The sequence below is a fragment of the Protomyctophum bolini genome (assembly GCF_963924005.1).
Source record: "Protomyctophum bolini genome assembly, chromosome: 10".
Taxonomy (NCBI): Eukaryota; Metazoa; Chordata; class Actinopteri; order Myctophiformes; family Myctophidae; genus Protomyctophum; species Protomyctophum bolini.
The window spans coordinates 45,311,571-45,383,659 of NC_137871.1; the positions used below are offsets into that span (position 1 = coordinate 45,311,571).

Genomic DNA, 72,089 nt, shown 5'->3' on the forward strand with positions numbered 1-72,089 from the left:
CATGTTTCTACAGTAGGTCAGTGGGTGCTCAACCTTTCTCGCGTCAAGGACCCCCAGAATGATCTGCGTTTGGCCGCGGACCCCCAACTGAAAATATGTTGTCCCATCCCTAAACGTCCGCTCTGAAAAGACTATATATTCAAAGATTTGAGCAACATTTTCACGATTTAAAAAAAAACAAAAAAAAAAAAAAAACAGCAGGCCCACAAGCTTGTAGCGCGGCACTCTGTGCTGAGCTTGTAGAACTGCTATCTTTCAAGAGCTAAAGCATAACTTAACCCATTCTGACCTGAGATCAGATTCATACGAGGTTTCCACTGGACACACACTGGTCTGATTAACCCATTCTGACCTGAGATCAGATTCTAAAAATGTCAGTCGTTCTTCGATTTTTCAAAAATAGCAGACCTACAAGCTCGTATCGCGCCACCGAGTGGCGCGATACGAGCTTGTAGATCTGCTATTTTTCAATAGCTAAAGCATAACATGATGCTAACACCAAAATGGGTGCCCGGTCAGAATGGGTTAAGGCTTAAACTTAAAACACCAAAAGGGGTTCCCGCCCAGAATGGGACAATGAGACACACACACACACACACACACAATAAAGAACAAAGCCTTAATTACTGAGTGATGCCAATTAAAATAATTATAATAATTGGCGCCACAACTGCCAATCCCTGCAGGACCTTTAAAACACTGATACATTAATCTAGTCTGTGTGTGTGTGTGTGTGTGTGTGTGTGTGTGTGTGTGTGTGTGTGTGTGTGTGTGTGTGTGTTCTCGTATAACTTACCTACTTAGGACCAAAAGTCCTAAAAGGAGCTTCCATATTAGGACCGTTGGACAAGTTAGGACCAAAATCATGGTCCTTATAAGGATTACCACTGCAACAGATACAGGGTGCCATTTTAGCATGCCTGGTGTTGAAATTGGGATGGTCCTAAAAAGTTGTCATTTTTACATTTGAGATCGCCCCCCTCTGACCAACCCATGTAATTACAGGTGTGTGTGTGTGTGTGTGTGTTTGTGTTCTCGTATTTGCTACCTACTTAGGACCTTTATGAGTAAAAAGAGCTTAGGCACTCAGGGAGGCACTGGGGAGGCACTGGGGAGACACTGGGGAGGCACTGGGGAGAAACTGCAGCCATTGGGGAGACACTGGGGAGACACTGGGGAGGCACTCAGGGGGAAACTGGGGAGGAACTCAGGGGGACACTGGGAGGCACTGGGGAGGCACTCAGGGGACACTCAGGGGGACACTGGGGAGACACTAGGGAGGCACTGGGCAGACACTGGGGAGAAACTGCAGCCACTGGGGAGACATTGGGGAGGCACTGGGGAGACACTGGGAGGAACTCAGGGGGACACTGGGGAGGCACTCAGGGGGACACTGGGGAGCCACTGGGCAGACACTGCAGGGCAGACACTGGGGTGGCACTTGGGGAGGCACTGGGGAGGTACTGGACATTTCATATCACCCTTTTTTGGCAGCTTGGCATGGCATATATGATATGGGCATACAAGGTTTCTGCCCGACAGCAGCAATATGTTACACTCCGTTTAAATGTTTTTTTACTGCTCAGCAGAACAGATGACTTCAAATGGACGACGCTTAAAAGGCAAAATGTACACAAAATACAAACACATTGTTTTTATACAAATACAGTATGCTGCTGCCCTATATGCTCCTACATGAATAAGTCATGCACAAATAGTACATATACAGACTTATTGGATTCCATGTCAAATTGGTTTGTGTTGCTTTGATGCATTCTGGATCTGTTCATAGCCTCTGCAAATGGGATACCCAGGTCATCACTTCCTGTGTTCAAAAGTGTTCGAGAGAGTGAATTTGTCCTACTGAAAATGGCTCTAGATAACCTCCTAGATATTCACCCCCAACTTACTGAACAATATAAATATCAGATCCTACTAGAGACCATCTTCAACACTCAAATTGGCCAGATTCAGCATGCAAGACCATATTCCACTGCTTGTGACCAACTTTTTATTTAATTTGTCTTTTAAAAGCTTTTGAGGGGAGGAGACATTACATTATTTATCTGAGCATGTACATACGAAATCACAATAACTTACAGGAGTAAATGTTTTTTTATTTTTAGAACACAAATTGTCCTTATGTGATTGTTTATGTACCCGCATGGTTTGCCTACTGGCAACATTTTTTGTCTCTTCCTCCGATAGTGGCGGTTCTGTGGTTGCTAAGCAACCCAGTCCGCTTCTTAACCCCCCCACCTTACCCCCAGGATCGCACAGACTTTTTTGGAAAAGGGAAAAGGGAGACACATGATGTACATATGCATATTACACACTTATTTTTATCCATATTCCACTGCTCTCTGAGCACTTCAAGAACGATATGGCCTGCCAAGGCTGCTATTTCAGAGTGAAATTGTCACATTATTGAATTCCCCTATTATTCGCATTAGTAATGTTAAGGCCTTGGATGATTTTTTCCCTTATCCATGTTCTGGTGGGAATGTTGCTGTGCTTAGAGGGCCCTAATGGCAAAAACATGTTGTAATGAGGATATCCTTAACTCTGTCCATAGTTCTTATGTTGATAATTGCCTTTAAAATTCCCCTTCATCTCACAAAGCCAAGTCCCTAATTGACAAAAATGAGACCCCTACTTGCTGATGGTGGGTTTGACATCAGATAATGAGCTAGCAATGACACAGCTGCAATAAACCATCTCTCACCAGATCCTAAAAGTGAACCGTGGCTATCAGAGAATGGAGGAGACCCCAAGGAGCTAACATTAGGCCTCGAACGGAACTGCTCTACTGACATACTGAGTTATAAGAACAAGTACATTATTTACCATCAGCCTACAATGAGGAACATTTAAAAAAAATAGTGTCAAGCCATTATGATCCTCTGGGCTGTATGACTCCTTTCACATCTCGTGCAAAAATCATAGTGCAGGATCTATGGAACCAGGAAAGAGGATGGGATAACTTCATTAAAACGTATAGCTTTAACTTTAAAACCTCACACTGCATATGTAACTCAGAGTGCACAAATAGGCCCTCCTCATTCCTACAATAGCAACATATAACAAATGCAGGTAAATGCAAGGTTATCAATTCTCCTGTATAATATACTGTATAGGTACATGACACTCAGACTGGTGTCCTGTGATCTGTCACAGGCCCCTGTTGCTAAATAATTAGCACTGTTTGGCTGGAGCCAAGTAGCTTCCAAAAATCACATTCCTACCTTTTGATACGTTCTTTCAGGGGTAGCATATAATGTGATCCTTTATAGTCAACCATAATAACGTCGTTGTGTTGAGGAATGCAGACTTGTTTATTTATTTTACTCACTCATTGACACAGAGAAATGTGTTTCCTGCCACTAAATGAATGAAGTGGAACCTTACTGTCTTAGTGTATCACTCCGCCAGCTTTTTTTATTTAATTTTTTTTATTCGATGCAATTGTGAACAATAGCCAAGTAATACATAGTAAGATACATATCCATTGGCCAATCAAATGGTTCACTGCAGCTCAACAGTCAGTGTGAGGGGTGGTGATTGTTTACCCACAGGGCCGAGTCCCTGAGGGTGGCCTGGTCGCAACGAGATTCCCCCTGTCCGAAACGGACCAGAGACGGCTGAGATACGCCGGGGACCCCCGCGGACCCCCACCCGGGCACGAGACCCACGGGGCCGAGTCCCCGAGGGCGGCCCGGTCGCAACGAGATGCCCCCCAGCCAAAACGGACCAGAGACGGCTGAGATACGCTGGGGACCCCCGCGGACCCCCGCGGACCCCCACCCGGGCACGAGACCCACTGGGCCGAGTCCCCGAGGGCGGCCCGGTCGCAACGAGATGCCCCCTGTCCAAAACGGACCAGAGACGGCTGAGATAAGCTGGGGACCCCCGCGGACCCCCGCGGACCCCCGCCCGGGCACGAGACCCACGGGGCAGAGTCCCCGAGGGCGGCCCGGTCGCAACGAGATGCCCCCCGTCAAAAACGGACGAGAGACGGCCGAGATATCCATTATTTATGGAGCGCCAATAACCATTTGAAAATATATTTAAATTTCAATAGCTGTCTCAGTAGAAATTTGTAAATGGCTTTTGGGAGGAACTGGTTGCTGGTCCTAAGAAGACCCATGGGGGAGGGTAACACATCATACACACACACTCGGTCCTAAGAAGAACCATGGGATTTTTTTTTTTTTTTTTTTTTTTAAGGGGGCTAGTGAATCATGGGGTGTGTGTGATATGAAATGTCCAGTACCTCCCCAGTGCCTCCCCAGTGTCTGCCCAGTGCCTCCCCAGTGTCTCCCCAGTGTCCCCCCGAGTGCCTCCCCAGTATCCCCCTGAGTGCCTCCCCAGTGTCTCCCCAGTGCCTCCTAGTGTCCCCCCAGTGCCTCCCTGAGTGCCTCCCCAGTGTCTCCCCAGTGCCTCCTAGTGTCCCCCCAGTGCCTCCCTGAGTGCCTCCCCAGTGCCTCCCCAGTGTCCCCTCAGTGCCTTCCCAGTGCCTCCCCAGTGTCCCCCCAGGGACTCCCCAGTGCCTCCCCAGTGCCTCCCCAGTGTCTCCCCAGTGCCTCCCCAGTTTCCCCTCAGTGCCTTCCCAGTGCCTGCCCAGTGTCCCCCAGTGTCCCCCCAGTGTCTCCAATAGCAATACAAGAGCAATAATACAAATTAATCTTAATTTATTAATGTTATTTAATGAATTAATCAAATTAATTAATGAATCAAAAGTTGATTGAAGTTATTATATACTTAAAGCAGCATTAGTATGTAACTTTCCTCTTCTACCCTGGATTTGAACCCGCTTTCCTGCGTGCTGAAAACTTTAGCATTGAGCTAATCGAGCCGAACTGCTTGCTCGGGGGATAAATTTAATCTTGACCATAAGGTCCAAATTCGAGTCAGATCCTGTGTCTAGGTGAGACATGACCTTTGACACGATCTAAATGTCTCAACAGAAGAGCAGGGAGACAAAATACAACCAGCCCAATTGTATAAGTTATATTGTATTAACATACTCTACCATACAGATTGGACAAAATGTAATTGTATTCATTAAAAAAAGAGTTACATTTTCCACCACTGCAAAACTACTGCCATTTGAGGCATTGATTTCTAATTTCTGCATTTATGGTTTTACTCCTAGGTTTAGTTTAGTTTATTTAGGATCCCCATTAGCTGTTACACCTGGCAACAGCTATTCTTCCTGGGGTCCTCACAGAATAATATACATACACAAATTTAAATAAAAACAACATTACAGATATCATAAAAGAAATACATTAAAGCATAACAACCACGGTTAGTGCATTCACTCTAGATTACATTAACTGGTATATTGACAGGGTAAAATGCCTTTTACCCTTAATTTCTGTGATGCATACTGGTAGAGAGTTCCAGAAAGTCATTGCCCTGTACATGACTGTATTCTTCATTGCATCAGTTCTTGGCTTAGGCACTGTAAATCGACCCATTGCAACATGTCTGGTATTACAGTATGTACATGTCTATCACTGGTATAATGAATATTTTTATATAAGCATTTTGTTTTTTTATTTGAACAAATGTTCCTAAAAAATCCAGCCAGACTGGCAGCTAATCTCTGCTCCATTTAACAGTGTACTAGATCTAGTATTGCAGTTCAGGGCAAGGCGAGCTACCTTATTCTGGGCTATTTGTAATTATGCAGGTCCTTTTTAGGACCACACAACTGGACAATAGTCAAGGTGGGATATCACTAGTGCCTGGATGACCTGGACAGCAGATGTTGGAGTTAAAAACTCATCTCCTAATCATGGACAAACCCCCTCCCATTTCTTAGTTATGTTTTGAATACGAGTAGACCATGTTAGATGACTGTCTAATATAACCCCAATAAGTTTTGTTTCATCTACCTGCTCAACTGCTAGATTGCTCAGATTCAGATTCAATTTGGGTTTTGACTTGAGCATATGCTGTGATCCAAATACAATGGATTTAGTCTTTGAGATGTCCAGGACCATCCTATTGTTCACCACCCACTCTGATATGTTCTGTAGTTCCTTGTTAAGAGCTACAGACAGATCTTCCACATTAGTGGCAGACATATACAAAGTAGTGTCGTCAGAATACATGGCTATATTGGCCCCGACCAGTGGCATGTCATTTGTAAATATAGTGACCTAAGCAACTTCCTTGTGGAATTCCACAGTGAATATGTTTAGTATCTGAGAGACTCCCATTATAGTATACTCTCTGTGATCTGCTGGATGAATAGCTTTTTATCCACCTTAGTGCAGATAAGGTAAAACCATAACATGAAAGTTTGTCAAGCAATAGATTGTGATCAATAATGTCAAACGCGGCACTAAAATCTAACAGTACAGACCCCACTAGTCTCTTAGAATCCACATTCATTAGACAGTCATCTATTAACTGTGTCAGTGCTGTACATGTAGAAAGCCCATCTCTATAGGCGTGTTGAAAGTCAGCTTTAGCTTCCTTCCATATTTGTGGATTTTTGCCTTTCTCGTAAAAGCTACTATGTTGTGGTCAGTGCATCCAAATTCAACAGAAATCACCTTTGAGCATAGATCAGCTGCATTTGTAAAGATATGATCAATACAGGTGGAGGAGATGCCATTTATTATTTGTGTTCTTGTTGGCTTGTTTGCTAACTGTGTTAAATTGTATGTATCTGCAATAGCATGGAGGGTTTTCTTAAGTGAGCATGTTGGAGAGAACCAGTTCATATTCATATCTGCAGGTATATACAATTCCCTATTACTGTCTGATGCTCTGTCCACCATCAATTTACAATTTACAATTTAGGCATTTAGCAGACGCTCTTAATCCAGAGCGATTTACATTAAGCAAGAACAAAAGCACCATCTCACATACACTGCTGACTACTACTGAGAATTGGAATCCGGTAGTCTGTAACAGCAACACAGCAATATAGGTTTAATATTAGGCAAGTGGACTTAAAATATAAAAAAATATAAAAAGCCACACCCCCACCATGAATATTTCTGTCTCTCCTGTAGATATTATACCCATGTACCATAAATTCCTTATCACATGTTTCATCTAAATGTGTCAGATATGGCAAGTATTCTATATCAGGGGTGCCCAAACCTTTTTCACTGAGGGCCACATACAGAAAAATATAGGAAGGGCTGGGCCACTCACTAGAGATGAGGTATATCACCTCACCTGTCGTGTATTAAAGCAGGGTTTACTGCACAATGTTGTTGGCATGGCGCTGCGCCATGCTTGAAATAAATCGTGCCATGCCAAGCTGCCCAAAAAAAAGGAAGAAAAAAAGAAGAAGAAGGGGGGCTATTGAATCATGGTGTGTGTGTGATATGAAATGTCCAGTACCTCCCCCAGTGCCACCCCAGTGTCTGCCCAGTGGCTCCCCAGTACCTCCCCAGTACCTCCCCAGTGTCCCCTGAGTGTCTCCCCAGTGTCCCCTGAGTGTCTCCCCAGTGTCCCCTGAGTACCTCCCCAGTGTCCCCTGAGTACCTCCCCAGTGTCCCCCTGAGTACCTCCCCAGTGTCCCCTGAGTGCCTCCCCAGTGTGCCCCTGAGTGCCTCCCCAGTGTCCCCTGAGTACCTCCCCAGTGTCCCCCTGAGTACCTCCCCAGTGTCCCCTGAGTGCCTCCCCAGTGTGCCCCTGAGTGCCTCCCCAGTGGCTGCAGTTTCTCCCCAGTGTTTCCCCAGTGCCTCCCCAGTGTGCCCCCAGTGCCTCCCCATTGTCTCCCCAGTGCCTCCCCAGAGGCTCCCCAGTGCCCCCCCAGTGTGCCCCTGAGTGCCTCCCCAGTGCATATAGATGATTAAACTCATAAGAGCCAATGCAGTGAAGTTACTGACCAAAAGGTTTTAGCTTTCTTTTGTTTGGAGACGGTCCTAACATAAATCGTGCCATGCCAAGATGCCCAAAAAAAAGGAAGAAAAAAAAAAAAAAGGGGGGCTATTGAATCATGGTGTGTGTGTGATATGAAATGTCCAGTACCTCCCCCAGTGCCACCCCAGTGTCTGCCCAGTGGCTCCCCAGTACCTCCCCAGTACCTCCCCAGTGTCCCCTGAGTGTCTCCCCAGTGTCCCCTGAGTGTCTCCCCAGTGTCCCCTGAGTACCTCCCCAGTGTCCCCTGAGTACCTCCCCAGTGTCCCCCTGAGTACCTCCCCAGTGTCCCCTGAGTGCCTCCCCAGTGTGCCCCTGAGTGCCTCCCCAGTGTCCCCTGAGTACCTCCCCAGTGAGTACCTCCCCAGTGTCCCCTGAGTGCCTCCCCAGTGTGCCCCTGAGTGCCTCCCCAGTGGCTGCAGTTTCTCCCCAGTGTTTCCCCAGTGCCTCCCCAGTGTGCCCCCAGTGCCTCCCCATTGTCTCCCCAGTGCCTCCCCAGAGGCTCCCCAGTGCCCCCCCAGTGTGCCCCTGAGTGCCTCCCCAGTGCATATAGATGATTAAACTCATAAGAGCCAATGCAGTGAAGTTACTGACCAAAAGGTTTTAGCTTTCTTTTGTTTGGAGACGGTCCTAACAAGTAGGGTAAAAATGTGGTAATTTATAGTTTGCCCTTCTTTAAATCTGATGTGATTGTATTAAAATAGATTTTTTTCCACATTCAGGAGTGTAGTTTATATGTTTCTACTATGTCTAGAAAGTGTGGTCCTAACGAGGTAAGCAATAACCTGAAAAAAAAGTGTGGTCCTAAGTAGGTAAGTTATACGAGTATGTGTGTGTGTGTGTGTGTGTGTGTGTGTGTGTGTGTGTGTGTGTGTGTGTGTGTGTGTGTGTGTGTGTGTGTGTGTGTGTGTGTGTGATGATATATATATATATTAGTACATGAGTGTTGCCTTTTGAAGAAATATTTTAATGGATATTATGTTTGAAAATCTTTGAAGTGGTCCATAAATGAATAAATACATAAATAAATGAACGTTTCTAGTGACTTTGTTTTAGTTTGTCTTTCCCTCTGCTGCGTGACGTCAACGGATCTATACAGTACGTCCGCATCGGATCTTCATTTGTGTCGAGCTCACAACGCGCTTGTAGATCTGCTATTTTCCTGCTCAAGATGACATTAAGAATAAGCTGCTGATTGATGAGCACTATACCATAGAAGAGTTATAGAACAATATGTTGTCATTCCAGCTGTTTTGAGGCATATGTCTACCTGAGAAACATCCTGAGATTCTACATGCATATGAGATACCTAGCCGCAATTTGCAACTCTAGATTTTTTTACAATTGGTTGAATCTAGAGTTGCAATAACCTCCATCGACTTCCTATGCATGGTTTTGGTTTTGCATTGGTTTGTGATCTCCTGGTCTTAAATTACGTTAAACTCACCAACATTGCAGCTGTAGTCCAAGCTTGAATTATCCTCTTTCAATCTGGTGTCGCTTGTTTATCATAAAAGTCCCCCGTAAAGATGTTATGAGCTACTTTCTGTCCAAAATATTCCAAGAGTGACAATATCGAGCCGCCATTTTGATTTTTGCAACGTGCCATAAAACAAGATGTGAGGGGGAGTGCTTGTTTAATAGCGTCCCTCCCTCCCTAGGGCGTCGGCCTCTTCTTTGGGTGTCTTACCTGCAGGTAAGATTCTATTAAACAAGCGCTCCCCCTCACATCTTGTTTTATGGCACGTTGCAAAAATCAAAATGGCGGCTCGATATTGTCACTCTTGGAATATTTTGGACAGAAAGTAGCTCATAACATCTTTACGGGGGACTTTTATGATAAACAAGCGACACCAGATTGAAAGAGGATAATTCAAGCTTGGACTACAGCTGCAATGTTGGTGAGTTTAACGTAATTTAAGACCAGGAGATCACAAACCAATGCAAAACCAAAACCATGCATAGGAAGTCGATGGAGGTTATTGCAACTCTAGATTCAAGCAATTGTAAAAAAATCTAGAGTTGCAAATTGCGGCTAATGAGATACCCATGTACCTGTCTAAATACTTCACTAAGATACCCATGTACCTGTCTAAATACTTCACTAAGATACCCATGTACCTGTCTAAATACTTCACTAAGATACCCATGTACCTGTCTAAATACTTCACTAAGATACATTACCCATGTACCTGTCTAAATACATAAGGTACTCATGCTGTACCTCCTCCAACTGTATATACTTTATGTTTACACAATACTGTACCTCCAACTGTATATACTTTATGTTTACACAATGCTGTACCTCTACCCATTTGCAACTGTTTTTTTATTATATATTTCTTGACACATGCTTTGACAATAACGTAGGCCTATATGTTTACACTTATTTACCACAACTTTTGGCTTGTTTTTATTCATTTATTTCCATAGTATTTAGTATCAATAATTATTTACACACAAATACGGTTCCATTCCATTTCATTTCATTTCATCTTTATATTTATTAGGATTATATAATCTGGCCATAGCATTTGGTTTATTATTTCTCTCTCCATGAAGAGCTGGGTGGTGTTACAGCTACACCTGCTGGTGGCACGGTGACATAACAGAATGCAATGTGGAATAGATTTAAACAGCGGCTGAAATCGAAACTAAATGTTTCAACAAACACCAACGTATCCAAGAGTGAAGACGGCAAGATGGATGTCTGCTCGGGGTCCGTGTTGTTCACAGTAAACACGGTTTTAATGTTTAAGTCTCGGATGTGGTTGAGTTTCTACATGTTGGTGGTTCTGTGGAGCTGCAACACACCTGTGACTGCTGTGACAGGTAAGACTTTATTTACATTTATTTACTATATTTAGACTTTACTATACGGTCTGAAAACTAGACCTTTTCAGGGTGTGGCTGTTTTAACAAGTCGTGTTGCTTTGTCCCCAAACGGATTATTCGAACTGGACAGTCTGGACTTGAATTAATTTGCATCATAGTTTTTGTTTGTGAAACAAAAAGTGGGTTAAATTGTGTGTGTGCATGCGTGTTAGCGAGTCTCTCTGACGCCCTGTGGAAGTACCTTCATCAGCCCTCTGGTCATACGTAGCTGGGAAGCGTCTCAGGTCCCCAGTGTCTCTCTAAAATGCACTTTGTGCCATTTTAATAACGCAATGTACCCTGAATTTACCGGGCAGAGTAATTTCTTCTACTACGGCATTTCCGGGTTTTACCTGCGCCGATCTGGTTGGATTCATTTTATTTAATGATTAAAATAGTGCATTTTTAGAGAGAAACTGGGGACCTGAGACACTTCCCAGCTACGAGAATAGACTTTTACCTTAAGGTCTTTGTTTCGGTGAGTGGTTACGGGACGTCGTTTTGTTTAGAATAACCTCACACGGGAGTGAGAATATCACCAGAGGGGCTGCGGAACTGGAAGGGACTTCCACAGGGCGTCGAGAGAGGCTCGCTGTAAGCCCTGGACCAGGGCTGTATTACATGCGTGTCTGTGAGACCCTTGTTTGTACAAGGGTCTCATATTCATTATATATATATAAAGATGTATTGTTGTTGTGACTGTCTCAGAGTTACAGACCCATAAGGGTCCATTTGGTTACACGCTCATACAGTTACAGACCAGGTCCATTTCAGCGGCGGCGAGGCAGGGGGGTGTACTATCTCGACCTTCCCCATCTCTCTCTCCCCCCGCCGGTAATTGCCTTTGTAACTTTGTAATATGCTATTGGCTGTTTGTATTCTTTTTGGAAAAATATGAAAAGATACTGCTGTGGAAAGGCTACATTATATGACTTATATTGAACCTATAAACAATTAGTATTATTTAGTATATGTAAGGTTTTGCCCACTCAAATGGTACCTCGTCAGATAATCCCCACATATCCTACGACAACTTCTGTGAACAGAACAAGGGGCGGGCCTTGTACAAACTTCCCTCAAAGACACGGACGGGGGACTTACAATGGAGGATTCTCCATGGGGCGGTGGCTGTTAACTCTTTTGTGTCAAAAGTGAACCCAGCTATTTCAAATGAGTGTCCTTTTTGTGGAAGGTGGAGACCATTGCTCACTGCTTTCTGGAATGTGGCAGGATCAATGCATTATTCGGTGTGCTAGACTAGAGAGCCTGTTCATTCGTTTAGAAGAGAAGTGGTCTAAAGTTGGTTTTTATTTATGGAGTGGGGTATAAGAGGAACAACGCTAACAAGTTGGCAGTTGCTAAATGTTCTGCTAGGGAAGCAAAGATGACAGTCTACTTGACCAGGAGAAACCAGGTTGAAAGGGCAGTAACACAAGACCTGGTCTGGTCAGTGTTTTTATCTCACTGGTCAGGGCGAGGGTTTGGGTTGATTTCAGATTTCACCAGGGGATGAAAAATCTTGACACTTTTATACAGCAATGGTGTTTAAATGATGTTGAGGAGACTCTTTGTTTTGGTTTGGCTTTTGTGTAAGAATGCCCGTTTTTTTTTTAACTTCAAATGTCTGTTTGAAAACAACTGAAGTGTCACTGGTTTTTAGTTTGTAAATAAAAGGGTTTTAGAAAGTAAAAAAAAAAAGTCTCTCTCTCTCTCTCTCTCTCTCTCTCTCTCCTGTGTACTATCTTGCCCCTTCCCCCAACTCTCGCTCTCTCTCTCTCTCCCTCTCTCTCTCTCTCTCCCTCTCTCTCTCTCTCTCTCTCTCTCTCTCTCCTGTGCTGTGTACTATCTCGCCCCTTCCCCAATTCTCTCTCTCTCTCTCTCTCTCTCTCTCTCCTGTGTACTATCTTGCCCCTTCCCCCAACTCTCTCTCTCTCTCTCTCTCTCTCTCTCTCTCTCTCTCTCCTGTGTACTATCCCCCCCCCCCCCCCCTTGGCACGACCGGGGGGGTCCCGTAATACAGAGATATTCATGTTTAAATAATGACTGGTTATTATATTCAACAGTGGTGGAAAGTAGCTGTATATAGTATTGTACTTAATGAATGCATTTCGGCCATTTTGAAAATAGACAATCTACAAGCTGGATGAGACATGTGAGCTTGTAGATTGTCTATTTTCAAATGTATTTGCTTTATTGTACTTTTTTAAAACCAATAATATGAACATATTTTTATATGCCACATTATGTGACCGGGGACAGTGGTTTGATATACAAGGGGGCCATTGTCATTTTTTTACAGCTCTTTACATATTATGAAACTGCACACTGTAACCTTTCATATGATCTATTGCTCATTTAAATTGGGGGGGAAATGAAGAAGATATGACCATTTGAAACTTGTTGAATTGGAAACCCCCAAAGTACAGAATTTGCCATTCTAAGATTTCATAGTATTTAGCATCTCTGAGCCCAGGAATGGGTGACAATAGATACTTGTCTCCACCCCGAGATACTTGCATAATAAACACTCCCCCCCCCCCCCCCCCCCCCCCCCCCCAATGACAATGACAAATAAGAATAAAATACAACTAACAGTTTAGCCCATTCTGACCTGAGATCAGATTCATACCAGGTTTCCACTGGACACACACTGGTCTGATTAACCCATTCTGACCTGAGATCAGATTCATACCAGGTTTCCACTGGACACACACTGGTCTGATTAACCCCATTCTGACCTGAGATCAGATTCATACGAGGTTTCCACTGGACACACACTGGTCTGATTAACCCCATTCTGACCTGAGATCAGATTCATACGAGGTTTCCACTGGACACACACTGGTCTGATTAACATTGCACTTTCCACAGCTGTGGCAGCCACATGCCACAGCATTCACATATATTTCCTATACGTAATACATATACTGTATATGCACATACGGTAGTGTATGTCAATATCAAGAAATGTGCAAATACTAATCATTTAACCGTTAACCGCTAGTTGAATTTAATTCTTCCAATGTGTAGTATTGTGTACAGCACATTTCTAGTAATGATATGCCCTGAAAAATAAAGAAAATGTCTAGTGTAGTCTAGTGTACACACCACTGTCCCTGTATGAAACAATACTCTACTAATCTAAATGTCTAGTGTAGTAGTGTACACACCACTGTCCCTGTATGAAACAATATAGACTACTAATTTCCAGTAGCATTAGCCTCATAATACTGTGCTTCTGTTCTGACACTTTAGAATAGATCATTTGGCGCGTGCGCGCGCACACACACACACACACACACACACACACACACCCCCCTACCCTCTCTGCAGTTAGCCTAGCTGTTCTCTCGTGGCCAAAGGGTTTCTGTTCTGCTTTTCCAGGTTATTTTTCCGTGTGTCCGCTGAGGAGTTTAAAATGTGCTGTGCAGTGTTGTTGTGTTGTGTTGTGTCACAGACCCATAAGGGTCCATTTGGTTCCATGTGTTTCACTCTCAGAGTCACAGACCCGTAAGGGTCCATTTGGTTCCACCATGTGTTACACTCTCAGAGTCACAGACCCGTAAGGGTCCATTTGGTTCCACCATGTGTTACACTCTCAGAGTCACAGACCCGTAAGGGTCCATTTGGTTCCACCTTGTGTTACACTCTCAGAGTCACAGACCCGTAAGGGTCCATTTGGTTCCACCATGTGTTACACTCTCAGAGTCACAGACCCGTAAGGGTCCATTTGGTTCCACCATGTGTTACACTCTCAGAGTCACAGACCCGTAAGGGTCCATTTGGTTCCACCTTGTGTTACACTCTCAGAGTCACAGACCCGTAAGGGTCCATTTGGTTCCATGTGTTACACTCTCAGAGTCACAGACCCGTAAGGGTCCATTTGGTTCCATGTGTTACACTCTCATATTAGTCACAGACCCATAAGGGTCCATTTGGTTCCATGTGTTTCACTCTCAGAGTCACAGACCCGTAAGGGTCCATTTGGTTCCATGTGTTTCACTCTCAGAGTCACAGACCCGTAAGGGTCCATTTGGTTCCATGTGTTACACTCTCATATTAGTCACAGACCCATAAGGGTCCATTTGGTTCCATGTGTTTCACTCTCAGAGTCACAGACCCGTAAGGGTCCATTTGGTTCCATGTGTTTCACTCTCAGAGTCACAGACCCGTAAGGGTCCATTTGGTTCCATGTGTTTCACTCTCAGAGTCACAGACCCGTAAGGGTCCATTTGGTTCCATGTGTTACACTCTCATATTAGTCACAGACCCATAAGGGTCCATTTGGTTCCATGTGTTTCACTCTCAGAGTCACAGACCCGTAAGGGTCCATTTGGTTCCATGTGTTTCACTCTCAGAGTCACAGACCCGTAAGGGTCCATTTGGCTCCACCATGTGTTACACTCTCAGCGTCACAGACCCGTAAGGGTCCATTTGGTTCCACCATGTGTTTCACTCTCAGAGTCACAGACCCGTAAGGGTCCATTTGGCTCCACCATGTGTTACACTCTCAGCGTCACAGACCTGTGTGGTATCTGGAATCACAATCCACATTAATAATAGCATAAATAACCATGTTTTAAACTAGAGTGTAAACCTGGATCTGTGTCTCATGGGTGAGACACGTGACAGACGTGTTTAGAGCAGGATGCATGGGGGGGGGGGGAGGGGAGGGGGGGGGCTTTAGGAGGGACCCTAAAGATCAGGCCTGTTGATAGCAGCTGCAGGAATAGGACACCTATTGTTGTTCCTGTGCTTCCTAGCTCTGTGACTTGATCATTACCTTATATGGGGACGGTGGGGAACCTGCTGAGACCACCTTTTATCACCTGTTTTCGTGTGTGTGTGCGTGTGCGTGCGTGTGCGCGTGTGTGTGTGTGTGTGTGCGTGTGCGTGCGTGCGCGTAAAGGTTTAGTCTCAAAGTACGTACCTGTAGCTTCATGGCGGAACTACAACCTGGGTTTACGCACACACTTCATTTACAGGCTCTAAAGGACAACTTTGTTTTTTTTCAACCAAGGCTCGTGTTTTAAGTTGTTATTAGAGAAATCTAATCTATCTCATTTAGGATTAGGTGATTTAGGCCCTTATTATAAGAACTCTACGTCTGCTGCGTTGCTGCGACACTTTTAGTTTTTTTTAATCTGCTATCTTAAAGTACAATAAGGGTTTGTTGTGCGATAACAGCTAAAATGACATGTTTGTGCATTAGTGCTGCTGGGGTTGTGCAATAACAAGAAGTCATGTGTGTTTTGTTTTAGCTTGTATACAGTATGTTGTTTTGTGATATGATGCACTGATTGGTTGGCACTTTTACACGTTGCAATGACAAATAAAGATCTATCTATCTATCTATCTATCTATCTATCTGTCAGAGCAGGGATGTGCAACTTTGACGATGGAGAGGGCCACTATAGTTCCACATATAGTTCCACACTCACTCCAGAGGGCCACTATAGTTCCACACTCACTCCAGAGGGCCACTATAGTTCCACACTCACTCCAGAGGGCCAATATAGTTCCACACTCACTCCAGAGGGCCACTATAGTTCCACACTCAGTCCAGAGGGCCACTATAGTTCCACACTCACTCCAGAGGGCCACTATAGTTCCACACTCACTCCAGAGGGGCCACTATAGTTCCACACTCACTCCCGAGGGGCCACAGTATACTGTCATAGCAAAAATAGCAGATCTACAAGCTCAAAACACGTCGCACTGCGACACGTTGTGAGCTTGTAGATCAGCTATTTTTGCTATATTTTAACTGAAATATTAATAATTAATTATTAATTATTAGGTTAATATCAACTGGTGGCCACATGAGGCCCTCAGGTTAATATCAGAATACTGAGAAATGTTTGATCTCAGATAATTACTAAATGTTATTGTCTTTTTTTCTATGTCCATTATATTTGTTTTTAGTTCATAAAGTTTAACATAACTATAAAAGAATCAAAATAAAATGATTCTAAATATTTTTATTTTAAGGATATCGCGTGATTGGCTCCTCTCAACCCGTGCTGGCCGACGAGGGAGGCGTGGCCATCCTCCCGTGTCGCATCCACCCACCAATCAGCATGCAGAGTTCAGGAACGGTGGTGTGGACCAGAGACGGCCAGACCCTGCTTGTCGTCGCCGTCCAGGCTGGGCGGTACCTCACCCAGTACCAGGACCAGAACCAGAGCCCGGACTACAAGTACTCACTTGTTTTACTTTAGTTTTTATCAACCTATAGGTTCATGTTTTAGGTTGTTATAGAGCGCCGTAGTCCCTCCCCCTTTACCTAGGTTCATGTTTTAGGTTGTTATAGAGCGCCGCAGTCCCTCCCCCTTTACCTAGGTTCATGTTTTAGGTTGTTATAGAGTGCCGCAGTCCCTCCCCCTTTCAGAACAACGAGGAAATGAAACCCCAATGCATTCTCCCATCGGCAACTTCTTATTTAATTTATTTAAAGACGGTTACGCCGCGGACAAAGCCAACTCGGATCGTGACAAATCATGACAATGAACACAATGTTTTGGGCCGATCAAATCATTAGAAAGAAGAAAGTCAGGAGACAACACTATTTGTTTTGTTTTTCGTCTTATAAATTATTTGATCGGCCCCAAAACATTGTGTTCATTGTCATGTTTTGTCACGATCTGATTTGGCTTTGTCCGCGGCGTAACCGCCTTTAAATAAATTAAATAAGAAGTTGCCGATGGGAGAATGCATTGGGGTTTCATTGCCTGGGCTACTCGTTTTTCTGAAAGGCGAAAAAAAAGATTTTAGCTGTTTTTGACAGGGGGGGGGGGGGGGGGGCATTCGAGCATGGGGCTAAATATGTATTTTAATTATTTTTTTGTAGTGATTCATTTTTGTATTATTTACTATAGTCCTACTAGACCCCAAGAAATTACATCTGGCCACAAAAGATCACGAGATCTACTGAATGTGTCAAACTGACATATTTGTGTGGCTTCCCCCCAGTAGGCCTCCTTCACATTCAGTAGATCCTGTGATCCACCGTCGCATTCAGTAGATCCTGTGATCCACCGTCACATTCAGTAGATCCTGTGATCCTCCTTCACATTCAGTAGATCCTGTGATCCTCCTTCACATTCAGTAGATCCTGTGATCCACCTTCACATTCAGTAGATCCTGTGATCCACCGTCACATTCAGTAGATCCTGTGATCTACCAGATGTAATTTCCTGGGGTCTATTAGGACTATAAAAAATAAATAATAATAATGAATTGCATTTTTATAGCGCTTTTCCAAGTGCTCAAAGCGCTTTACAATGGTCCATTCATTCATACATTGGGAGGTGAAGCGGCGAACAGTCGACGCCAGCGTCCTCACTTCCCACCCCCAATCCAACCCTTGATGCTGAGTGTCAAGCAGGGAGGCACTGGGTCCCATTATTTAGAGTCTTTGGTATGACCCGGCCGGGGATCGAACCCCGACCTCCCAGTCTCAGGGAGGACACTCTAACCACAAGGCCACTGAGCTGGTGATCAGCATAATATTTTGTAAAATAATAATACTTGAAGTACTTATGTACAGTATACTTAAGTAAAAGTACTTACTTGCTTTCCCCCATTGACAGGCAGAGAGCGACACTGTCCCTGTCGGAGCTGTCCGGGGGTGTAATGAACTTGACGCTGTCCAGGGTCAGGCTGTCGGACCAGGGAACCTACCGCTGCTGGTGGCCAGAGAATGACATGAGCGCTGACATCCAGCTCCGCGTTGGTAAGACCTGCTCTTTGTTATCCAAATAATGTTTTTATTTTATTCTTTAAGACGGTGGGTTTTCAACAAGGCCCCATAATGTATTCGGCTTTTGAGCCACGAACTTTTGAGCCACTCAGACCCATTTGATGAGGTTTAGCCACTCAGACCCATTTGATGAGGTTTAGCCTCTCAGACCCATTTGATGAGGTTTAACCTCTCAGACCCATTTGATGAGGTTTAGCCTCTCGGACCCATTTGATGAGGTTTAGCCTCTCAGACCCATTTGATGAGGTTTAGCCTCTCAGACCCATTTGATGAGGTTTAGCCTCTCGGACCCATTTGATGAGGTTTAACCTCTCCGACCCATTTGATGAGGTTTAACCTCTCCGACCCATTTGATGAGGTTTAGCCACTCAGACCCATTTGATGAGGTTTAGCCACTCAAAAATAGCAGATCTACGAGTGCCGCGCTCTGAGCTCGTAGATCTGCTATTTTTAGCAGTCTAAAGCATAACATAATGCTAAAAACACCTGGAAGATGGATCGTTCGCGGAGTGCTTGCATCGGTAAAATCTGTGGTTGCACCGTTTTTTCATGGTAAATTTCACCCTATCCTGTGTTTCCGAGGCGCGTTGAACGTACCATCAGAAAAGGAAGGAAAAAAATGGTCTTTCGCAGCCAGCTCGCAGCGCACAGCCGCACACGCAGTCAGTGAACAGAAGTTACCGTACAACGGTGCAGAGTAGACACGTTGAGACAACAAACAGACTATAAAGAGCACCCGCGACGAACAGAAGTGAGCCCCACGCACAAAGGAAGCACCACCTTTAGCTTTATAAAATAGCTGTCCGTCGATCAGTTGACTTTTCACTGTAGCGCTGCGTGCTGCTAATGATCCACACTCCACAGCTGTTCTAGCTGATTCTCCGACGCGAATCTGCGTCGCGACCCGCGATCATCAATTTGTAATTAAAGAAAGCTTCTGCGGTCTGCACACACGTGTACCACCACAACAACAACAACGCCACAGCAGGGTGTACTGCTTGCGTTTAAAGTCGTTTACAACCGTTCCACAACTTTCCACTGTCCAGCTTTCCCCTGCTGTTCTCTGGGATAGAAGCCTTATTTATATTCTGCAGCAAGACGGTGTCGCACGCCTAAAATTGCAGATCCACAAGCTCACAGCGGGGCGTGGATGAGACGCGTTGTGAGCTTGTACATCTGCTATGTATATATAACGTTAATAATACATGCAGGCCAGGGTCTTCAATGTTTTTCAGGTCAAGCCAAGGACCACTTAGCTGAGAGTGAGAGATCAAGCAGGGACCCCCACTATACATAGGCAATTATATTATAAAACTGTGTTGCAGATTAAACTACTTGTTTGACAGCACTACAAGTGTGACCTGTAATTTTTGTTTTGTTTATTTGTTTCTTTTCTATTTATATGTTGGTAACATTAATTGATGAACGATAGGCTATTACATTTTAAGACTTGAACCCTCTATACTCAAAACCTCAAATTGACCTTTGAGATATAATTATTATACTATAGCCTATAATTATTAGTAATCTAACAATTCCACAATAACCAGCAGAGAGCAGACCCTTTGTTTACTTACATAATTCTATAAGTTGGGTTGTTTGAGATGCAGAGCTATAATACTAACCTACAGTAAAACAATAAATTGCTTTGAATTTAAATGTAATGCATTTTTACATGTTTTGGGAAATTAATAGAGCTTTAATATAAACCCTTTCTATTGTGATGAATCGCCATCAAATCGCATCGTATCGGTAGAGGGGTGAATCGCATCATATCGGTAAAGGGGTGAATCGCATCGTATCGGTAGAGGGGTGAATCGCATCGTATCGGTAGAGGGGTGAATCGCATCGTATCGGTAGAGGGGCAAATCGCATCGTATCGGTAGAGGGGCGAATCGCATCGTATCGGTAGAGGGGTGAATCGCATCGTATCGGTAGAGGGGTGAATCGCATCGTATCGCATTGATTTGAACTAAATGGTTATCGCATCGCATCGGGAAGAGGGAGAATCGTATCGCATCGTATCGCCAGGGGATTCCATGTATCTCTAATGTATCGTATATCGCTGGCAGTGCATCGAGATGCGTATCGAATCGTGAGATGAGACGAGATTCACATGCCTAGTAGGGATGTCCCGTTTCCGATCCGATTCCGATCCAACAATTTCTGTGTTAGCCGATACCGAATACCGTTACCAGAGTGCTTTTTTTTAAAAAGTGCAAAGTACAGTCTGTAACTTAAGTTCACTTCAAACAAGTAGGTCGGCAGCACAATGTAAGCAGCTGTACAGCAGTGGTGCTCAACCTTTTTTAACCAAGTACCACCACCAATATGTCCAGCATTAATGTTAAAATACAATGTTAATATTCACCTATATCACACAGGAGGCAAATGTATTACTTTTCCACAGATGTGAGCTACAATTATGCTACAATCGTGCTGTGCAAAACTGGCACTTTAACACACTCTCTCTCTCACTCTCTCTCACACACACACACACACACACACACATTTCGATTTCTTTATTTGAATCCACAAATTACAATTAATTTTACAAGGAAACAAATATAACGGGGTTGACAGTTCATGTTCACTTAAGGATACACATGGCACCTCCTTCTCCACACAGACAAACTGCCTATAACAGACGAGACAGAACAGTATTTGGCAAGTTGTTTGGCTTTGCTTTTTGTCATGCCAGCTATTCTTAGGCCACTCATGGTCAGTTTATGCACATGGCCCAGGCTTCCGAATATCAGTATGGCAAATCTACAACGATACCCCAAGTTTGTTATGCTTCCAAGTAATGGTTGATACTTAGAATATTTATCTTGGAATGCCTGGTCCATGTACAAATCAAAGACACAGCCCACCTCCAGAATCAGGACCTCCTTGTGTCTGGTGTCAACAAAGACAACATCAGGTGTATTCGGGATGTTAGCAAAGACATCGCATGCACAGCTAAACCAATCTGGTAACACTCTTGAGTGTTTATACATTGCTGCACTAGATGGCACATGCTTTCGAACTGCATCAGACACTAGGTCAACAATCCGGTCGTGGCGAGCAATATATACGTTTTTGTATGCACTACATCCATTTGTTATGTGTGCAATGGATTCTAGGTGTTGTTCAGAATCATGATGGTTTATACAGAGTGGAGTGTGGGTGTCGGGATACCAGATTGACAGATTGTACTTGGTTGGTAATACTTGTAGTCTTGCTTTGATGGTAAATTTTAAAACATCCTCCCCAATAGCAGCATTTTTGTACATCGAATGTGAAACAGAGTGATCAGCTGAATCAACACAGGCCAACTTTCCCTGCAGTCGAAGGCCACGCCAATGTTCTTTGGCTTCAGTCTGTTTCGTGCTAAGCAGAACCCTTCAGTCTGTTCTGTGCTAAGCAGAACCCTTCAGTCTGTTCGGTGCTAAACAGAACCCTTCTTGCCGTGTCTTCCTGTAGTCTAGTGTCCGCTCCCTGGTGGGTGAGGGTAGCCTTCACTACCACGCTGGAGTCTGTAATTAATCCATCAGAGATGGAGGCACATTTTCGTTGTTTTCTGCCCATTTTAGCTGGACTCCTGTCCGATGGCAAAGGTCGTTGAGATCTGGCCAATCAGACCAGACCCTGAAGCCCTTGGCTTGTGAGTCCAGTTTCCCAGAGTCTTTCCTCCTAAAGCCTAGGAAGTTATTCTGGACTGCAGCAGCCAGGGGTACCTTCCTCCTGCGCAGGTCCAGTAGGAGTGATGCCCTGGCCATTTCTCTGACGGTGCCATCATCATTATTGAGCATGTGCAGTAGGTGGCTCAGCCGTGTTGCTGCATAAGTCCACTCTACATTTGGGACCCCCAGCCCACACACACACACACACACACACACACACACACGCACACAGTGAGAAGTTGAGTTATTTTTTAATTTTTTTTAAGACGATGTATAAAGTATTATTTCATTTTGTTAATCAGAGACTGCTATTACAGTCTATCGCCACAAGATGGCCCCTTTCGCTATTGTAATGTATGGTCAGTCATGTTGGCCTGTCTTGTCCCTCTCTGCCTACCGTGCAACGTAAACGTATGTTTTCTCATGCCAAGAGAGAGAATCTAAATATATTTTTGTATTTTTTGCAATGTCTCATTTCAAGTTTTCAAATATATAAAATTATTTTGAAAATAGCAGATCTACAAGCTCACACTACATCGCGCCGGCTATTTTAAAATGGCCAAATTGTGTATAGGACTGAAGTTGTTAATTAAGCAATAAGCCACGAGAGGTCTCAGGTTACCGGGTATTTTACACTGGCTGGGGGCGTAGGCAGACCCCACGCGCAGCCAGTGTAAAATACCCGGTAAGCTGTGGGGCCTCGAGTGGCTTATTGCTTTTCTAAAACGGTTACAAACGTATAGCAATATTAACCTAATAAAACTATTGCATTCACAAAAGTACGCTTTGCGCCACCAGAGCGAGCGAGCCAGAGCCACAACACTTCCTTGTTTTGCTCAAGGAAGCTCTGAGAAGGAAGGGAAGTGGTCACGTGACACCCATGACACTTTCATGGACACTTTCATGGGAGCCAAACTCACACCGGAAGTGCAATGAATACATGGCAGTGAATGGAGCCGGCTGGACCAGCTCATAACAAACACTATTTATGAACAATTGAGACCTTTTGTAAAGTAATCACTTCTGGAAAATAACAGAAGACATAATTATCACAGGTTGTTTTCTAATCACTTACTTTTCGATGTGCACAGAGTGCACAGTATATAATTTTATCTGAGGATCTAAACAGCAGCAGGTGTCGTTTCTGGCTCCGAAGTATCGCGATATTTGGCTGCCAGACAGGAAACGGTGGGAAGTCTCGCGATACTTGGTGCGTTCAGAAATGTACTTTGTACTTTATGGTATCTCTATTTTTATAGAGATACCAGGTCCATACCCCTGTAAATATTACAGTGTACACATCGAATAACAGCACAGCAGACAATAATGTGTTACATTAATGTCTTCTGGTATTTTCCAGAAGTGATTACTTTACAAAAGGTCTCAATTGTTCATAAATAATGTTTGTTCATGAGCTGGTCACTGAGCTCTCATTGACTCCAGTGTTCATGAGCTGGTCACTGAGCTCTCATTGACTCCAGTGTTCATGAGCTGGTCACTGAGCTCTCATTGACTCCAGTGTTCATGAGCTGGTCACTGAGCTCTCATTGACTCCAGTGTTCATGAGCTGGTCACTGAGCTCTCATTGACTCCAGTGTTCATGAGCTGGTCACTGAGCTCTCATTGACTCCAGTGTTCATGAGCTGGTCACTATGAGCTCTCATTGACTCCAGTGTTCATGAGCTGGTCACTATGAGCTCTCATTGACTCCAGTGTTCATGAGCTGGTCACTGAGCTCTCATTGACTCCAGTGTTCATGAGCTGGTCACTATGAGCTCTCATTAACTCCAGTGTTCATGAGCTGGTCAGTGAGCTCTCATTGACTCCAGTGTTCATGAGCTGGTCACTATGAGCTCTCATTGACTCCAGTGTTCATGAGCTGGTCAGTGAGCTCTCATTGACTCCAGTGTTCATGAGCTCGTCACTGAGCTCTCATTGACTCCAGTGTTCATGAGCTGGTCACTGAGCTCTCATTGACTCCAGTGTTCATGAGCTGGTCACTGAGCTCTCATTGACTCCAGTGTTCATGAGCTGGTCACTGAGCTCTCATTGACTCCAGTGCATTCTGCCAAACTTCCGGGTAGTTTGGCTCCCATGAAAGTGTCATGGCGCAGCACAGTCACGTGACCACTTCACTTCCTTCTCAGAGCTTCCTTCGTTTTGCTCGGCAAGTAGCCTATAGCTAAATTCCAATACCCAAAATCTCGGCCACTCGCTCACTCCCACTCGGTCACTCAGGGTCATTCCAGCGTGACCCGGAAATGGTTAACGTTCCGATTGTTAAAGTGCTCCATCGAGGAGGAGAGTGGAGTCGAGTGGAGGAGCCGAGTGGGCTCTCCGAGACCGCATAGAGCGAGTGTACATCAGGTGCAGCTCGGTGGGGTATTTTGTCTCCTCATAGAGCGAGTGTACATCAGGTGCAGCTCGGTGGGGTATGTTGTCTCCTCATAGAGCGAGTGTACATCAGGTGCAGCTCGGTGGGGTGTGTTGTCTCCTCATAGAGCGAGTGTACATCAGGTGCAGCTCGGTGGGGTATTTTGTCTCCTCGCGGCTGATTTCCGCATCACGTGTACACATATATATATATATATATATATATATATATATATAAATTAGGCCGGCTATATTGTGCGCACCTCAAAAGCTATAGTTAATTTATCTCTGTGCATGCCTGAATGCACAGACTGACAGACTGCTATGAATGACGGTGACAAAAATGTATTTATTTATACGTGGACTGAACTGAATATGTAAGTCAGAGAGACTAAACCTAATTCCTGTTATAGTGTCCGTTATTTGCAAAGACCGTCGGAGGAGGACTGACTGTCAGGATGGGGGTGGGGATTTATACCTGTGCGCATCCTGGCGCTTATTCACTATTTCAGGAATAAATAGCCTTGTTGCACATGTTACCAATACATACACATTGGCCTCGGTTACATGCACAAGATGATAAATTGTCTATTCTGTAGACTGTACGGCTCTGTTCGGAGTTCCAGTGATCCAGCTGTGTGACACTGTATTGTTCCACCACTTTTGCTTTGGCAATGTAAACGTATGTTTTCCCATGCCAATAAAGCCCTTTGAATTGAATTGAATTGATACACGTCATTAGTGATCGTGGAATGTGCCGTCGCTTTGAAATGACAGCGTAGTAGGTTCCGATTCTAGAGGAGAATTCGACCACCACTCTGTCCTCGCATCGACTCCTCTCCTCCTCGCTGGGGGCGGAGCTAAGGAGCGAGTGGAGGACGCGAGGAGAGTGAGCGAGTGTGAAAGTTGCGGTATTGGAATTTAGCTGTAGTGACGGGAGAATAGCGCTTGATGTATTTACGGGGCTGCCTGGAGCCACACATTCACAGTCATATGAGCCGGGTGGTGCTTAGACGCCCGCACGGCATGTGTTTGTAAAGCAATCAAGCGCTCCCCTTCCCCAGTTCAGCTACAAGGCTGCAGGATGATACAAAGTGATTGAAGGAGTGGGTTATCGTTGGAATTTACACCGGTCACGTGACGGTAACCAGCCAATCAGAATGAAGTATTACTACCCGTTTTAGAATGTGTGTTTTATTTACTTCTACTCCACTACATCTCAGAGGCAAATATTGTATTTGTACGCCACTAGATTTATTTGCAAACTTTAGTTACTTTGGAGATTTCAGAGCGTCTGATAAATGCTTAAATTGTAACTTGACTGCCATGCGTTTCTCTCCACAGTGACGTACCTCCCACCACGAGGCAGAGGCATCCGCGTGGAGATGTTCCCAGACTACCGCTCTGTTCCTGAAGCCGTCACCAGCATCCTGTGGAAGCGCGGACGCAGCTTGGTAGCGGACTGGGATCTGGGTCATAGTCTGGATTACTACGGGACGTATAGAGACCGCTCCACACTGGACCCACACACCGGACGGCTGGTCATCCACAACATGACCGCAGAAGACATCGGGCTGTATTCTGTGGAGATCAACGGCAGACAAAACTACAAGACTTACCTGCTTAAAGAGATGAGTAAGTATGACTCACAGACTCATTCTGTCTCCTCAACAGAGAGAGTCCCACATCCAGAGCTATCCATCGTGACACCATGTGACTCATTCTGTCTCCTCAACAGAGAGAGTCCCACATCCAGAGCTATCCATCGTGACACCATGTGACTCATTCTGTCTCCTCAACAGAGAGAGTCCCACATCCAGAGCTATCCATCGTGACACCATGTGACTCATTCTGTCTCCTCAACAGAGAGAGTCCCACATCCAGAGCTATCCATCGTGACACCATGTGACTCATTCTGTCTCCTCAACAGAGAGAGTCCCACGTCCAGAGCTATCCATCGTGACACCATGTGACTCATTCTGTCTCCTCAACAGAGAGAGTCCCACATCCAGAGCTATCCATCGTGACACCATGTGACTCATTCTGTCTCCACAACAGAGAGAGTCCCACATCCAGAGCTATCCATCGTGACACCATGTGACTCATTCTGTCTCCTCAACAGAGAGAGTCCCACATCCAGAGCTATCCATCGTGACACCATGTGACTCATTCTGTCTCCTCAACAGAGAGAGTCCCACATCCAGAGCTATCCATCGTGACACCATGTGACTCCAACTCCAGCAGCTGCACGCTGCACTGCAGCGTATTGGGAGACGTCAAGTCAGAGTCGGGCGAGGTCGTCTATCGGTGGAGGTTCCACGGAGAGAAATGGACTCCACCCAAACCCAACGAGACCAGGATCTACAGCGATGAGGAATGGATCGGACCCGACTCCCGGACGGTGACGATCAGCAACGACGAGGAAGGGAGAAAAGTTAAAAGAATATCCTGTGCGATAAAGAACCCGTTCAGTGTGGAGCAGAGCGAGGCTGTAGACAACCCGCTTTACAGAGGTGCGTAGTTTACTGATTGTGTGTGTGTGTGTGTGTGTGTGTGTGTGTGTGTGTGTGTGTGTGTGTGTGTGTGTGTGTGTGTGTGTGTGTGTGTGTGTGTGTGTGTGTGTGTGTGTGTGTGTGTGTGTGTGTGTGTGTGTGTGTGTGTGTGTGTGCGCGTGTTCAGATGCTTGGACTTAAAATGAACCCTGGATAATAAGGCAAAGCCTTCCATACGTTCCCCCTATTGAGTGAAACATTATCAATTATTGAAATAAAAATAATGTTTTAGTTGTTTTAAATGTTAGATTTTAGTTAATGTATTAACACACTTTGGGCGGGAACCCCTTTTGGTAACAAAAATAGCAGATCTACATAGCGCGAGTGGCGCGCTATGAGCTTGTAGGTCTGCTATTTTTTGAAAAAATTAAGAACGACTGACATAGAAACATAGCTTTTTCAGAAAACTGTCAGGATGTAGAAGACATTTTTAGAATCTGATCTCAGGTCAGAATGGAAAACTGTCAGGATGTAGAAGACATGTTTAGAATCTGATCTCAGGTCAGAATGGAAAACTGTCAGGATGTAGAAGACATGTTTAGAATCTGATCTCAGGTCAGAATGGAAAACTGTCAGGATGCAGAAGACATGTTTAGAATCTGATCTCAGGTCAGAATGGTAAACTGTCAGGATGCAGAAGACATGTTTAGAATCTGATCTCAGGTCAGAATGGTAAACTGTCAGGATGCAGAAGACATGTTTAGAATCTGATCTCAGGTCAGAATGGTAAACTGTCAGGATGCAGAAGACATGTTTAGAATCTGATCTCAGGTCAGAATGGTAAACTGTCAGGATGCAGAAGACATGTTTAGAATCTGATCTCAGGTCAGAATGGTAAACTGTCAGGATGCAGAAGACATGTTTAGAATCTGATCTCAGGTCAGAATGGGGTTAAAGCTGTAGGACATACTGGTCCTTAATATAGTGGTTGTTGTCCATCCATCTTCAACCGCTTATCCATAATCGGGTCACGGGGGCAACAGCTCCACCAGACATTCCTCTCCAGAGCAACATTAGTGACTTCCTCCTGGGGGATCCCCAGACGTTCCAAGGCCAGTGAGTCCATGTGTTTCCTCCATCTGGTCCTTGGTCCAGAGCTCTGCACGGATCCAAAAAAACAAAAACAAAATGAATCTCTGTCATTTTACCGCTTCCGAAAACATTTCTAAAGAGGAAAACTGAACAGGAAACGTAGTCTTTCTTAGTCACAGACCGTAACTTAACAGCAATTTACAATTTAGGCATTTAGCAGACGCTCTTAATCCAGAGCGATTTAACATTAAGCAAGAACAAAACGGCATCATAGATCACATAAAATCACATAAAAAGCATTTATCATGAAACATGCGTAAGCTAAGAACGTAACAGTGGAATATCTATATAATGAAACTATATACATATAAACTATACATATATACTATACTATGCTATACATATGTACTATGACGTGCTATGGCTACATACAATGCAATTCTAGTGCTGTCTACATGACATGCATAACAGTGTGTGTCTATGGTCGAGAGAGAGAGAGAGAGAGAGAGAGCCCGTTTACCTCCACGGGTAGGAGCAGGGCCCCGGGCCCCCCCTGCCCCGCCGGGCCCCCCCTGCCCCAGGAGCAGGTACAACTGTACCCGTTACCCCCTTGCCGTTGTTAAATGACAGGACACACATTGTCCAGGGGTTTACATCATGTTGTTAAATGACAGGACACACATTGACCAGGGGTTTACATCATGTTGTTAAATGACAGGACACACATTGTCCAGGGGTTTACATCATGTTGTTAAATGACAGGACACACATTGTCCAGGGGTTTACATCATGTTGTTAAATGACAGGACACACATTGTCCAGGGGTTTACATCATGTTGTTAAATGACAGGACACACATTGTCCAGGGGTTTACATCATGTTGTTAAATGACAGGACACACATTGTCCAGGGGTTTACATCATGTTGTTAAATGACAGGACACACATTGTCCAGGGGTTTACATCATGTTGTTAAATGACAGGACACACATTGACCAGGGGTTTACATCATGTTGTTAAATGACAGGACACACATTGTCCAGGGGTTTACATCATGTTGTTAAATGACAGCACACACATTGTCCAGGGGTTTACATACATGTTGTTAAATGACAGGACACACATTGTCCAGGGGTTTACATCATGTTGTTAAATGACAGGACACACATTGTCCAGGGGTTTACATCATGTTGTTAAATGACAGGACACACATTGTCCAGGGGTTTACATCATGTTGTTAAATGACAGGACACACATTGTCCAGGGGTTTACATCATGTTGTTAAATGACAGGACACACATTGTCCAGGGGTTTACATCATGTTGTTAAATGACAGGACACACATTGTCCAGGGGTTTACATCATGTTGTTAAATGACAGGACACACATTGTCCAGGGGTTTACATCATGTTGTTAAATGACAGGACACACATTGATCAGGGGTTTACATCATGTTGTTAAATGACAGGACACACATTGTCCAGGGGTTTACATCATGTTGTTAAATGACAGGACACACATTGTCCAGGGGTTTACATCATGTTGTTAAATGACAGGACACACATTGCTCAGGGGTTTACATCATGTTGTTAAATGACAGGAGGACACACATTGTCCAGGGGTTTACATCATGTTGTTAAATGACAGGACACACATTGTCCAGGGGTTTACATCATGTTGTTAAATGACAGGACACACATTGTCCAGGGGTTTACATCATGTTGTTAAATGACAGGACACACATTGTCCAGGGGTTTACATCATGTTGTTAAATGACAGGACACACATTGTCCAGGGGTTTACATCATGTTGTTAAATGACAGGACACACATTGTCCAGGGGTTTACATCATGTTGTTAAATGACAGGACACACATTGTCCAGGGGTTTACATCATGTTGTTAAATGACAGGACACACATTGTCCAGGGGTTTACATCATGTTGTTAAATGACAGCACACGGGACACAGTACAACCCTTGTTTACTAGTCCCCGGAAGTCTGATGCATGCAAAGCATGCTGGGCCTTGTAGTCCATCGCATACATAGCCCTACTGCCTACACATCATGTCTCCTCCCATTTGCCAGCCATGCCAGTGGTTATCAAAGTGCGGTCCGGGGACCCCCGGGCAGTCCTTGAGGGGTTGCTAGGGGGGACTATCATTATTGAATCCTATTGGCTGGGCTTCAAACAGCCATAACTCCAGTTTGCAGCATGCTAAAGGTCCCAAACCTGGTGGCTGGCCGTACGGACTTCCACTTTCATAAAACTATAATTCCTACTTCCGGTTTGTCTGATTGACTTGAAACTCCTCCCACAACTCTATGAGGGGGGGTGGAGCTAGATGGTGCAACCAGGACGTGGATCTGTTCACTTCCTGTTTTACTAGGAAGCATTCGCAGGGGAATTAAAAAAATGTTCAGAGATTTTCTTTTATATTTATGTTTTATTTTTCTGTCTTTCAGCTCCTAAAGGACCAACAGCCAGAGGCAGACCAGGGCTTATTGTTACTGTCTCCATGTACGCAGTAGCACTGGCAGCTTTATACGGGAACAAGCCACCTTGTGAGTCTTTAATTTATTTTTAACTAGATTTATTTACAATCTAAATCCATCCATCTGTGTCATTATGTGAAGACGAGAATGATCCTATAGTGTCTCCTCACTGACCAATCACTGTCTCACATCTCACTGACCAATCACTGCCTCACATCTCTCTCACTGACCAATCACTGTCTCTCATCTCACTGACCAATCACTGCCTCACATTTCAGCTTTGACAGAAGAAGACAAGAAAAGACGACGCAGAGCCGCCAAACTGAGAGGTGTGTGTGTGTGTGTGTGTGTGTGTGTGTGTGTGTGTGTGTGTGTGTGTGTGTGTGTGTGTGTGTGTGTGTGTGTGTGTGTGTGTGTGTGTGTGTGTGTGTGTGTGTGTGTGTGTGTGTGTGTGTGTGTGTGTGTGTGTGTGTGTGTGTGTGTGTGTGGAGAGAGAGACAAGGCTGTTAAACATAGAATTGCTTTGTTCGCTACAGGTCTGTTGAGGAGAACACCAGGATATCGTCACATCACTGACTATGAAAAGCTTCTTCAACGCAACATGAACAGCACATATCTGAGTGTAGATTTGGGCACACAGTCTGAGGTCGTGTTTGAAAACGTCTTCGCTCCGCTCTACAATGTAGACATCGAAAGAACAGACATCCACAGCCATCATGAGGCCAGACAGATGGAGATGAAGAAGGCAAGAGAGGAAATCCAACTGGGTCAGATGTTCAAAGACCTTTCTGGACGAATCATAAGAACAGTGCTGACCGTTGGCTGTGCAGGGATTGGGAAAACGATCCTCGTACACAAATTTATGTTCGACTGGGCCAAGAAATGTTTCCCCCAAGACCTACACCTCGTGTTCCCGCTCAAGTTCCGCCAGTTAAATATGCTCAAGGGACAGAAGTTTACTTTGGCACAGCTAATTCACAGCTGCATCAAGGAAACCAGATTCATCGAGGAAGACGTTCTTAATCATATCTTCACTAAAGTGCAGAAGTCAGGAGACTACAGCAACAGCCCCTTCAAAGTCATGTTTGTTCTGGATGGTTATGATGAAAATAATTTCAAGTTTGATTTCAGCACAAAAATTGGCCTCATGAATGTCAACAACTCTTACCCAGTGGAAGATCTCCTTTTAAACCTCATCAAGGGAGAGCTCCTCCCCTCTGCTCGCATCTGGATAACCTCGCGACCTGTAGCAGCCAATCAGATCCCTAAGGAGTTTGTAAACAGGATGACCGAAGTACGAGGGTTCATCAGCGATGACCAGAAGAAGGAGTTCTTCGAGAAGACGTTCAGTGATGAGAACCAGGCCAGATCAATCCTCTCACAGATCAAAGAATCAAAGATCCTCCTCACCATGTGTGAAATCCCAGTCTTCTGTTGGATCCTTGCTACCGTTGTGAAGGACATGGTGAAGAACATGGGGGCGACATTCAGGCTGCCCAAAACCCTGGTTGAGCTGTTCTGCCACTTCCTGATGGGTGAGATACAGCGGGAGAATCCTGCGCAAGGCGAGGCAGACAGAGTGAAGCTCATAAAGGATGCAGGGAAAGTTCTTCTGAAGCTGGGCAAGCTGGCGTTTCACCAACTGGTCAAAGGCAACATCATTTTCTACGAGGAGGACCTGGAAGCGTGTGGTCTTGATGTGAACGTGGACTTGAAGAACTTGGGCTTTTGCACAAAGTTCTTCAAAGAAGACGGTTTTTTCTTCCACAAAACGGTCTACTGCTTCGTTCATCTGAGCATCCAGGAGTTTCTGGCTGCAGTCTACCTGTCCCACTGTTTCACTCAGAGGAACACGGAGGTCCTGAATACATTCCTGGGAGATGATGGTGACAACAGTGACTGTTCCCTGTCTGACTTCCTGAAGGCTGCTATAAAGAAAACCCTGAAGAGTGAGAGTGGACAACTGGACCTCTTTGTCCGCTTCCTACATGGTCTCTCACTGCAGTCCAACCAGAGTCTGTTAGGAGACCTGCTGGGTCAGACAGAGAACAGTCCAGAGGAGATCCAGAGAGTCATCGACAACCTGAAGGAGATGAATGATCGCCGTGCCTCTCCTGACAGATGTATCAACATCTTCCACTGTCTGATGGAGATGAACGACCCGTCAGTCAGTCGGGGGATCCAACAGTACCTGGAGTCAGAGAACAGCTCAGGGAAGGAACTCTCTGTGCCCCAGTGTTCAGCTCTGGCCTCCATGCTGCAGATGTCAGAGGAGGTTCTGGAGGAGTTGGACCTGCAGAAATACAACGCGTCAAAGGAGGGGCGACTGAGACTGGTCCCAGCTGTGAAGAACTGCAAAACAGCCAGGTTAGTAATGTGAATGTTAACATGTTAGATCACTATATACTTAATTCATTCAGAGAGAGAGAGAGAGAGAGAGAGAATTCAAGTGTGTTTAGTATATTTAGTGATATCAGGGTGATTTTGCCATGGCATGCGGTCGTACAGACTGTTCATCTGTTGACAGAACATTTCTTCACTTCACTGCCATAGAGTGGAACAACAGCAGCGAGTTGGGATCGTTTTAATTATTTAATGTTTGTATTACAATCAAATGACAACAGTGGAAAGTAATGTGTGTGTAATGTGTAAGTATGTGTTACTCACTGCCGCTATTTGCTTAGTTAGAAAAGTATCCACACACACACACACACACACACACACACACACACACACACACACACACACACACACACACACACACACATTTCAGACAGCTCCACAGGGAACCTCCTTGACAGTGAACATGGTCTGTTCTGTTTAGATCATCTCTGATTTTACATTTAATCTGTAATTACAGACTTGTTGACTGTGGCCTCGGAGAGGAACACGTTGAAGTTGTGGCTTCAGCTCTCAGCTCCAATCCGTCCCATTTGAGAGAACTGGACCTGAGTGGAAACGGCTTGAAGGATTCTGGACTGGATCTCATCTGTGCTGCACTGAAGAGCCCAAACTGTTGTCTGGAGACTCTCAGGTTAGATTAATTTAACATTTTTATTTGTATTTGGTTAAGTAAAGTTCTGTTATAGTAAGTGATTATAATGTAGTTATGATGGTGGTAGTATTTGAAGAGTGTGGATGAGGTTAATATCATGGTAACTCACACTGACCATAATATTGATAAGATACAGTGACTAATGTATGTAGTCTTTATGCTGAGATACCACATTTAAAACCTAAACACCTCTGAGTGGTTCAATGTGTTATGTTGTCAGAGTGTCATCCCCTAGTATTGAATGATATTTATATTAACTATTTTGCTGCCATCTACGTTTATAAACGTAGCGAGGCTAACGGTGCCTAATGGTGCTAACTACGCGTATGTGCGGAGACAACCGTATACTCCATATATGAAAGCGTAGTAGCTTAGGGCAGGAACCCCTTTTGGTGTTTTAACCCATTTTGGGCGGGAACCCCTTTTGGTGTTTTAACCCATTTTGGGCGGGAACCCCTTTTGGTGTTTTAACTAAGCATTATGTTATACTTTAGCTATTGAAAAATAGCAGATCTACAAGCTCATAGTGCGCCGAGTGGCGCGCCACCCAGTGGCGCGCTACGAGCTTGTAGGTCTGCTATTTTTTTTAAAATCGTGAATGCAACACAAATCTTTGAATATATAAATTCTTTCAGAAGACGTTTTTTTTTATTTTGACGTCAGGCCTAAATGGGTTAAACATTATGTTATAATTTAGCTGTTGAAAAATAGCAGATCTACAAGCTCACAGCGCGCCACCGAGTGGCTTGCTATGAGCTTGTAGGTCTGCTATTTTTGAAAAATCGTTAAAATGTGGCGCAAATCATTGAATATATATTTCAGAGGAAATATTTCTAACTAAAATATTTGCTTCTGGGGGGTCCCTGGAACTACATATTTTCAGATGGGGGTCCGTGGCCCTATAGAGAGAATGCTGGGCGTCCTTGACATGAAAAAGTTTGAGCACCACTGACATAGAAACATACTGTAGGTTTTTCAGAAAAGGGTTAGGGTTAGGGTTAGGTATTATTAGACAAAGTTCAACTGAATAAAAACAAAAGCTGCAGTAAAACATGTATATATAAAAACCCAGACTATTTTATTATCAGAATTAGCTCACCCTCCCTTGGACTCGAAATACAATTAGCTCACCCTCCCTCTGACTTAGAACATGCCATTGTGATTCACATTGAATGTGATTCACATGCAATAAGAGAGAATGTGAATCACATTCTCTCTCTCTCTCTCTCTCTCTCTCTCTCATCTGGTTGTATTCTTCATTTAGACTGGAGAACTGCTTCTTGACAGAGAGATGCTGTGAAGTTCTGGCCTCAGCTCTAACTTCTAATCCCTCCCTCCATCTGAGAGAATTGGACCTGAGTCTCAACATGGTGAATGAGTCAGGAATGAAGATGCTGCTCTCTGCTGGGCTGGAGAATCTCAAGTGAGTAGACCCTGTTGTGGGGCCCGGTTTACAGCAGAACCCTTTACTATGTGTGGGTAATGTTTGTGGGGCATCACCACTATTTTACTAGTTTCAGACATGTGATGATTGATGCATTGTTGTTCTACTTCCTACAGAGTGAAACACTGTAGTGTCAGCTAGTGGAGACGTTGTGTTAGACAGTCAGACATTGATGCATTGTTGTTCTACTTCCTACAGAGTGACACATGGTGGAGAAGATCGGTTCAATCCTCATCTCATTCAAGGACGTGAGTATCTCTCACTATTGACATCTTATACAGAGTTTTTTAACACCTACTGTATAGTTTGGTAGACTTCAGGGCTGCAGTTGTAACATTGTTGGCTGGGTTTGCTTTCACATTGTAGTTTGTCAAGCACGCAGTCTGGCGTGCACACAGTGCATCTTCAGGCGTGTGCGTGTTGGTCAAACAAGGATTTCATACTCCTTAGTGACACGTTGCAGACAACTACAGCCTTGGCTGAGAGATAAAGCCAGTCAATAGAAATATGTTGGAGATCGGAATGACAGAAACACTCACTCACGTGTTCTCACTCACATATTTGAACGTGGGCCAGATATGGTAGGCCTGAGGCCTATATTGCTAGGCCTGAGGCCTACCATACCGGCCTGACCGCTCAATAAAAGAATGCTGAATTAACTCGCTTGTTTTGGTAACTTTGACTTTGCACAATAGCCTCCCATTTAACCTCCTTGTTAAGAGAGACTGGGTGCAAGCGTGTGTGTGTGTGTGTGTGTGTGTGTGTGTGTGTGCGCACATGTGGGTGTGTACTTATGCGCCTGTTTGTGTGTGTGTGTGTGTGTGTGTGAGAGAGAGACTGGGTGCTAAAGCACACGCAAACACACACGCAAACACACGTGTGTGTGTGAGCGAGACTGGGTGCAAACGCGCACATGTGTGTGAGAGACACTGGGTGTGTGTGTGTGTGTGTGTGTGTGTGTGTGTGTGCGTGCACGCATGCGGGTGTGTGTGCGCACGCATTCGGGTGTGTGTGTGTGTGCTTGTGTGAGAGAGACTGGGTGCAAGTGCGTGTGTGCGTGCGCGCGCATGGGTGTGTGTACGGCTGTACGCACATGCGGGTGTGTGTGGGTGTGTACTTACGCGCATGTTTGTGTGTGTGTGCGCGCGTGTGTGTGTGAGATAGGGATGCTCCGATAACGTTTTTGGGGGCCGATCCCGATCACCGATCTTTTTTTAAAAGATCGGCCGATTCCGATCCCGATCCCGATATATATATTTTTTTACTTATAAAAAAACCTGGCAACCCGCGCCCGCGGTCATTTTCCGCTAGCCTGAGCGGAGCTCCCTAGCCTGCTGGAGGAGCTCCCATCATCCCATGCACCCTCGAGAGAAAAAAAAAGGAAAATAAATGCAGCCTTGAGCCTACCAAATATGTTGTGGTCTTGTGGAGCTGCTTGATCACCTCCTCCCCTAACCTGACGCTGCCAGATGAGGGCGGTATTGGGGAAACATATTCCCCAACACAACACTCATCTGGGATCTCTGACGGAGTTGAGCCCTGAGTCAGATCTGCTTCGTACCGAACCAATCAGCGTGAGCTAAGGGCGGGATATGTGCGAAACCGGATGTGAAGCTATATAGACACGTCAATATGATTGGTTGTGTTTGCACGCCCACACGGTGATAGACAGACGCTCCCATCCAATCATCTACCATGTATCTTGAAAAAAAGGAACAGCCCCGTCATCGAATTTGCTTCCGCGATCCCAGATCCAAATAAGCTGTGAAACAAATTTGTGTAGCAAGCTTTTTGGATCTGGCAGCGTCAGGTTACTCCTCCCCCTCTTTTCCCCAAAAAGCCAATCCCAATTAATCCAAAAGTAGTGTGATTCTGTGTGCCTCAGCCTAATTACTAACGGATAAACTATCAGTCTTATCCGAAATCTGTCAAACTTTGTCAACTCAACACGTGTTGACAACGCATTGTAAACAGAAACAGAAGCTGTGTGTCACACCAAAAGTGGTCACTTATAGAATTCTGTAGCCTACATTAGAATCATCACGCGATCCTCACCCCTACACAGCTGCAGTGACGGATTAACCCCTCTCAAGGCCATGGCGCTTCACCAAATCAAAAGGCCCTACAGATTCAGCCAATTCATTAATTCACTAATATGCATGCGTTTGTTTAGCGCATATCCACTACTGCCTGCGCTGCTGCCGTACTGGGCACAGCCTTTTCAACTTCAGTCTCTGCTAAACTATTATGTAAGGACTAGGAGATTACTTTATGGTTATTAATACAGTCATCAGTGTTTCCTGCAGGAAAAAGCTTTGGCATGGTGCTGGGGGGGGGGGGGGGGGGCTTCTGGCGCGCGGCCTCTGGCCGCGCGTCGAATAATTTGATTTATTAATTCATTCATTTGATTCATAAATTAATAAGATTAATAAAGTAAGATTCATTTGTATTATTGCTCTTGTAATGCTATTGGAGACACTGGGGGGACACTAGGGGACACTGGGCAGGCACTGGGGAGGCACTGGGAAGACACTGGGGAGGCACTGAGGAGGCACTGGAGAGACACTGCGGAGGCACTGGAGAGACACTGGGGAGGCACTGAGGAGGCACTGGAGAGACACTGGGGAGGCACTAGGGAGACACTAGGGAGGCACTGGAGAGACACTGGGGAGGCACTCAGGGGAAAACTGGGGAGGCACTGGGGAGACACTGGGGAGGCACTGGGGAGACACTGGGGAGACACTAGGGAGGCACTGGAGAGACACTGGGGAGGCACTAGGGAGACACTGGGGAGGCACTGGAGAGACACTGGGGAGGCACTAGGGAGACACTAGGGAGGCACTGGAGAGACACTGGGGAGGCACTCAGGGGAAAACTGGGGAGGCACTGGGGAGACACTGGGGAGACACTGGGGAGGCACTGGGGAGACACTGGAGAGGCACTGGGGAGACACTGGGGAGGCACTGGAGAGACACTGGGGAGGCACTGGGGAGGCACTGGAGAGACACTGGGGAGACACTGGGGAGGCACTGGGGAGACACTGGGGAGACACTGGGGAGGCACTGGGGAGACACTGGGGAGGCACTGGAGAGACACTGGGGAGGCACTAGGGAGACACTAGGGAGGCACTGGAGAGACACTGGGGAGACACTGGGGAGGCACTCAGGGGAAAACTGGGGAGGCACTGGGGAGACACTGGGGAGGCACTCAGGGGCAAACTGGGGAGGCATTCAGGGAGACACTGTGGGGAGGCACTGGGGAGGCACTGAGGGGACACTGGGGAGGCACTGGGAAGACACTGGGGAGGCACTGAGGGGACACTGGGGAGGCACTGCAGGCACTGGGGAGGCACTCAGGGGGACACTGGAGGGCACTGCATGGGCAGACACTGGGGTGGCACTTGGGGAGGTACTGGACATTTCATATCACACACACACCATGATTCACTAGCCCCCTTTTTTTTTTTTTTTAAGCTTGGCATGGCGCGATTTATTTCAAGCATGGCGCAGCGCCATGCCAACAACATTGTGCAGGAAACCCTAACAAGAAACATGCATGGCAATGATGAGATGGGGAGGAAACGATGCTGTTTCATGTATTTTCTTATAGCCTACGCCCTACTGTATTCAACAGCTGATTGGTGGACCACGCATATCATACCTTCCTGTGGGTGCAACGTCACTGAAAACTTTCATAATAGCAATTCAATTAATTTACTCACGAGTGCTGAAATCGTGAAATGGAGGATGTAAGAACACACTTTTGTTGCATTAGAGCAGGGTAAATATGAAGTTTTGCGCCACGGTCTTGTGTTTATATTCCTTGTACATAGGCTGTATGTTGTCGTAACAACACACGTTGTGTGTCTGAGTGAGGGGGCCTTCGATTGAACAAAGGGGGCTTCTGACTGTGTCGCTTACTCGCCTCCCCTCTGTCAGAGGAGGAAGCGACGCGCAGCCGTCGGGAACGCCCCCAAACCGACTGCCCCCCCGCCCTCACGAAAACCGTGAAATGCATAGGCTCATCTTACTGGCTGGCTGCAACATGCACATTTCTAAGAAAGTTGTGTCAGGCCAGGGCACACTACTTGTCTAACAATTTGGATTATAGTTAGCACTTAGCTCCCTTTGCTAACTACTGGACTGGAGATGATGAGCTCTCTCCCTTTCTCTCCGTCTCCCTCCCTCGCTGGGGTGAAGACGTGCGTGCTCTTTCTCGCTCTCTCTCTCTCTTTTCTCTCTCTCTCCCCCCTCCCTCCCTGGGGTGTGTGTGTGTGTGTGGGGGGGGGGGGTATTCGTTGCGCTGCCAGTGCTATACTTCTCCATTAAGCGGTGCAGAACCGAGAAAGTGACACATTATTTTTGGATGTAAACGGCGCAGATTTTTTCTTTGGAGATCGGTTTCGCGGATCGGTGGATTTTGCACGGCCGATCCGATCGATCGGTGATCGGCCACCGATCGATCGGCAACGCGCGCGTGTGTGTGTGTGTGTGTGTGTGTGTGTGTGTGTGTGTGTGTGTGTGTGTGTGAGTGAATGATGTACTTAATGGTTACTGTGTGTTTTCTCATCAGATTCCCAGCGTCTCTCACTGGACACAAACACAGCACACTGTGACCTCACTCTGTCTGAGGACAACAGGAAGGTCACATGGGTGGAGGGACGACGTCATCAGTATCCTGATCACCCAGAGAGGTTTGATGGACACTGGCCTCAGGTCCTGACTGCAGAGAGTGTGAGCGAACGCTGCTACTCTGAGGTAGAGTGCAGTGGAGGGGTTCTTATAGCAGGGACTGACAGAAGAATCAGCAGGAAAGGAGCTGTTGCTGACTGTATGCTTGGATACAATGGCATGTCATGGAGTCTGGAGTGTGGTGGTGACAGTTACTGTGTCAGACACAATGAGGAGGAGACTTTCCTCTTTGTCGGTCCCTCTAGACGCTCCATCAGAGCAGCAGCGGATGCTGACCCTGAGGTCAGGGAGGTCGGGGTCTGCAGAGTAGGAGTGTATGTGGACCGTCCCGCTGGGACTCTGTCCTTCTATGACGTGTCCTCAGAGGACACTCTGACCCACCTGCACACCTTCCAGACCACGTCCACTGAACCCCTCTGCGTTGGGTTCGGGTTGTGGTCGTATGGCTCCTCAGTGTTTCTGTGTGAGCAGAGATAGAGTCTCGATGTGAGCGAGGGTCACATCAGGTCGCCATGGTTACTCCACATGTCTGAGTGAGTCCAGGTTGTCATGGTTACCACCGTCTCCAGTACGCCTGACATCATGGACTCCATATTTGGTCATGAGTGACTCATCATGACATCATGGTGACATCACGCTGATGATGTATATAAGAAGCACAGTGACAATCTGTCAATCAAACCTTGATGGGCTAAAGACCCCAAGATAGGGTTTGACCTCTGACCTCCACATTGATAGTGTTTGACCTCCGACCCCAGATTGATAGTGTTTGACCTCCGACCCCAGATTGATAGTGTTTGACCTCTGACCCCAGATTGATAGTGTTTGACCCCTGACCCCAGATTGATAGGGTTTGACCTCCGACCTCCACATTGATAGGGTTTGACCTCTGACCCCAGATTGATAGGGTTTGACCCCTGACCTCCAGCTGAACATATTGTGTTCCAGTAGAATAGTTTCTGTCTCTGTGTGTGTGCACGTGTGTACGCACGCCTACGTCTCTGTGTGTGCACGTGTGTACGCACGCCTACGTCTCTCTGTGTGTGCACGTGTGTACGCACGCCTACGTCTCTGTGTGTGTGCACGTGTGTACGCACGCCTACGTCTCTGTGTGTGTGTGCACGTGTGTACGCACGCCTACGTCTCTGTGTGTGCACGTGTGTACGCACGCCTACGTCTCTGTGTGTGCACGTGTGTACGCACGCCTACGTCTCTGTGTGTGTGCACGTGTGTACGCACGCCTACGTCTCTCTGTGTGTGCACGTGTGTACGCACGCCTACGTCTCTCTGTGTGTGCACGTGTGTACGCACGCCTACGTCTCTGTGTGTGTGCACGTGTGTACGCACGCCTACGTCTCTGTGTGTGTGCACGTGTGTACGCACGCCTACGTCTCTGTGTGTGTGTGCACGTGTGTACGCACGCCTACGTCTCTCTGTGTGTGTGTGCACGTGTGTACGCACGCCTACGTCTCTGTGTGTGTGCACGTGTGTACGCACGTCTACGTCTCTGTGTGTGTGAGCGGACCAGAATTCCGCTCTTCGCTCTCGGCGGCTTTTGTTCCGCTCGTCATTCGCTCGTGTTCATCCCCCCCCCCCCCCCCCCCCACGCATTTCCAAAATGCTTATTGTAGGCTACCCATCGTCGCACAATATGTGTCCAAATCTAAAAGTGAAAATGAGTTCCCATGATGTATACGATGATAAGAGCGCCCCTCACTTCACACGGGTGTGATTTTTACTGAAGGCCTGTGAACAGATGTTCCTGTTACAGGCTGGGCCAAAGGTGTATTTTATTGTATGGTGTATTTTAATTCATGATGTATTTTAATTCATGGTGTATTTTATTTTAAAGTCACCGTACCAACTTTGTGGTGTTCTAAAACATGTTACTGTAAATGGCTCAGTGCCTAAATGATAAAACATGTTACTGTAAATGTCTCAGTGCCTAAATGATAAAACATGTTACTGTAAATGGCTCAGTGCCTAAATGATAAAACATGTTACTGTAAATGGCTCAGTGCCTAAATGATAAAACATGTTACTGTGAATGTCTCAGTGCCTAAATGATAAAACATGTTACTGTGAATGTCTCAGTGCCTAAATGATAAAACATGTTACTGTAAATGGCTCAGTGGATTCATTGCTCAGTGCCTAAATGATAAAACATGTTACTGTAAATGTCTCAGTGCCTAAATGATAAAACATGTTACTGCTCAGCGGATTCATTGCTCAGTGCCTAAATGATAAACTGTGAATTTAATAAACGGATTGTTGAAAGTCTGTCGTGGTTCTGTTGTGTATTAATTATTGTGTATTAATTATAGTGTTGTCACATGGCGGTTTGGCCAAATGCGGGTGGTACCCATGTCTCTCTAGGTCGTCCTCAGACGAGCCCTCCATCGTCGTTTCCAGTCCTCCCGGTTCTCCGTACATCCGGCCAGTTCGTTGGTACTTTGCACTCCTGCATCGCTCTTGAGTACATCCACGTATGTTAGCGCGGGGCGTCCTCGTGATCGATGCCCGTGTGTTGGTTCCCAGAGCACCAGTTTGCTGGCTGGCAGTTCTTGATGCCTCTGGCAGTGTCCTGCTAGTCTCATTATCCTGGCTGCTATTGTCTGGCTCACCCCTTGGTAATCCCTCATACAGTGTCATGTTAGTGACATGTACAGTCTTGCTGATGTTAAGTACTGCACGCAGCATTCTGGTGTAGCACCCGTCAAGGGACTTCTGCAGGGTTGGCTTCAGAGTCCAGCATTCACTGCCGTGTAGGAGAACAGACTCCACTGTTGCGTAGAAGAAGCTGAGTTTGATTTGTCGGGGGAGATTGGAGTTCCAAACACTGTTCATGCCATTCAGGGCCCTCCAGGGCAACATGTGGGTGGTCCCAATGTGGTCCGGGGACCCCTTGAGGGGGTTCCAGGTGGTCCCCATGTGGTCCGGGGACCCCCAGGGGTCCTTGAGGGGGTTCCAGGTGGTCTCCCATGCATGCAGCTAAATGATGGGGAGCTGGTAACCAAATGTATTAAAATCTAAAATCCACTTTTAAAAACCAAAAACAGAGTAAAAAGCACCATTAGTTCATAGAGAGAGAGACAGATATTGCACAACAGTCTTTATAGCAGCATAATTATCTAAAAAAGGTTAGGGGATATATTATAATATTATATAATATTGCACTTGTTCAAAAGTCTTCCAGGTGCCCGTTCGTACGGTCTTCGTTTCTCCTCCGCTTTAGATGGTCCTTGGTATGATGATGTCACACGCATGCCCTCTATTGGCATAAACATGTCATTGCAATCCCTTTTCATCCTGTTTTTTTAATTCTGAAATTTCATGCTGAAAATAGCCGATCTGCAAGCCCACAACGCGGCGCAGCGCGACGCGTTGTGCGCTTGTAGATCGGCTATTTCCGTTCGGCTATTTCCGTTCGGCTATATTGTCATATTGACGGCATCAAGGCCCGCCAAAACACATTTCAGTCGACTAAATCAACTGTAGATTTAGTCGACTAAAATCGTATGATGACTAAAATGTGACTAAAACCATTCAAGAGACTATATAATTATGACTAAGAGTAAAATCACAGTTTGCTGCCAAAAACAACACTGATCAGAATCAGAATCGTTTTATTGAATAAAACTTAGAATGGAATAAAACTTGCATGCATAATTATGTAGGCCTACTATATAAGCTAATTGTATGAATCACCTTCAGTTATTTATCTTTCTATTCCTCACAAAAAAACATGGCATATTCTGGATATCGTTTGAATGGCGATTTGCCAAAACAAAAAGTATTGTTTTTGGCAACAGGCTTATTATTGGTGACCCTCGGCTGCACCGGCTATCAATGTCGGCTATATAACAATTATTTAAAGAGCTTTTAAGCGTCGCACGAAGCCAACTCTTGTCGTGACAAATCATGACCAAAAACACAACATTTTGGACCAAACAAAGAATTAGAAAGTATAGAAAAAAAACGGCAGGTTACAAGACTTTTTTTTTTTTTCCTTTTGTTTTTTCTTCTTTGTAATTATTTGTTTGGTCCAAAATATTGTTTTTCATATAATCAATTATGTCGATTGGTTCGATTAACGTGTGCACCCCTACAGCAAATAAAGCAGTCTCGTGTATGAATTATGGTACAAACCAAAACTAAGAACATATCGTCTTATTAAAAATAATTATGGCCCTGATCCTTATGTTACACAAAATATATCTGAAAGTCAGAGATCTTTCTGTGCACAGCTGCATTCTGGGACCTTACCGTTAGCTTTAGAAACGGGTAGATTCATTTGGTACTCCTGAGGAGGACAGAGTCTGTCTAGTGTGTGATTTGAAAGAAATTGAAAATTAAATTCACTTTTTGTTTTTACTGCCCATTATATGAAGAATTATTATTTTGTAAAATGACATCCATCTGTGCTGACTTTTTCTGGTTGGAGGACTATGAAAAACTGGAGTTTTGTTTCAGGAAAGGTATTTTTGCTTTGGCAGACTTTTTATGCAGGGCGTGGGAAATAAGGCAGAATGTTTTGTTTGTGTAAAAGAAAATCTATCTATCTATCTATGGCCACTGGAGGGAGCTCTTCTCCCAGTGCTGTGGTTCAGTTTCAGAACTACAGACAGGCTGATTCCTCTTGCTCAGTCAGAACAGACAGCCGTGTGTGCGCGTGCGTGCGTGCGTGTACATTTAGGCCTATTTTAAAACTTCTTGAGTTACTAGTTTCTTTGTAGATTTTGATTATTATTATTACAAAACATAAATGATCCACTCTACAAGATTACATTTTCAGTCACTATATTGCCTGCATGGCATTTTGTTAATAATACATTTTGGGACCTTCCTTTGAAGAACCATAGTCTTCTATTATCTATTCTAGAGTACCGGTAGGCCTATCAGTGTTCACAAAATGCAGAAATGCGCAGAAATCTATCATGGCTTACTGTTGAGAATAGATTACATTGACGTATTCTTACGTTTTTCAGAAATGTATTAATGGACAAATAAAAACACAGTATTTCTTTGAACAGGTATATAGATGAACATAACCATATGACTAGACAAGCCAGTTCGGGTGTTTTGGTGGCACCTAAACCAAGAACAAAATATTCTTAAATCTTCTATTATCTATAGAGCAGTAATAGGTTTGGAATGCATGACTACCAAAGTGTATAACCAATACTAATACAAAATTCATCTTTAAAATCAAGTTAAAAGAACACCTTATCGTAAACCATACTGCAGTAACCCTGGGAAGATAACAATTCAAATGTATAATGTGTTGAAAGTGATTATTTTGCTATGTTTTTCTTTGTTTTTTATTTCTCCTATGTATTTTATTTCTTATTTTATATTTTATTTTACTATGTTTTATTTTTTAGTTAGTGTTTGTAAACAATTGTAAGTATTGCCTTTGTTAAATGTTAAATGTTTTGTCTGCGTCGGACCCCCCAGGAAGACTAGCTTTTGTCAAGGCAGAAGCTAATGGGGATCCTTATAAACAATAAACAATAAAACGTGACAACACGCTTGGAAACCGAAGGAATTGTATTCAAAACATAGAGATGTTTTACAGATTTGGAAACGCAAGTGAGAAGCCACAGACAGTCACATTTCCCCTGGCGGAGTGCAGTGCAATGCAGGTGGCTTTGGAGTCGGTAACTTTCATGAGTGAAAAAATAAATGAATGACATTTTCTACTTTCATTTCTGCCCTAAATGAGGCAGAAAGAAACGGAGAGGGAAGTGAAACTGCAGCGCCCCTCACTTATGTCCCATCGCCCGGAGGGACAATCGGGCTGTGATTGGCATAGATATAAAATAAAGTCTAGATGGCTTAAGGCAGAGTCTCTGACGTCGTTCACCCGGCGGCCATCTTGCTTCGGGGGCTACAGTACAGTATGTTTAATGGCAGCTCAAACAAGGCAGTATAGAGACCAGGATTACTGCATGTCTCTTTTGTGAGGGTATACCTACCCACGTCGGTGAGTTTGACGTTGTTTAATATACAATCAGATAGGACTTTTCTGTTTGGCTGTAATGTATGGGCTGTCTATGGGGAGTTGGACCTATAGGTAGCACCTTGCTGGCAAGATGGAAGCCGCGTGTGCATATAAGGTCAACGGGTCCTACCAGGGGGGCAGTCAGAGAGATATTTTGTGAAGCCACTAAGGAAATGAAAGTTCATATAATGGCCTGTTGTGGCGCTGTCACTGGACCCAGGAAAACCCATAGCCCCATAGAGGTCCATGTATTTGGGCCCAACTTCACCTAGACTGTATTACCTTAATAAACATGGTCATGAATACTTTCTGCTTCCAGTCACTAGTTTAAAGTCTCATTTCTAATGTCATAATATTCTTTTTGGAAAATTATGGTCCCATTTATAAATAAAATGACCATAAAGTCGCGCATGTTCTGAGGGGCGTGGCTACCGTTACAGTCTATGAACGGGATCCCCCACCCACTCGAGTCAAAATAAAAACCAACGAAGAAGAAGGGGGAAGTCCCGCCTCGTTGTCTGGGCCAGCCAATGGGCCAGCTGGCCTGAGCTGGGCCAAAACGGATCTAGAAAGATGGCGACTTCCATTGCAAGGACTGACAGGCTTCATTTTACGTTCACGTTAGACCTGCGGAACGCTTTGTCCATATTTTTTACAGTCTATGGTTATAGCCCATGTTTTTTGAAATTTTGAAAAAAAAAGTTAGCCTTGTTTCTCATCATTTTGGACCGTGGGCTATAGCCCATATCGTACGGCATACTATAGCGCGCCGTTTTTCATCATTTTTGAGGATTTGAAAAAAATGACGAAATGACAAAAACGATATAGCCCATGTTTTTTGAAATTTTGAAAAAAAAAGTTATCCTCGTTTCTCATCATTTTGGACCATGGGCTATAGCCTATTTCAGTGGTTCCCAAAGTGGGGTCCGGGGACCCCCAGGGGTACCTGAGGGAGTTCCAGGGGGGACCCATCTATTTTGTTCATGTTCATAAAGTGATAAAGTGTTTAAAGCAGTGGTTCCCAAACTTTTTCATGTCAAGGACCCCCAAATTGACACTACTTAGCCCGTGGACCCCCATTTGAAAAGATATGCCAGGGACCCCCATAAGAGAAGACGTACACATTTAGACGTCTACATTTAGACGTCTACATTTAGACGTACACATTTAGACGTCTACATTTAGACGTCTAATTTTGAAAAAATAAGTTATCCTCGTTTCTCATCATTTTGGACAAGGGCTATAGCCTATATCGTACGGCATACTATAGCACGCCGTTTTTCATCATTTTTGATGATTTGACAAAAATGAAAAAAACGATGGGTTATAGCCCATGTTTTTTGAAATTTTGAAAAAAAAAGTTAGCCTCGTTTCTCATCAGTTTGGACCATGGGCTATAGCCCATATCGTACGGCATACTATAGCGCGCCGTTTTTCATCATTTTTGAGGATTTGAAAAAAATGACGAAATGACAAAAACGATGGGTTATAGCCCATGTTTTTTGAAATTTTGAAAAAAAGAGTTAGTCTCGTTTCTCATCATTCTGGACCGTGGGTTATAGCCCATATCGTATTGCATACTATAGCGCGCCGTTTTTCATCATTTTTGAGGATTTGAAAAAAATGACAAAATGACAAAAACTATGGGTTATAGCCCATGTTTTTTGAAATTTTGAAAAAAAAAGTTAGCCTCGTTTCTCATCATTTTGGACCGTGGGCTATAGCCCATATCGTACGGCATACAAGCGTGCCGTTTTTCATCATTTTTGAGGATTTTAAAAAAATGACGAAATGACAAAAACGATGGGTTATAGCCCATGTTTTTTGAAAATTTGAAAAAAAAAGTTAGTCTCGTTTCTCATCATTCTGGACCGTGGGTTATAGCCCATATCGTATTGCATACTATAGCGCGCCGTTTTTCATCATTTTTGAGGATTTGAAAAAAATGACGAAATGACAAAAACTATGGGTTATAGCCCATGTTTTTTGAAATTTTGAAAAAAAAGGTTAGCCTCGTTTCTCATCATTTTGGACCGTGGGCTATAGCCCATATCGTACGGCATACTATAGCGTGCCGTTTTTCATCATTTTTGAGGATTTTAAAAAAATGACGAAATGACAAAAACGATGGGTTATAGCCCATGTTTTTTGAAATTTTGAAAAAAAAAGTTAGCCTCGTTTCTCATCATTTTGGACCGTGGGCTATAGCCCATATCGTACGGCATACTATAGCGCGCCGTTTTTCATCATTTTTGAGGATTTGAAAAAAATGACGAAATGACAAAAACGATGGGTTATAGCCCATGTTTTTTGAAATTTTGAAAAAAAAAGTTATCCTCGTTTCTCATCATTTTGGACCATGGGCTATAGCCTATTTCAGTGGTTCCCAAAGTGGGGTCCGGGGACCCCCAGGGGTACCTGAGGGAGTTCCAGGGGGGACCCATCTATTTTGTTCATGTTCATAAAGTGCTAAAGTGTTTAAAGCAGTGGTTCCCAAACTTTTTCATGTCAAGGACCCCCAAATTGACACTACTTAGCCCGTGGACCCCCATTTGAAAAGATATGCCAGGGACCCCCATAAGAGAAGACGTACACATTTAGACGTCTACATTTAGACGTCTACATTTAGACGTCTACATTTAGACGTCTACATTTAGACGTACACATTTAGACGTCTACATTTAGACGTCTAATTTTGAAAAAAAAAAGTTATCCTCGTTTCTCATCATTTTGGACCATGGGCTATAGCCTATATCGTACGGCATACTATAGCGCGCCGTTTTTCATCATTTTTGAAGATTTGAAAAAAATGACGAAATGACAAAAACGATGGGTTATAGCCCATGTTTTTTGAAATTTTGGGAAAAAAAAGTTAGCCTCGTTTCTCATCATTTTGGACCGTGGGCTATAGCCCATATCGTACGGCATACTATAGCGCGCCGTTTTTCATCATTTTTGAGGATTTGAAAAAAATGACGAAATGACAAAAACGATGGGTTATAGCCCATGTTTTTTGAAAATTTGAAAAAAAAAGTTAGCCTCGTTTCTCATCATTTTGGACCGTGGGCTATAGCCCATATCGTACGGCATACTATAGCGCGCCGTTTTTCATCATTTTTGAGGATTTAAAAAAAATGACGAAATGACAAAAACGATGGGTTATAGCCCATGTTTTTTGAAATTTTGAAAAAAAAAGTTAGCCTCGTTTCTCATCAGTTTGGACCATGGGCTATAGCCCATATCGTACGGCATACTATAGCGCGCCGTTTTTCATCATTTTTGAGGATTTGAAAAAAATGACGAAATGACAAAAACGATGGGTTATAGCCCATGTTTTTTGAAATTTTGAAAAAAAGAGTTAGTCTCGTTTCTCATCATTCTGGACCGTGGGTTATAGCCCATATCGTATTGCATACTATAGCGCGCCGTTTTTCATCATTTTTGAGGATTTGAAAAAAATGACGAAATGACAAAAACTATGGGTTATAGCCCATGTTTTTTGAAATTTTGAAAAAAAAAGTTAGCCTCGTTTCTCATCATTTTGGACCGTGGGCTATAGCCCATATCGTACGGCATACAAGCGTGCCGTTTTTCATCATTTTTGAGGATTTTAAAAAAATGACGAAATGACAAAAACGATGGGTTATAGCCCATGTTTTTTGAAAATTTGAAAAAAAAAGTTAGTCTCGTTTCTCATCATTCTGGACCGTGGGTTATAGCCCATATCGTATTGCATACTATAGCGCGCCGTTTTTCATCATTTTTGAGGATTTGAAAAAAATGACGAAATGACAAAAACTATGGGTTATAGCCCATGTTTTTTGAAATTTTGAAAAAAAAGGTTAGCCTCGTTTCTCATCATTTTGGACCGTGGGCTATAGCCCATATCGTACGGCATACTATAGCGTGCCGTTTTTCATCATTTTTGAGGATTTTAAAAAAATGACGAAATGACAAAAACGATGGGTTATAGCCCATGTTTTTTGAAATTTTGAAAAAAAAAGTTAGCCTCGTTTCTCATCATTTTGGACCGTGGGCTATAGCCCATATCGTACGGCATACTATAGCGCGCCGTTTTTCATCATTTTTGAGGATTTGAAAAAAATGACGAAATGACAAAAACGATGGGTTATAGCCCATGTTTTTTGAAATTTTGAAAAAAAAAGTTAGCCTCGTTTCTCATCATTTTGGACCATGGGCTATAGCCCATATCGTACGGCATACTATAGCGCGCCGTTTTTCATCATTTTTGAGGATTTGCAAAAAATGACGAAATGACAAAAACGATGGGTTATAGCCCATGTTTTTTGAAAATTTGAAAAAAAAAGTTAGCCTCGTTTCTCATCATTTTGGACCGTGGGCTATAGCCCATATCGTACGGCATACTATAGCGCGCCGTTTTTCATCATTTTTGAGGATTTGAAAAAAATTACGAAATGACAAAAACTATGGGTTATAGCCCATGTTTTTTGAAATTTTGGAAAAAAAAGTTAGCCTCGTTTCTCATCATTTTGGACCATGGGCTATAGCCCATATCGTACGGCACACTATAGCGCGCCGTTTTTCATCATTTTTGAGGATTTGAAAAAAATTACGAAATGACAAAAACTATGGGTTATAGCCCATGTTTTTTGAAATTTTGAAAAAAAAAGTTCGCCTCGTTTCTCATCATTTTGGACCGTGGGCTATAGCCCATATCGTACGGCATACTATAGTGCGCCGTTTTTCATCATTTTTGAGGATTTAAAAAAAATGACGAAATGACAAAAACGATGGGTTATAGCCCATGTTTTTTGAAATTTTGAAAAAAAAAGTTAGCCTCGTTTCTCATTATTTTGGACCGTGGGCTATAGCCCATATCGTACGGCATACTATAGCGCGCCGTTTTTCATCATTTTTGAGGATTTGAAAAAAATGACGAAATGACAAAAACGATGGGTTATAGCCCATGTTTTTTGAAATTTTGAAAAAAAAAGTTAGTCTCGTTTCTCATCATTCTGGACCTTCGGTTATAGCCCATATCGTATTGCATACTATAGCGCGCCGTTTTTCATCATTTTTGAGGATTTGAAAAAAATGACGAAATGACAAAAACTATGGGTTATAGCCCATGTTTTTTGAAATTTTGAAAAAAAAAGTTAGCCTCGTTTCTCATCATTTTGGACCGTGGGCTATAGCCCATATCGTACGGCATACTATAGCGTGCCGTTTTTCATCATTTTTGAGGATTTGAAAAAAATGACGAAATGACAAAAACGATGGTTATAGCCAATGTTTTTTGAAATTTTGAAAAAAAAAGTTAGCCTCGTTTCTCATCATTTTGGACCATGGGCTATAGCCCATATCGTACGGCATACTATAGCGCGCCGTTTTTCATCATTTTTGAGGATTTGAAAAAAATGACGAAATGACAAAAACGATGGGTTATAGCCCATGTTTTTTGAAAATTTGAAAAAAAAAGTTAGCCTCGTTTCTCATCATTTTGGACCGTGGGCTATAGCCCATATCGTACGGCATACTATAGCGCGCCGTTTTTCATCATTTTTGAGGATTTGAAAAAAATGACGAAATGACAAAAACGATGGGTTATAGCCCATGTTTTTTGAAATTTTGGAAAAAAAAGTTAGCCTCGTTTCTCATCATTTTGGACCATGGGCTATAGCCCATATCGTACGGCATACTATAGCGCGCCGTTTTTCATCATTTTTGAGGATTTGAAAAAAATGACGAAATGACAAAAACTATGGGTTATAGCCCATGTTTTTTGAAATTTTGAAAAAAATAGTTAGCCTCGTTTCTCATCATTTTGGACCGTGGGCTATAGCCCATATCGTACGGCATACTATAGCGCGCCGTTTTTCATCATTTTTGAGGATTTAAAAAAAATGACGAAATGACAAAAACGATGGGTTATAGCCCATGTTTTTTGAAATTTTGAAAAAAAAAGTTAGCCTCGTTTCTCATTATTTTGGACCGTGGGCTATAGCCCATATCGTACGGCATACTATAGCGCGCCGTTTTTCATCATTTTTGAGGATTTGAAAAAAATGACGAAATGACAAAAACGATGGGTTATAGCCCATGTTTTTTGAAATTAAAAAAAAAAAAGTTAGCCTCGTTTCTCATCATTTTGGACCGTGGGCTATAGCCCATATCGTACGGCATACTATAGCGCGCCGTTTTTCATCATTTTTGAGGATTTGAAAAAAATGACGAAATGACAAAAACGATGGGTTATAGCCCATGTTTTTTGAAATTTTGGAAAAAAAAGTTAGCCTCGTTTCTCATCATTTTGGACCATGGGCTATAGCCCATATCGTACGGCATACTATAGCGCGCCGTTTTTCATCATTTTTGAGGATTTGAAAAAAATGACGAAATGACAAAAACTATGGGTTATAGCCCATGTTTTTTGAAATTTTGAAAAAAATAGTTAGCCTCGTTTCTCATCATTTTGGACCGTGGGCTATAGCCCATATCGTACGGCATACTATAGCGCGCCGTTTTTCATCATTTTTGAGGATTTAAAAAAAATGACGAAATGACAAAAACGATGGGTTATAGCCCATGTTTTTTGAAATTTTGAAAAAAAAAGTTAGCCTCGTTTCTCATTATTTTGGACCGTGGGCTATAGCCCATATCGTACGGCATACTATAGCGCGCCGTTTTTCATCATTTTTGAGGATTTGAAAAAAATGACGAAATGACAAAAACGATGGGTTATAGCCCATGTTTTTTGAAATTTAAAAAAAAAAAGTTAGCCTCGTTTCTCATCATTTTGGACCGTGGGCTATAGCCCATATCGTACGGCATACTATAGCGCGCCGTTTTTCATCATTTTTGAGGATTTTAAAAAAACTGACGAAATGACAAAAACGATGGGTTATAGCCCATGTTTTTTGAAATTTTGAAAAAAAAAGTTAGCCTCGTTTCTTATCATTTTGGACCGTGGGCTATAGCCCATATCGTACGGCATACTATAGCGCGCCGTTTTTCATCATTTTTGAGGATTTGAAAAAAATGACGAAATGACAAAAACGATGGGTTATAGCCCATGTTTTTTGAAATTTTGAAAAAGAAAAGTTAGCCTCGTTTCTCATCATTTTGGACCATGGGCTATAGCCCATATCGTACGGCATACTATAGCGCGCCGTTTTTCATCATTTTTGAGGATTTGAAAAAAATGACGAAATGACAAAAACGATGGGTTATAGCCCATGTTTTTTGAAAATTTGAAAAAAAAAGTTAGCCTCGTTTCTCATCATTTTGGACCATGGGCTATAGCCCATATCGTACGGCATACTATAGCGCGCCGTTTTTCATCATTTTTGAGGATTTGAAAAAAATGACGAAATGACAAAAACGATGGGTTATAGCCCATGTTTTTTGAAATTTTGAAAAAAAAAGTTAGCCTCGTTTCTCATCATTTTGGACCATGGGCTATAGCCCATATCGTACGGCATACTATAGCGCGCCGTTTTTCATCATTTTTGAGGATTTGAAAAAAATGACGAAATGACAAAAACGATGGGTTATAGCCCATGTTTTTTGAAAATTTGAAAAAAAAAGTTAGCCTCGTTTCTCATCATTTTGGACCGTGGGCTATAGCCCATATCGTACGGCATACTATAGCGCGCCGTTTTTCATCAATTTTGAGGATTTGAAAAAAATGACGAAATGACAAAAACGATGGGTTATAGCCCATGTTTTTTGAAATTTTGGAAAAAAAAGTTAGCCTCGTTTCTCATCATTTTGGACCATGGGCTATAGCCCATATCGTACGGCATACTATAGCGCGCCGTTTTTCATCATTTTTGAGGATTTGAAAAAAATGACGAAATGACAAAAACTATGGGTTATAGCCCATGTTTTTTTAAATTTTGAAAAAAATAGTTAGCCTCGTTTCTCATCATTTTGGACCGTGGGCTATAGCCCATATCGTACGGCATACTATAGCGCGCCGTTTTTCATCATTTTTGAGGATTTAAAAAAAATGACGAAATGACAAAAACGATGGGTTATAGCCCATGTTTTTTGAAATTTTGAAAAAAAAAGTTAGCCTCGTTTCTCATTATTTTGGACCGTGGGCTATAGCCCATATCGTACGGCATACTATAGCGCGCCGTTTTTCATCATTTTTGAGGATTTGAAAAAAATGACGAAATGACAAAAACGATGGGTTATAGCCCATGTTTTTTGAAATTTAAAAAAAAAAAGTTAGCCTCGTTTCTCATCATTTTGGACCGTGGGCTATAGCCCATATCGTACGGCATACTATAGCGCGCCGTTTTTCATCATTTTTGAGGATTTAAAAAAAATGACGAAATGACAAAAACGATGGGTTATAGCCCATGTTTTTTGAAATTTTGAAAAAAAAAGTTAGCCTCGTTTCTCATCATTTTGGACCATGGGCTATAGCCCATATCGTACGGCATACTATAGCGCGCCGTTTTTCATCATTTTTGAGGATTTGAAAAAAATGACGAAATGACAAAAACTATGGGTTATAGCCCATGTTTTTTGAAATTTTGAAAAAAATAGTTAGCCTCGTTTCTCATCATTTTGGACCGTGGGCTATAGCCCATATCGTACGGCATACTATAGCGCGCCGTTTTTCATCATTTTTGAGGATTTGAAAAAAATGACGAAATGACAAAAACGATGGGTTATAGCCCATGTTTTTTGAAAAAAAAAAAAAAAAAGTTAGCCTCGTTTCTCATCATTTTGGACCGTGGGCTATAGCCCATATCGTACGGCATACTATAGCGCGCCGTTTTTCATCATTTTTGAGGATTTTAAAAAAATGACGAAATGACAAAAACGATGGGTTATAGCCCATGTTTTTTGAAATTTTGAAAAAAAAAGTTAGCCTCGTTTCTCATCATTTTGGACCATGGGCTATAGCCCATATCGTACGGCATACTATAGCGCGCCGTTTTTCATCATTTTTGAGGATTTTAAAAAAACTGACGAAATGACAAAAACGATGGGTTATAGCCCATGTTTTTTGAAATTTTGAAAAAAAAAGTTAGCCTCGTTTCTTATCATTTTGGACCGTGGGCTATAGCCCATATCGTACGGCATACTATAGCGCGCCGTTTTTCATCATTTTTGAGGATTTGAAAAAAATGACAAAATGACAAAAACGATGGGTTATAGCCCATGTTTTTTGAAATTTTGAAAAAGAAAAGTTAGCCTCGTTTCTCATCATTTTGGACCATGGGCTATAGCCCATATCGTACGGCATACTATAGCGCGCCGTTTTTCATCATTTTTGAGGATTTGAAAAAAATGACGAAATGACAAAAACGATGGGTTATAGCCCATGTTTTTTGAAAATTTGAAAAAAAAAGTTAGCCTCGTTTCTCATCATTTTGGACCATGGGCTATAGCCCATATCGTACGGCATACTATAGCGCGCCGTTTTTCATCATTTTTGAGGATTTGAAAAAAATGACGAAATGACAAAAACGATGGGTTATAGCCCATGTTTTTTGAAAATTTGAAAAAAAAAGTTAGCCTCGTTTCTCATCATTTTGGACCGTGGGCTATAGCCCATATCGTACGGCATACTATAGCGCGCCGTTTTTCATCATTTTTGAGGATTTTAAAAAAATGACGAAATGACAAAAACGATGGGTTATAGCCCATGTTTTTTGAAATTTTGAAAAAAAAAGTTAGCCTCGTTTCTCATCATTTTGGACCATGGGCTATAGCCCATATCGTACGGCATACTATAGCGCGCCGTTTTTCATCATTTTTGAGGATTTTAAAAAAACTGACGAAATGACAAAAACGATGGGTTATAGCCCATGTTTTTTGAAATTTTGAAAAAAAAAGTTAGCCTCGTTTCTTATCATTTTGGACCGTGGGCTATAGCCCATATCGTACGGCATACTATAGCGCGCCGTTTTTGACAAAAACGATGGGTTATAGCCCATGTTTTTTGAAAATTTGAAAAAAAAAGTTAGCCTCGTTTCTCATCATTTTGGACCATGGGCTATAGCCCATATCGTACGGCATACTATAGCGCGCCGTTTTTCATCATTTTTGAGGATTTTAAAAAAATGACGAAATGACAAAAACGATGGGTTATAGCCCATGTTTTTTGAAATTTTGAAAAAAAAAGTTAGCCTCGTTTCTCATTATTTTGGACCGTGGGCTATAGCCCATATCGTACGGCATACTATAGCGCGCCGTTTTTCATCATTTTTGAGGATTTAAAAAAAATGACGAAATGACAAAAACGATGGGTTATAGCCCATGTTTTTTGAAATTTTGAAAAAAAAAGTTAGCCTCGTTTCTCATCATTTTGGACCGTGGGCTATAGCCCATATCGTACGGCATACTATAGCGCGCCGTTTTTCATCATTTTTGAGGATTTTAAAAAAATGACGAAATGACAAAAACGATGGGTTATAGCCCATGTTTTTTGAAATTTTGAAAAAAAAAGTTAGCCTCGTTTCTCATCATTTTGGACCATGGGCTATAGCCCATACCGTACGGCATACTATAGCGCGCCGTTTTTCATCATTTTTGAGGATTTGAAAAAAATGACGAAATGACAAAAACGATGGGTTATAGCCCATGTTTTTTGAAAATTTGAAAAAAAAAGTTAGCCTCGTTTCTTATCATTTTGGACCGTGGGCTATAGCCCATATCGTACGGCATACTATAGCGCGCCGTTTTTCATCATTTTTGAGGATTTGAAAAAAATGACGAAATGACAAAAACGATGGGTTATAGCCCATGTTTTTTGAAATTTTGAAAAAAAAAGTTAGCCTCGTTTCTCATCATTTTGGACCATGGGCTATAGCCCATATCGTACGGCATACTATAGCGCGCCGTTTTTCATCATTTTTGAGGATTTGAAAAAAATGACGAAATGACAAAAACGATGGGTTATAGCCCATGTTTTTTGAAAATTTGAAAAAAAAAGTTAGCCTCGTTTCTCATCATTTTGGACCGTGGGCTATAGCCCATATCGTACGGCATACTATAGCGCGCCGTTTTTCATCATTTTTGAGGATTTGAAAAAAATGACGAAATGACAAAAACGATGGGTTATAGCCCATGTTTTTTGAAATTTTGAAAAAAAAAGTTAGCCTCGTTTCTCATCATTTTGGACCATGGGCTATAGCCCATATCGTACGGCATACTATAGCGCGCCGTTTTTCATCATTTTTGAGGATTTGAAAAAAATGACGAAATGACAAAAACGATGGGTTATAGCCCATGTTTTTTGAAAATTTGAAAAAAAAAGTTAGCCTCGTTTCTTATCATTTTGGACCGTGGGCTATAGCCCATATCGTACGGCATACTATAGCGCGCCGTTTTTCATCATTTTTGAGGATTTGAAAAAAATGACGAAATGACAAAAACGATGGGTTATAGCCCATGTTTTTTGAAATTTTGAAAAAAAAAGTTAGCCTCGTTTCTCATCATTTTGGACCATGGGCTATAGCCCATATCGTACGGCATACTATAGCGCGCCGTTTTTCATCATTTTTGAGGATTTGAAAAAAATGACGAAATGACAAAAACGATGGGTTATAGCCCATGTTTTTTGAAAATTTGAAAAAAAAAGTTAGCCTCGTTTCTCATCATTTTGGACCGTGGGCTATAGCCCATATCGTACGGCATACTATAGCGCGCCGTTTTTCATCATTTTTGAGGATTTTAAAAAAATGACGAAATGACAAAAACGATGGGTTATAGCCCATGTTTTTTGAAATTTTGAAAAAAAAGTTAGCCTCGTTTCTCATTATTTTGGACCGTGGGCTATAGCCCATATCGTACGGCATACTATAGCGCGCCGTTTTTCATCATTTTTGAGGATTTGAAAAAAATGACGAAATGACAAAAACGATGGGTTATAGCCCATGTTTTTTGAAATTTTGAAAAAAAAAGTTAGCCTCGTTTCTCATCATTTTGGACCATGGGCTATAGCCCATACCGTACGGCATACTATAGCGCGCCGTTTTTCATCATTTTTGAGGATTTTAAAAAAATGACAAAATGACAAAAACGATGGGTTATAGCCCATGTTTTTTGAAAATTTGAAAAAAAAAGTTAGCCTCGTTTCTTATCATTTTGGACCGTGGGCTATAGCCCATATCGTACGGCATACTATAGCGCGCCGTTTTTCATCATTTTTGAGGATTTGAAAAAAATGACGAAATGACAAAAACGATGGGTTATAGCCCATGTTTTTTGAAATTTTGAAAAAAAAAGTTAGCCTCGTTTCTCATCATTTTGGACCATGGGCTATAGCCCATATCGTACGGCATACTATAGCGCGCCGTTTTTCATCATTTTTGAGGATTTGAAAAAAATGACGAAATGACAAAAACGATGGGTTATAGCCCATGTTTTTTGAAAATTTGAAAAAAAAAGTTAGCCTCGTTTCTCATCATTTTGGACCATGGGCTATAGCCCATATCGTACGGCATACTATAGCGCGCCGTTTTTCATCATTTTTGAGGATTTGAAAAAAATGACGAAATGACAAAAACGATGGGTTATAGCCCATGTTTTTTGAAATTTTGAAAAAAAAAGTTAGCCTCGTTTCTCATCATTTTGGACCATGGGCTATAGCCCATATCGTACGGCATACTATAGCGCGCCGTTTTTCATCATTTTTGAGGATTTGAAAAAAATGACGAAATGACAAAAACGATGGGTTATAGCCCATGTTTTTTGAAAATTTGAAAAAAAAAGTTAGCCTCGTTTCTCATCATTTTGGACCGTGGGCTATAGCCCATATCGTACGGCATACTATAGCGCGCCGTTTTTCATCATTTTTGAGGATTTGAAAAAAATGACGAAATGACAAAAACGATGGGTTATAGCCCATGTTTTTTGAAATTTTGAAAAAAAAAGTTAGCCTCGTTTCTCATCATTTTGGACCATGGGCTATAGCCCATATCGTACGGCATACTATAGCGCGCCGTTTTTCATCATTTTTGAGGATTTGAAAAAAATGACGAAATGACAAAAACGATGGGTTATAGCCCATGTTTTTTGAAATTTTGAAAAAAAAAGTTAGCCTCGTTTCTTATCATTTTGGACCGTGGGCTATAGCCCATATCGTACGGCATACTATAGCGCGCCGTTTTTCATCATTTTTGAGGATTTAAAAAAAATGACGAAATGACAAAAACGATGGGTTATAGCCCATGTTTTTTGAAATTTTGAAAAAAAAAGTTAGCCTCGTTTCTCATCATTTTGGACCATGGGCTATAGCCCATATCGTACGGCATACTATAGCGCGCCGTTTTTCATCATTTTTGAGGATTTGAAAAAAATGACGAAATGACAAAAACTATGGGTTATAGCCCATGTTTTTTGAAATTTTGAAAAAAAAAGTTAGCCTCGTTTCTTATCATTTTGGACCGTGGGCTATAGCCCATATCGTACGGCATACTATAGCGCGCCGTTTTTCATCATTTTTGAGGATTTGAAAAAAATGACGAAATGACAAAAACGATGGGTTATAGCCCATGTTTTTTGAAATTTTGAAAAAAAAAGTTAGCCTCGTTTCTCATCATTTTGGACCATGGGCTATAGCCCATATCGTACGGCATACTATAGCGCGCCGTTTTTCATCATTTTTGAGGATTTGAAAAAAATGACGAAATGACAAAAACGATGGGTTATAGCCCATGTTTTTTGAAATTTTGAAAAAAAAAGTTAGCCTCGTTTCTTATCATTTTGGACCGTGGGCTATAGCCCATATCGTACGGCATACTATAGCGCGCCGTTTTTCATCATTTTTGAGGATTTGAAAAAAATGACGAAATGACAAAAACGATGGGTTATAGCCCATGTTTTTTGAAATTTTGAAAAAAAAAGTTAGCCTCGTTTCTCATCATTTTGGACCATGGGCTATAGCCCATATCGTACGGCATACTATAGCGCGCCGTTTTTCATCATTTTTGAGGATTTGAAAAAAATGACGAAATGACAAAAACTATGGGTTATAGCCCATGTTTTTTGAAATTTTGAAAAAAAAAGTTAGCCTCGTTTCTCATCATTTTGGACCGTGGGCTATAGCCCATATCGTACGGCATACTATAGCGCGCCGTTTTTCATCATTTTTGAGGATTTTAAAAAAATGACGAAATGACAAAAACGATGGGTTATAGCCCATGTTTTTTGAAATTTTGAAAAAAAAGTTAGCCTCGTTTCTCATTATTTTGGACCGTGGGCTATAGCCCATATCGTACGGCATACTATAGCGCGCCGTTTTTCATCATTTTTGAGGATTTGAAAAAAATGACGAAATGACAAAAACGATGGGTTATAGCCCATGTTTTTTGAAATTTTGAAAAAAAAAGTTAGCCTCGTTTCTCATCATTTTGGACCATGGGCTATAGCCCATACCGTACGGCATACTATAGCGCGCCGTTTTTCATCATTTTTGAGGATTTAAAAAAAATGACAAAATGACAAAAACGATGGGTTATAGCCCATGTTTTTTGAAAATTTGAAAAAAAAAGTTAGCCTCGTTTCTTATCATTTTGGACCGTGGGCTATAGCCCATATCGTACGGCATACTATAGCGCGCCGTTTTTCATCATTTTTGAGGATTTGAAAAAAATGACGAAATGACAAAAACGATGGGTTATAGCCCATGTTTTTTGAAATTTTGAAAAAATAAGTTAGCCTCGTTTCTCATCATTTTGGACCATGGGCTATAGCCCATATCGTACGGCATACTATAGCGCGCCGTTTTTCATCATTTTTGAGGATTTGAAAAAAATGACGAAATGACAAAAACGATGGGTTATAGCCCATGTTTTTTGAAAATTTGAAAAAAAAAGTTAGCCTCGTTTCTCATCATTTTGGACCATGGGCTATAGCCCATATCGTACGGCATACTATAGCGCGCCGTTTTTCATCATTTTTGAGGATTTGAAAAAAATGACGAAATGACAAAAACGATGGGTTATAGCCCATGTTTTTTGAAATTTTGAAAAAAAAAGTTAGCCTCGTTTCTCATCATTTTGGACCATGGGCTATAGCCCATATCGTACGGCATACTATAGCGCGCCGTTTTTCATCATTTTTGAGGATTTGAAAAAAATGACGAAATGACAAAAACGATGGGTTATAGCCCATGTTTTTTGAAATTTTGAAAAAAAAAGTTAGCCTCGTTTCTCATCATTTTGGACCGTGGGCTATAGCCCATATCGTACGGCATACTATAGCGCGCCGTTTTTCATCATTTTTGAGGATTTGAAAAAAATGACGAAATGACAAAAACGATGGGTTATAGCCCATGTTTTTTGAAAATTTGAAAAAAAAAGTTAGCCTCGTTTCTCATCATTTTGGACCGTGGGCTATAGCCCATATCGTACGGCATACTATAGCGCGCCGTTTTTCATCATTTTTGAGGATTTGAAAAAAATGACGAAATGACAAAAACGATGGGTTATAGCCCATGTTTTTTGAAATTTTGAAAAAAAAAGTTAGCCTCGTTTCTCATCATTTTGGACCATGGGCTATAGCCCATATCGTACGGCATACTATAGCGCGCCGTTTTTCATCATTTTTGAGGATTTGAAAAAAATGACGAAATGACAAAAACGATGGGTTATAGCCCATGTTTTTTGAAATTTTGAAAAAAAAAGTTAGCCTCGTTTCTTATCATTTTGGACCGTGGGCTATAGCCCATATCGTACGGCATACTATAGCGCGCCGTTTTTCATCATTTTTGAGGATTTAAAAAAAATGACGAAATGACAAAAACGATGGGTTATAGCCCATGTTTTTTGAAATTTTGAAAAAAAAAGTTAGCCTCGTTTCTCATCATTTTGGACCATGGGCTATAGCCCATATCGTACGGCATACTATAGCGCGCCGTTTTTCATCATTTTTGAGGATTTGAAAAAAATGACGAAATGACAAAAACGATGGGTTATAGCCCATGTTTTTTGAAAATTTGAAAAAAAAAGTTAGCCTCGTTTCTCATCATTTTGGACCGTGGGCTATAGCCCATATCGTACGGCATACTATAGCGCGCCGTTTTTCATCATTTTTGAGGATTTGAAAAAAATGACGAAATGACAAAAACGATGGGTTATAGCCCATGTTTTTTGAAATTTTGAAAAAAAAAGTTAGCCTCGTTTCTCATCATTTTGGACCATGGGCTATAGCCCATATCGTACGGCATACTATAGCGCGCCGTTTTTCATCATTTTTGAGGATTTGAAAAAAATGACGAAATGACAAAAACGATGGGTTATAGCCCATGTTTTTTGAAATTTTGAAAAAAAAAGTTAGCCTCGTTTCTTATCATTTTGGACCGTGGGCTATAGCCCATATCGTACGGCATACTATAGCGCGCCGTTTTTCATCATTTTTGAGGATTTAAAAAAAATGACGAAATGACAAAAACGATGGGTTATAGCCCATGTTTTTTGAAATTTTGAAAAAAAAAGTTAGCCTCGTTTCTCATCATTTTGGACCATGGGCTATAGCCCATATCGTACGGCATACTATAGCGCGCCGTTTTTCATCATTTTTGAGGATTTGAAAAAAATGACGAAATGACAAAAACTATGGGTTATAGCCCATGTTTTTTGAAATTTTGAAAAAAAAAGTTAGCCTCGTTTCTTATCATTTTGGACCGTGGGCTATAGCCCATATCGTACGGCATACTATAGCGCGCCGTTTTTCATCATTTTTGAGGATTTGAAAAAAATGACGAAATGACAAAAACGATGGGTTATAGCCCATGTTTTTTGAAATTTTGAAAAAAAAAGTTAGCCTCGTTTCTCATCATTTTGGACCATGGGCTATAGCCCATATCGTACGGCATACTATAGCGCGCCGTTTTTCATCATTTTTGAGGATTTGAAAAAAATGACGAAATGACAAAAACGATGGGTTATAGCCCATGTTTTTTGAAATTTTGAAAAAAAAAGTTAGCCTCGTTTCTTATCATTTTGGACCGTGGGCTATAGCCCATATCGTACGGCATACTATAGCGCGCCGTTTTTCATCATTTTTGAGGATTTGAAAAAAATGACGAAATGACAAAAACGATGGGTTATAGCCCATGTTTTTTGAAATTTTGAAAAAAAAAGTTAGCCTCGTTTCTCATCATTTTGGACCATGGGCTATAGCCCATATCGTACGGCATACTATAGCGCGCCGTTTTTCATCATTTTTGAGGATTTGAAAAAAATGACGAAATGACAAAAACTATGGGTTATAGCCCATGTTTTTTGAAATTTTGAAAAAAAAAGTTAGCCTCGTTTCTCATCATTTTGGACCGTGGGCTATAGCCCATATCGTACGGCATACTATAGCGCGCCGTTTTTCATCATTTTTGAGGATTTTAAAAAAATGACGAAATGACAAAAACGATGGGTTATAGCCCATGTTTTTTGAAATTTTGAAAAAAAAGTTAGCCTCGTTTCTCATTATTTTGGACCGTGGGCTATAGCCCATATCGTACGGCATACTATAGCGCGCCGTTTTTCATCATTTTTGAGGATTTGAAAAAAATGACGAAATGACAAAAACGATGGGTTATAGCCCATGTTTTTTGAAATTTTGAAAAAAAAAGTTAGCCTCGTTTCTCATCATTTTGGACCATGGGCTATAGCCCATACCGTACGGCATACTATAGCGCGCCGTTTTTCATCATTTTTGAGGATTTAAAAAAAATGACAAAATGACAAAAACGATGGGTTATAGCCCATGTTTTTTGAAAATTTGAAAAAAAAAGTTAGCCTCGTTTCTTATCATTTTGGACCGTGGGCTATAGCCCATATCGTACGGCATACTATAGCGCGCCGTTTTTCATCATTTTAGAGGATTTGAAAAAAATGACGAAATGACAAAAACGATGGGTTATAGCCCATGTTTTTTGAAATTTTGAAAAAATAAGTTAGCCTCGTTTCTCATCATTTTGGACCATGGGCTATAGCCCATATCGTACGGCATACTATAGCGCGCCGTTTTTCATCATTTTTGAGGATTTGAAAAAAATGACGAAATGACAAAAACGATGGGTTATAGCCCATGTTTTTTGAAAATTTGAAAAAAAAAGTTAGCCTCGTTTCTCATCATTTTGGACCATGGGCTATAGCCCATATCGTACGGCATACTATAGCGCGCCGTTTTTCATCATTTTTGAGGATTTGAAAAAAATGACGAAATGACAAAAACGATGGGTTATAGCCCATGTTTTTTGAAATTTTGAAAAAAAAAGTTAGCCTCGTTTCTCATCATTTTGGACCATGGGCTATAGCCCATATCGTACGGCATACTATAGCGCGCCGTTTTTCATCATTTTTGAGGATTTGAAAAAAATGACGAAATGACAAAAACGATGGGTTATAGCCCATGTTTTTTGAAATTTTGAAAAAAAAAGTTAGCCTCGTTTCTCATCATTTTGGACCGTGGGCTATAGCCCATATCGTACGGCATACTATAGCGCGCCGTTTTTCATCATTTTTGAGGATTTGAAAAAAATGACGAAATGACAAAAACGATGGGTTATAGCCCATGTTTTTTGAAAATTTGAAAAAAAAAGTTAGCCTCGTTTCTCATCATTTTGGACCGTGGGCTATAGCCCATATCGTACGGCATACTATAGCGCGCCGTTTTTCATCATTTTTGAGGATTTGAAAAAAATGACGAAATGACAAAAACGATGGGTTATAGCCCATGTTTTTTGAAATTTTGAAAAAAAAAGTTAGCCTCGTTTCTCATCATTTTGGACCATGGGCTATAGCCCATATCGTACGGCATACTATAGCGCGCCGTTTTTCATCATTTTTGAGGATTTGAAAAAAATGACGAAATGACAAAAACGATGGGTTATAGCCCATGTTTTTTGAAATTTTGAAAAAAAAAGTTAGCCTCGTTTCTTATCATTTTGGACCGTGGGCTATAGCCCATATCGTACGGCATACTATAGCGCGCCGTTTTTCATCATTTTTGAGGATTTGAAAAAAATGACGAAATGACAAAAACGATGGGTTATAGCCCATGTTTTTTGAAATTTTGAAAAAAAAAGTTAGCCTCGTTTCTCATCATTTTGGACCATGGGCTATAGCCCATATCGTACGGCATACTATAGCGCGCCGTTTTTCATCATTTTTGAGGATTTGAAAAAAATGACGAAATGACAAAAACTATGGGTTATAGCCCATGTTTTTTGAAATTTTGAAAAAAAAAGTTAGCCTCGTTTCTCATCATTTTGGACCGTGGGCTATAGCCCATATCGTACGGCATACTATAGCGCGCCGTTTTTCATCATTTTTGAGGATTTTAAAAAAAATGACGAAATGACAAAAACGATGGGTTATAGCCCATGTTTTTTGAAATTTTGAAAAAAAAGTTAGCCTCGTTTCTCATTATTTTGGACCGTGGGCTATAGCCCATATCGTACGGCATACTAAAGCGCGCCGTTTTTCATCATTTTTGAGGATTTGAAAAAAATGACGAAATGACAAAAACGATGGGTTATAGCCCATGTTTTTTGAAATTTTGAAAAAAAAAGTTAGCCTCGTTTCTCATCATTTTGGACCATGGGCTATAGCCCATACCGTACGGCATACTATAGCGCGCCGTTTTTCATCATTTTTGAGGATTTAAAAAAAATGACAAAATGACAAAAACGATGGGTTATAGCCCATGTTTTTTGAAAATTTGAAAAAAAAAGTTAGCCTCGTTTCTTATCATTTTGGACCGTGGGCTATAGCCCATATCGTACGGCATACTATAGCGCGCCGTTTTTCATCATTTTTGAGGATTTGAAAAAAATGACGAAATGACAAAAACGATGGGTTATAGCCCATGTTTTTTGAAATTTTGAAAAAATAAGTTAGCCTCGTTTCTCATCATTTTGGACCATGGGCTATAGCCCATATCGTACGGCATACTATAGCGCGCCGTTTTTCATCATTTTTGAGGATTTGAAAAAAATGACGAAATGACAAAAACGATGGGTTATAGCCCATGTTTTTTGAAAATTTGAAAAAAAAAGTTAGCCTCGTTTCTCATCATTTTGGACCATGGGCTATAGCCCATATCGTACGGCATACTATAGCGCGCCGTTTTTCATCATTTTTGAGGATTTGAAAAAAATGACGAAATGACAAAAACGATGGGTTATAGCCCATGTTTTTTGAAATTTTGAAAAAAAAAGTTAGCCTCGTTTCTCATCATTTTGGACCATGGGCTATAGCCCATATCGTACGGCATACTATAGCGCGCCGTTTTTCATCATTTTTGAGGATTTGAAAAAAATGACGAAATGACAAAAACGATGGGTTATAGCCCATGTTTTTTGAAAATTTGAAAAAAAAAGTTAGCCTCGTTTCTCATCATTTTGGACCGTGGGCTATAGCCCATATCGTACGGCATACTATAGCGCGCCGTTTTTCATCATTTTTGAGGATTTGAAAAAAATGACGAAATGACAAAAACGATGGGTTATAGCCCATGTTTTTTGAAATTTTGGAAAAAAAAGTTAGCCTCGTTTCTCATCATTTTGGACCATGGGCTATAGCCCATATCGTACGGCATACTATAGCGCGCCGTTTTTCATCATTTTTGAGGATTTTAAAAAAATGACGAAATGACAAAAACGATGGGTTATAGCCCATGTTTTTTGAAAATTGGAAAAAAAAAGTTAGCCTCGTTTCTCATCATTTTGGACCGTGGGCTATAGCCCATATCGTACGGCATACTATAGCGCGCCGTTTTTCATCATTTTTGAGGATTTGAAAAAAATGACGAAATGACAAAAACGATGGGTTATAGCCCATGTTTTTTGAAAATTGGAAAAAAAAAGTTAGCCTCGTTTCTCATCATTTTGGACCGTGGGCTATAGCCCATATCGTACGGCATACTATAGCGCGCCGTTTTTCATCATTTTTGAGGATTTAAAAAAAATGACGAAATGACAAAAACGATGGGTTATAGCCCATGTTTTTTGAAATTTTGAAAAAAAAAGTTAGCCTCGTTTCTCATTATTTTGGACCGTGGGCTATAGCCCATATCGTATGGCATACTATAGCGCGCCGTTTTTCATCATTTTTGAGGATTTGAAAAAAATGACGAAATGACAAAAACGATGGGTTATAGCCCATGTTTTTTGAAATTTTGAAAAAAAAAGTTAGCCTCGTTTCTCATCATTTTGGACCCTGGGCTATAGCCCATATCGTACGGCATACTATAGCGCGCCGTTTTTCATCATTTTTGAGGATTTGAAAAAAATGACGAAATGACAAAAACGATGGGTTATAGCCCATGTTTTTTGAAATTTTGAAAAAAAAAGTTAGCCTCGTTTCTCATTATTTTGGACCGTGGGCTATAGCCCATATCGTACGGCATACTAAAGCGCGCCGTTTTTCATCATTTTTGAGGATTTGAAAAAAATGACGAAATGACAAAAACGATGGGTTATAGCCCATGTTTTTTGAAATTTTGAAAAAAAAAGTTAGCCTCGTTTCTCATCATTTTGGACCATGGGCTATAGCCCATACCGTACGGCATACTATAGCGCGCCGTTTTTCATCATTTTTGAGGATTTAAAAAAAATGACAAAATGACAAAAACGATGGGTTATAGCCCATGTTTTTTGAAAATTTGAAAAAAAAAGTTAGCCTCGTTTCTTATCATTTTGGACCGTGGGCTATAGCCCATATCGTACGGCATACTATAGCGCGCCGTTTTTCATCATTTTTGAGGATTTGAAAAAAATGACGAAATGACAAAAACGATGGGTTATAGCCCATGTTTTTTGAAATTTTGAAAAAATAAGTTAGCCTCGTTTCTCATCATTTTGGACCATGGGCTATAGCCCATATCGTACGGCATACTATAGCGCGCCGTTTTTCATCATTTTTGAGGATTTGAAAAAAATGACGAAATGACAAAAACGATGGGTTATAGCCCATGTTTTTTGAAAATTTGAAAAAAAAAGTTAGCCTCGTTTCTCATCATTTTGGACCATGGGCTATAGCCCATATCGTACGGCATACTATAGCGCGCCGTTTTTCATCATTTTTGAGGATTTGAAAAAAATGACGAAATGACAAAAACGATGGGTTATAGCCCATGTTTTTTGAAATTTTGAAAAAAAAAGTTAGCCTCGTTTCTCATCATTTTGGACCATGGGCTATAGCCCATATCGTACGGCATACTATAGCGCGCCGTTTTTCATCATTTTTGAGGATTTGAAAAAAATGACGAAATGACAAAAACGATGGGTTATAGCCCATGTTTTTTGAAAATTTGAAAAAAAAAGTTAGCCTCGTTTCTCATCATTTTGGACCGTGGGCTATAGCCCATATCGTACGGCATACTATAGCGCGCCGTTTTTCATCATTTTTGAGGATTTGAAAAAAATGACGAAATGACAAAAACGATGGGTTATAGCCCATGTTTTTTGAAATTTTGGAAAAAAAAGTTAGCCTCGTTTCTCATCATTTTGGACCATGGGCTATAGCCCATATCGTACGGCATACTATAGCGCGCCGTTTTTCATCATTTTTGAGGATTTTAAAAAAATGACGAAATGACAAAAACGATGGGTTATAGCCCATGTTTTTTGAAAATTGGAAAAAAAAAGTTAGCCTCGTTTCTCATCATTTTGGACCGTGGGCTATAGCCCATATCGTACGGCATACTATAGCGCGCCGTTTTTCATCATTTTTGAGGATTTGAAAAAAATGACGAAATGACAAAAACGATGGGTTATAGCCCATGTTTTTTGAAAATTGGAAAAAAAAAGTTAGCCTCGTTTCTCATCATTTTGGACCGTGGGCTATAGCCCATATCGTACGGCATACTATAGCGCGCCGTTTTTCATCATTTTTGAGGATTTAAAAAAAATGACGAAATGACAAAAACGATGGGTTATAGCCCATGTTTTTTGAAATTTTGAAAAAAAAAGTTAGCCTCGTTTCTCATTATTTTGGACCGTGGGCTATAGCCCATATCGTATGGCATACTATAGCGCGCCGTTTTTCATCATTTTTGAGGATTTGAAAAAAATGACGAAATGACAAAAACGATGGGTTATAGCCCATGTTTTTTGAAATTTTGAAAAAAAAAGTTAGCCTCGTTTCTCATCATTTTGGACCCTGGGCTATAGCCCATATCGTACGGCATACTATAGCGCGCCGTTTTTCATCATTTTTGAGGATTTGAAAAAAATGACGAAATGACAAAAACGATGGGTTATAGCCCATGTTTTTTGAAATTTTGAAAAAAAAAGTTAGCCTCGTTTCTCATTATTTTGGACCGTGGGCTATAGCCCATATCGTACGGCATACTAAAGCGCGCCGTTTTTCATCATTTTTGAGGATTTGAAAAAAATGACGAAATGACAAAAACGATGGGTTATAGCCCATGTTTTTTGAAATTTTGAAAAAAAAAGTTAGCCTCGTTTCTCATCATTTTGGACCATGGGCTATAGCCCATACCGTACGGCATACTATAGCGCGCCGTTTTTCATCATTTTTGAGGATTTAAAAAAAATGACAAAATGACAAAAACGATGGGTTATAGCCCATGTTTTTTGAAAATTTGAAAAAAAAAGTTAGCCTCGTTTCTTATCATTTTGGACCGTGGGCTATAGCCCATATCGTACGGCATACTATAGCGCGCCGTTTTTCATCATTTTTGAGGATTTGAAAAAAATGACGAAATGACAAAAACGATGGGTTATAGCCCATGTTTTTTGAAATTTTGAAAAAATAAGTTAGCCTCGTTTCTCATCATTTTGGACCATGGGCTATAGCCCATATCGTACGGCATACTATAGCGCGCCGTTTTTCATCATTTTTGAGGATTTGAAAAAAATGACGAAATGACAAAAACGATGGGTTATAGCCCATGTTTTTTGAAAATTTGAAAAAAAAAGTTAGCCTCGTTTCTCATCATTTTGGACCATGGGCTATAGCCCATATCGTACGGCATACTATAGCGCGCCGTTTTTCATCATTTTTGAGGATTTGAAAAAAATGACGAAATGACAAAAACGATGGGTTATAGCCCATGTTTTTTGAAATTTTGAAAAAAAAAGTTAGCCTCGTTTCTCATCATTTTGGACCATGGGCTATAGCCCATATCGTACGGCATACTATAGCGCGCCGTTTTTCATCATTTTTGAGGATTTGAAAAAAATGACGAAATGACAAAAACGATGGGTTATAGCCCATGTTTTTTGAAAATTTGAAAAAAAAAGTTAGCCTCGTTTCTCATCATTTTGGACCGTGGGCTATAGCCCATATCGTACGGCATACTATAGCGCGCCGTTTTTCATCATTTTTGAGGATTTGAAAAAAATGACGAAATGACAAAAACGATGGGTTATAGCCCATGTTTTTTGAAATTTTGGAAAAAAAAGTTAGCCTCGTTTCTCATCATTTTGGACCATGGGCTATAGCCCATATCGTACGGCATACTATAGCGCGCCGTTTTTCATCATTTTTGAGGATTTTAAAAAAATGACGAAATGACAAAAACGATGGGTTATAGCCCATGTTTTTTGAAAATTGGAAAAAAAAAGTTAGCCTCGTTTCTCATCATTTTGGACCGTGGGCTATAGCCCATATCGTACGGCATACTATAGCGCGCCGTTTTTCATCATTTTTGAGGATTTGAAAAAAATGACGAAATGACAAAAACGATGGGTTATAGCCCATGTTTTTTGAAAATTGGAAAAAAAAAGTTAGCCTCGTTTCTCATCATTTTGGACCGTGGGCTATAGCCCATATCGTACGGCATACTATAGCGCGCCGTTTTTCATCATTTTTGAGGATTTAAAAAAAATGACGAAATGACAAAAACGATGGGTTATAGCCCATGTTTTTTGAAATTTTGAAAAAAAAAGTTAGCCTCGTTTCTCATTATTTTGGACCGTGGGCTATAGCCCATATCGTATGGCATACTATAGCGCGCCGTTTTTCATCATTTTTGAGGATTTGAAAAAAATGACGAAATGACAAAAACGATGGGTTATAGCCCATGTTTTTTGAAATTTTGAAAAAAAAAGTTAGCCTCGTTTCTCATCATTTTGGACCCTGGGCTATAGCCCATATCGTACGGCATACTATAGCGCGCCGTTTTTCATCATTTTTGAGGATTTGAAAAAAATGACGAAATGACAAAAACGATGGGTTATAGCCCATGTTTTTTGAAATTTTGAAAAAAAAAGTTAGCCTCGTTTCTCATCATTTTGGACCATTGGCTATAGCCCATATCGTACGGCATACTATAGCGCGCCGTTTTTCATCATTTTTGAGGATTTGAAAAAAATGACGAAATGACAAAAACGATGGGTTATAGCCCATGTTTTTTGAAATTTTGAAAAAAAAAGTTAGCCTCGTTTCTCATCATTTTGGACCATGGGCTATAGCCCATATCGTACGGCATACTATAGCGTGCCGTTTTTCATCATTTTTGAGGATTTGAAAAAAATGACGAAATGACAAAAACGATGGGTTATAGCCCATGTTTTTTGAAATTTTGAAAAAAAAAGTTAGCCTCGTTTCTCATCATTTTGGACCGTGGGCTATAGCCCATATCGTACGGCATACTATAGCGCGCCGTTTTTCATCATTTTTGAGGATTTTAAAAAAATGACGAAATGACAAAAACGATGGGTTATAGCCCATGTTTTTTGAAATTTTGAAAAAAAAAGTTAGCCTCGTTTCTCATCATTTTGGACCATGGGCTATAGCCCATACCGTACGGCATACTATAGCGCGCCGTTTTTCATCATTTTTGAGGATTTGAAAAAAATGACGAAATGACAAAAACGATGGGTTATAGCCCATGTTTTTTTAAATTTTGAAAAAAAAAGTTAGCCTCGTTTCTCATCATTTTGGACCATGGGCTAAAGCCCATATCGTACGGCATACTATAGCGCGCCGTTTTTCATCATTTTTGAGGATTTGAAAAAAAATGACGAAATGACAAAAACGATGGGTTATAGCCCATGTTTTTTGAAAATTTGAAAAAAAAAGTTAGCCTCGTTTCTCATCATTTTGGACCATGGGCTATAGCCCATATCGTACGGCATACTATAGCGCGCCGTTTTTCATCATTTTTGAGGATTTGAAAAAAATGACGAAATGACAAAAACGATGGGTTATAGCCCATGTTTTTTGAAATTTTGAAAAAGAAAGTTAGCCTCGTTTCTCATCATTTTGGACCATGGGCTATAGCCCATATCGTACGGCATACTATAGCGCGCCGTTTTTCATCATTTTTG

The 72,089-nt window shown here is 42.0% G+C and overlaps 1 protein-coding gene across 1 annotated transcript; it reads left to right on the plus strand.

Annotated features, from left to right (window-relative positions):
* The first annotated feature begins 10,589 nt into the window (after window positions 1-10,589).
* LOC308322728 (uncharacterized protein) lies at window positions 10,590-42,114 on the plus strand. The gene is made up of 12 exons (XM_080774135.1): window positions 10,590-10,725; window positions 16,759-16,966; window positions 18,360-18,502; window positions 25,912-26,202; window positions 26,754-27,080; window positions 30,615-30,713; window positions 30,923-30,973; window positions 31,181-33,011; window positions 33,505-33,678; window positions 34,964-35,122; window positions 35,342-35,391; window positions 39,716-42,114. The coding sequence occupies exons 1-12, from the start codon at window positions 10,596-10,598 to the stop codon at window positions 40,309-40,311; spliced, it is 4,059 nt and encodes a 1,352-aa protein (XP_080630261.1). The 5' UTR covers window positions 10,590-10,595; the 3' UTR covers window positions 40,312-42,114.
* The last annotated feature ends 29,975 nt before the right edge of the window (window positions 42,115-72,089 follow it).

Excerpts from the sequence above, each read along its gene's own strand:
- LOC308322728 (XM_080774135.1), top strand. The coding sequence starts at position 10,596 with ATGGATGTCTGCTCGGGGTCCGTGTTGTTCACAGTAAACACGGTTTTA. Across the intron at positions 10,726-16,758 it reads ACCTGTGACTGCTGTGACAG|GATATCGCGTGATTGGCTCC; the intron begins GTAAGACTTTAT and ends TTTTATTTTAAG. Across the intron at positions 35,392-39,715 it reads TCCTCATCTCATTCAAGGAC|ATTCCCAGCGTCTCTCACTG; the intron begins GTGAGTATCTCT and ends TTTTCTCATCAG.